At 37.3% G+C, this 72089-nt stretch overlaps 1 non-coding gene and 1 pseudogene across 1 annotated transcript; one reads left to right on the top strand and one right to left on the bottom strand.

The window, feature by feature from the left end:
• Positions 1-25262: 25262 nt before the first annotated feature.
• LOC149238925 (3-ketoacyl-CoA synthase 4 pseudogene) lies at positions 25263-34899 on the bottom strand (annotated as a pseudogene).
• Positions 34658-34760, top strand: LOC149238926 (U6 spliceosomal RNA). Its single transcript, XR_016246781.1, has one exon. It is a non-coding gene; the product is annotated as a U6 spliceosomal RNA (small nuclear RNA).
• Positions 34900-72089: the final 37190 nt, after the last annotated feature.

The following is a 72089-nucleotide window of genomic DNA, read 5'->3' on the forward strand; positions in this document are numbered from 1 at the left end:
AGATATTTATGATGATTTGGATGTTAGTTCAAATTTTTTGCATTGTTTTCTTTCCAACCTTCTTTGTTTGAAGAAGCAATCAAATATGAAAATTGGGTGCAAGCCATGGATGAAGAAATTGAAGCTTTTGAAAGAATGATACATGGGATTTGATTGATTTACCAAAGGAAAAAAATCTCATTGGTGTGAAGTGGGTGTACAAGACAAATTTGAATGAGGAAGGTGAAATTGACATATTTAAAGCACAACTTGTAGCAAAAGGATTCTCTCAGCAACCAGAAATATATTTTGGAGAAATGTTTGCTCCGATAGCGAGATTGGATACTGTAAGAGAAGTTCTAGCCACAATAGCTAAGAAAAAGTGGAAAGTATATCAGATGGATGTGAAATCAACCTTCTTGAATGGAATTATAGAAGAATAAATTTATGTGTAGCAGCCTCCAGCTTATGAAGTTGAAGGTAACAAAGATACAATTTATAGGTTGAAGAAAACACTCTATGGACTCAAGCAAGTGCCTAGAGATTGGTATAGCAAATTGACAGTTACATGATCAAGAATGGATTTTGTAGAAGCAACATTGAGCCTACATTGTACACAAAGGTAAATGAGCATGGACATATTTTGATTGTTTGCTTATATGTTGATGACATGGTTTTCACAAGTGATTTTGAGTTAAATGAATTTAAAGCAGCCATTATGAAATAAATTGAGATGATATATCTTGGTATCAGGAAATATTTTCTTGGCATAGAAGTTGAGCAATCTGCAAAAATGAATTTTTATTTGCCAAAATAAACATGCTAGAGATTTGCTTAAAAGATTTAGGATGGAGAATTGCAAACTTGTCCCTACACCAGTTGCAACAGGTACGAAGTTGAACAAGGATGATGAAGGATCATTTGTCAATCCAACTCTATTCAAAAGATTGGTTGGCATCCTCATGTATCTCACAGCTACAAGAATGAATATTATGCAAGGAGTGATTTTGATTTCTAGATTATGGAGACTCCAAAAGACATACATTCGAGTGCAGGTAAAAGAATTTTGAGATACATAGCAGGAACTAGAGATTGTGGCATAATGTATGCAAGCACAGAAAATAAGGATTTGATTAGGTACACAGACAATGATTTTGCAGGTAGTTTTGATGATAAGAAGAGCACTTCTGGTTATGTGTTCCATCTTGGTTCAGGTGTGATTTCATGGGTGTTTAAGAAGCAACCCATTGTGGCACTTTTGTCAACGGAAGCAAAATATGTAGCAACAACATCAACAACATGTCAAGCAGTCTGGTTAAGAAGAGTATTTGATGGACTCAAGCAGAAACAACAAGGATCAACAAAAATATATTGTGAACACCTCAACGATTGCACTATCAAATAATAGTGTGTTGCATCAAAAGAGCAAGCATATTGATACTAGATATAACTTTATTATAGAACTTGTGAGCAATGGAGAAGTTCACTTGAAGCCTTGTAAATATAGTGATCAACTGGTTGATATATTTACTAATTCATTAGAAAAATATGTGTTTGAGTTTCATAAAAGAAACTTGGGTGTTGTAAGCCTAGTTGAGATATAGACCAGTAGGCATGTTTGAGTTGTTATGAGTAAGTTTTAGTTTAGTGGTCATGATTAAGGGAGGGTGTTAAAATAAGCTAATTACTCCTGCATGAGGAGTTGGATAAAGTTAGAGAGTCAGTTAAATGAGTGTTGAGTCAAGTCAAGTTAATTAGTAGTCTAACATAAAGTGTGTGGTTGCATGTCAAGTCATTTTAGGCAAGTCGCTAGTTGGAAAAGGTTAAATACCCTTCACTGGGTTCATTGTAAGAATCAAGTTTTGTGTGATCAATAGAAGAGATGCAGCTCGTGTGTTTTGTGTGTTAATTTGTGTTTAAACTCCTCTACCTTTCCAACAAAGGTAACTACCAGGAGAGCTAGTATTGGAATGGGAATCACAATGCTCTTTGAACAAAAAGCTATGAAATTGATGGGGTTTCTGAAGGAGGCTACTTCCTCTTTTACTCGATGAATCAATAGTGTTATAAAGAATTGGATTATGTTTAAACAAGTTGTATAAGCTATTCACCATCATAGATCCATCTTAAATATGGATCTAACATGAGCCAAGAGGAATCCAATTTTTTCACATGCAAATTTTTTTATGAGCTAAAATTATTTAAATGTGTTGTATAGTTTTTTTTTATTTTCTATTTGGTACGACATGAGAAAAAATTCAACTTTGATGACGGACAGACACCGTTACACATCATACTGGGCTATAGAATGAGCCTCTCAGCTCAACAATACTGCAGGCCTTGTGCTTAGCACATCTTCCACATCTAAGAGTTGCAAAAGATGTTTTGGCACATCTCCATTCCATTTTCAAGAAATGAAGTAACATGATTATGTTTTTCCCACATCTTTCTCTGCAATATTGCCCGAGCTTCTCTTTTGATGGGAAAAGTTATGAACAACCATTGTAGAATAATTGTTGTGTTCCTCTAAGTGTTTTTCTAGTTCCGTTTTGCTTGATTTGCTAAAGTCGTTATGTTTCATCGTGTTGGTCTCGAGAGTTCGTTAAACAAGAAAGAAATATAGAGAAATTGAATAGGAAACTGAAAATAAACATGCACAAGTAAACACAATGTATTTGCGTGGCAAAACCTTGACAATGTGTCAAGGAAACCTCTACGGGGCAAGGGATTGGAAATCTATTAATCAAAGATGATTCTCCATGATACAAGCCTCTTGGGCCATCCCAATTAATATGGGAAATTCATTACATAACTCCTTCTCGTTATGAATCTCGTTACAAAACTAGCTGATAGTAATTTACAAATTTTACCCATAATTACCTTTTGTTGTCATATTTCGACAAACTCCACCTTGACAACAATTTTCCTAATCCCTTGCCCATGCCAAGAGAAGCCAAACACCATCGAAGCTTCTCTACTATAACTGGCTTCATGAATATGTCTGCACAATTCTCCCATGTATGGACCTTCATGAGAGCTACTTTTCTGCCATTGATCACATGTCTCAAAAAATGATACCTTACATCAATGTGTTTGGTCTTGTTGTGATAGGATAGATTTGTAGCCAAATGAATAGCACTATGACTGTCACAGAATACATTCAATTTCTCCCGCGTCCTTCCAATCTCATCAAGAAGACCTTTCAACTATATTGCTTCTTTACTGGCATTTGAAGCAGCTATATACTCTTCTTCGGTGGTGGAAAAAGCAATTGTTTCTTGAAGCTTTGACATCTAACTAATTGCTCCACCTGCAAGAGTAAAGACATAACCTGTAGTAGATCTCCTTTTTTCCAAATCACCTGCTTAATAAACATCCACACATCCGCAAATTGGTCCTTCACTACCATTAAAGATGATGCAATGGTCACTTGTGCCTCTTAAATATCGAAGCACTCATTTCACTTCTCGCCAATGTTCTTCATCGGGATTTTCCATGAACCTGCTAACAACTCCAACTACATGTGAAAGTCAGGTCTTGTAGATACCATCACATACATTAAGTTGCCTACAACATTTGCATTGGTACAAGAGACATATATTGCTTTTCTTCATCAATTCTAGGACTCAAAACCGAAGAAAACTTAAAATGGGAAGCTAATGGAACCTTAACAGGTTTCACACTATTCATACCGAACTTTTCAAGTACTCTTTCCACATACTTCTGTTGTGATAACCAAATCTTTCAATTTTTTTTTATCTCTGTGTATCTCCATGCCCAATATATGTTTTTCTGCTCCAAGATCCTTCATATCAAACATCCTAGAGAGTTGAGCCTTTAACCTGTTGATCTCTTCCATTCTTTTGCTTGCAATAAGCATATTGTCAACATACAAAACTAAGATAATGAATATGCCACTAAAACTCTTAAAGTATACACAATAATCATACTCACTTCTAATAAAGTTTTGGCTCACCATGAAGGAGTCAAACTTCTTGTACCTTTGCCTGGGAGACTACCTTGGGCCATAAAATGATTTCATGAGCTTGCAAACTAATCTTCTACTACGACCTTGTACAAAACCTTCGAGTTGTTCCATATATAACTCTTCATCCAAATCACCATGTAGAAAAATTGTTTTAACATCTAACTGTTCAAACTCAAGGTTAAGTAATGCAATTAGTGCCAACACAGTACGAATAGAAACAAGTTTTATGACTAGTGAAAAAATCTCATGAAAGTCAATACCTTCAACCTGAGAATACCCTTTTGATACCAACCTCGCCTTATACCTTTCGATACTTCCATCAACTTTTCGTTTCAATTTGAAGATTCATTTGCATCCAACAACACTTCTCCCTTTAGGAAGTTCTACAAGATCCTAGGTATTTTTCTTGGCTAAGGAATCCATAACCTTTTTCCATTTTCTGCTATCTATATCATCCACTACTTCCTGATAACAAGAAGGTTCCCCATCTTCAGTAATCAATGCAAAAGATGAAGCAAAATCTTCATACCTTTTGGGTGTTTTTCTTTCCCTTGTAGACCTTCTTAGAGTGACTGGTTGCTAAACTGGTTCTGAAACTTTAACAGTCTCCTTTGCATCTTCTTCACCTTTTCCTCCAGAAGTCTCTCCTTCCTTTTGACTTTCTGAAAAAGGTCTAGTCTCCAACTGAATTTTTTGATTTGGCGATACCTATTCCTGTTCAATTTTTTCAACATATGATTTTAAAAGAGAAGATTCATCAAATGTTACATCTCTACTAATGACTATCTTTCGTGAAGTAGGATCCCACAACCTGTATCCTTTCACCACATAGTCATACCCAAAAAAGACATAACATTTCGATTTTGGATCTAATTTTGAACATTGATTTTTAGGAATAAGAGCATACTAGGCATCACAACCAAAAATCCTTAAATGTGAATAATCACAAGACTGACCCAACCAAACTTCTTCGGGAATTTTACAATTAATTGCAATTGAAGGTTATCTACTAACTAAATAACAAGCAGTGGATACTGCTTCTTCCCACAACTCCTTTTGTAGGTTAGCATTTCTGATCATGCTTCTCACTCTTTCCATAAGAGTTTGATTCATACATTCAACAACGCCATTTTGCTGAGGGGTATAAACTGCATTTTTATGTCTAACAATTCCTTCATCCTTACAATATTGTTCAAATTCTAGAGAAGTAAATTCACCATCATTGCCAATTCTCAAACATTTAATTGATTTGTCTGTTTCTTTTCCACCATTGCTTTAAATTGTTTAAAAACATTAAATACAATAGCTTTCTTTTTCAACATAAAGACCCAAACTTTCCAGGATAAATCATCAATAAATGTTAAGAAATATAAAGACCTCCATACGATACAATAGGAGATGGTCCCCACAGATCATAATGAATATAGTCCAAAATTTCTTTACGATTATGACTTCCAGGTTTAAACATCTATTTCCATTGTTTTCCCTACACACAATGTTTACCAAAATCCATGTTCAAGGATTTCAAATCAGGAAGCAATTTGCGGTTCGTCAGTACCTGAAGACCTTTCTCGCTCATGTGACCCAATCGCTGATGCCATAGGCAAGTACCTTCTTCTTCTTTCTCTGATGCAGTCGCTGCCTCATTGACTTGAGTACTTCCTTTGAGTCTATAAATATTTCCGACCTTTTCTGCGTTCATAACAACTAGGGTGCCTTTTGGGACTTTCAACACTCCATTATGACCTGTAAACTTATAACCATTTGAGTCCAACACTCCAAAAGAAATAAAAATTTTCCTTAATTCAAGTACATGTTTAACATTAGTTAATGTTCTAATTGTATTATCATACATTTTAATTTTGATATTTCCCATCCCAACAGTCTGACAGGATACATTATTACCCATAAACACAAAACTACCATTTACAACTTCATATGAAGTAAACCAATTTCTGTGCAGACTCATGTGATGAGAAGCACTAGAGTCTAACAGCCAATTTTCAACATTCTAAGAGACATTACATACAAGTAAAGTTTCATCTACCACACATGATCCTTTAGCAGATAAAACTTCATCAATCATACCTGAATCAACTTGATTTGCTTCCTTCTTTGGGTTTTCAGACTCTTTTCATTTCCAACAATCTTTCTTGAGGTGTCCAATTTTATTGCAATACCAGTATTTGTCTTTACACTTCTTGAACTTTGATTTTGATATGAAATAACCCTTTTCTTTATCCCCTTTTTTCTTTGACCATCCTATGGCTATCATGGCAATTGGTGCAAATGTTTCAATACTAGATTTCCTTCATACTTCTTCAAATAATAGAGCTCCCACAATTGATTCAAATTCCAAAGAATCAGCAGTGCTCAAACTGATTGAAGTTACGAAGTGGTTCCATGACTCAGGCAGGGAACACAACAAGATTATAGCTTTTTCTTCTTCCTGTATTTTAACTTCCATATCTAATAATTAGCAAATAAGTGTATTAAAAACATTTAAATGTTCTGCAACTTTTCTACCCTCTTCATCCGAAGACTGTACAATTGTCTTTTCAAATAAATTATGTTGGTTAACGGTTTTTTCATATACAATTTTTCCAGTTTTTCCCACAAACCTCCAGTTGTATTCTCTTTAACGATGTTAAAGAGAACTTCATCTTCCAGGCTTAACCTGATGGTACTAAGAGCTCGGGCTCCAAGTCCTCCTAGTCTGAATTTGTCACGCTAGCAGGTTTCTTCTTCACCCCGTGTAATGCTTTGTGCAACCCTTGTTGTGCAAGCAAATCCCTAACTTTCAATTTCCATAATGCAAAGTTGTTCTTGCCGGTTAATTTCTCCACCTCAAACTTTGCATTCGCCATTTTTTCCATTTCTTCCCTACAAATACTTCCTCCTAGGGTTTCCTTTTTTCAATTAGGTTTCCTTTTTCTAGCTAGGGTTTATTTTTGGTTTCCTTTTCTTTAGAAATATGAGCCCCTTTTTAAATAAACAAATTCCTTTCTCCAATTCTGAGCCTTTTTTTTTTAATTTGACCCTGTTTATTTAAAAAACAAATTTCTAAATCTCCCCTTTAAAAAAAGGATCCTTATTTCGAGTTTCTAGATTCTGTTAATTTTCTCAGAGGAAAAAAAATGAGTTGCCCTCCTTTTTTTTTTAAACAAAGAAACTCTTCAACAAATTTTACTGAAAAGAAAGCTTTTTTTCTTTTCCTTAATGAAAACCTACTCTTCTCTCATCAATTTTAACAATTTTAGGGAAAAAATTCCACTAGTTTTTGAGCCCAAAAATTTATGGAAAAAAAAATAATTTTGCTGTGAAAAACACAAAAAATTACCCAAATATTTTCTCTTTAATAGTATCTCTCCTCCTGACTTTCTGAACTCATAGGATCAGTTGAATTGCAACTGGCTTCAGAAGTGATTCTCACAGTCGAGTGGCTCTCCTCCTAACTTCAATCGAAAAATGATGGTTCTGCTTCAGATAAAAAAAACCGACAATAGGTATTTGGTCAGGCACGACAGTCCCTTGCTCCTATGTGGCACTCTTGTCATTTACAAAACAAGCGACAGTCCCCTCGTTCCTCTACGGCACTCTACCGTTTTCCAAACAAGCGACAGTCCCCTTGCTCCTCTATAGCTACCATTTTCCAGACAGACTCAAAAACAAATTTATATTTTTTGTGGTGGTTGCTCCTCGACGTCAACAACATTTCTCTCCAGAAGGTCTGATGTGAGGCTTTTTACTTGAAAGAAAAGGGGATTTTTACTTGACAGTGGCATCTCTTCAACAATCAACATATGGGTTTAACTGGACTCAAACTCCAGAGTGCGGTTTTGGAAAGAAAAAAAAAATTACTTTGCTACCCTCATGGCTCCGATGGAAGATTTATCTCATGGCTCTGATGACAGGTTTCTCTCACAAATTTTCTTTGATACCAGTTGTTGGTCTCGAGATTTCGTTAAACAAGAAATAAATATAGAGAAACTGAAAATAAGCACAAGTAAACACAATGCATTTACATGGTAAAACCTTGACAATGTGTCAAAGAAACCTCCACAGGGCAAGGGATTGGACAACACCTAAAGCATGAGGTAGAATAGCACTGTCATCTTGTAGGGATGCAAGGAATGAGCTACAAGTTGAATTATAACACATTAGTACCACCAATGCTTGAAATTTTTCTGGCAAGCCTATCAGTTCCATCATAGCACTTGAATGATAAATGTCATACACCAATGGTGAATGCTTAGTAGCCTTCCGAAAGGTGTTTTCTTAATAGGGAACAAGAACATGCACGATGATATAAGCATACTCTTAATACAATTCTTTCGTTCATTTTAAATTTGGTTGGGGTGCACAACATCATAGAAAACTATTGAAAGCTTAACTCATGTATTAAGTTGCACTCCCCACGAGCATCTAATCTGGCCCACAATACGCTCGGAATATGAAAGAGTCTTATCCGAATTATATCAATTTAGGTATTGTGGACGAGTGATGTATGCAGGAGAAACATGAAATGAGAATAACACCAAGAAACTGCAGTGTAAATGACATTGAAACGCCTAATGGTCAGAATACATAACTTTAGTGGGGAAAATACTAGGAGAAAAATGGGAATCACTGCACCCAGGAATAATATGAATGAATGCATAAATTGAAAAATCTAGTGATCACCATTGAATCCTGCACTGAAATAAAAATGTAAGGATTAGGGAAGGAAGTGTATATATTCATGTATACCTTTTAGTTGTGTTCAAGGTGGTTCACTAGTAGTGGGGAGGTGTAGAAATGGGATATGTGTGGAAAGAGGAACATGTAAAGAAACATCCCACCTCCCACAAATCACAAACATCCCACTTTCCACCCATCAATTCTTCTGCACTATTGTACTTATTCCATTAATAAAATTTCTAAATAGTTAAATTATTCATCAAACTTCTCACGATACAAAATAAAGCTAGACAATTAGATAAAATAATGTGTGTCCTTTAGGAAGACTATCCCATTATATATCATGCAGAAGTTACGTTTCTTTGGAAAAATTTCTTTAGGAGCAGTACAAAACCTAAATAATCTATGTCAAAGAAAATTGACATGTCCTAAGATGAGACACCTGAATCAATTGGAGAAAATTATGCATGCTCCATCAGAAGAGTATTCCATATTGTATCTCATAGAGGTTACATTACTTCAAATAATTTTCTCTAGTAGTAGGACAAAACCTAAATAATCCTTGTCATCACGAATTGAGATGTGATATCATGAGAAATTTCCTGAATCAAATATTGAGGATGAGATTCCTGAATCAAATATTCCCTCAAATGGCAATGTAATTTTGCCTCCGAAAAATTCAACCTGACTTATAATGGCCACTATACACTAAACAACCTAAAATCTAAGAAAATGGAGAACAAAGTGTTGCATCCCTGAAACTAAACAATTAAATAATTCACTGAAGCTTATGAGTACACAAGATGAAGCTAATACCTAAGAAACTGGAGAGAATTGTGCATGATCTTTAATAAAATTATTCCCTATTATATCTCACAGAAGTTACCTGACTTGAAATAATTTCCTCTAGCAAAAGTAAAAAACCTAAATAATATCTATCAAAATGAATTCAGACCTATTGTGGTGAGACTCCTAAAGTACTTGAAGAATGCCCATTGGAACTTAGCCAGACTTGTTTATGCTTCTGCTTAATAAAATGCAATCTGAAACAAAATCAAATAAATAGTATTAATTTTATTTTCAATCTATAGACAATAATGTGATGCGAACCTAATGTCACCAGGATCTCAAAAGATTAAAAAATTTCACCAGGATCGCAAAAGATTCAAAGGCTTCACATTCTCTTTCACTATTAGAAAAATGATATAGATATATTTCAATTGAAAAAATCGTGTGAGCTCCATAGTCATATATAGTCTTATTCAAAATTAAACTACAAGACCATTGGGATCAAACCTCCCTACTTAACCATTGGATCACATCCTTGAGACTCAAATCTACTTCCCTTTCACAAGTGAAAACTAGACAGAATGGCAAGACATGAGTGTATCATTTCCACCTCAATTTATATAATCCACATAATGACAAAGATGTGAGTGTCTCATTTCCACTTCAATTTATACAATCCGCAATAATACTTCAATTTTTTTCAGTTGTAAGAAAACAAATACCTTAAAGAACTACTAGTTTCCACTATAAAGAATGAAATTCCTCTATTACAGAGCTCGTAACTGGAGAAGCATGTTTCAAATTCTACAAATCTTAATGTGAAATTTGCATTGGTTGGTGGTTGATAGAGTTAGGATCAAATTGGGTTTAGACGCTCTTATGGGCATGGTTATGAATCACACGTTACAAGTTAGTATTCTCAATCACATCCAAAACAAAGAGATTTATCATTTTAATTAGATTATTCATTATAGGTCTAGTCATTTGGATCTTCAAGAGTGGTATAAGGCAAAGGAGTTGGAGTTGCCTTTAGAATGCTATAGTCAATGTGAGGACTATATTTATACTCTTAGAAATGTTGGGACCACACTAAACAATAATGAAGATCGGATGGGCTGGGTAGGAACACTTAAGAAAGGAATTCCGATGGTAAAAGACATATATATGAATGTGCCAAGTGAGAAGAAGGGACATAAGATTCCACTATTTTTACAGATCATATGGAAATGAAACATCCCGATTAAAATAAAATGTTTTAGCTAGTTAGCCATTCATAACCATATATTGACATGGAAAAATCTTCTAAGGAGAGGTGCTCAGGGACCGAGAATCTGCATTATGTGTAGGGAGGGTGAGGAGGACAATAATCACCTCTTCATTCAGTGTTCGTACGCAAAGGAAATTTGGAATGGGGTGTTGGGATATTTTCAAAGTGCATCAAAGGGAGTTGTACAAAAGTTGTCATCATGTATCAGAATTTCGATCAAAGACCGACAATTCAAGATGTTACCTTTATATATCATATGGACTATATGGAGAAGACGTAACGCCATCATCTTTGATAAAAAGGATTGGATGTGCATGAGGACATTAATAAGACAGTAGCCTATTTCAACGAAATTGGGCTGATATAGGGAAGCGAAGGTGGTAGGAACTTCAAGTTTAGAGAAATATGGCAATCATATCTAGTGGGGTTCTTTGATGGTGCATGTGGTAGCAGAGCATGTGGATGTGGAGCAATTATATACATCAATGCTGATACATTCTATCACTTCTAGTGGGAGGGAGGAAAAGGAACCAATAGTAGGGCAGAAATCATTGCATTATGGGGTGTATTGATTGCGGCCAAATGGTTAGGGATTAACCAGATACAAATCTATGGAGATGCCAAGGGCATAATAGAATGGGTCAAGAGACAAAACGATTTCAATCCACCAATTTTAATCAATTGGATGAATTGTATCAAAATTCTAGAAATGACCTTTCAATAACTAAAATTTGACCATATCTATAGAAAACAAAACTGGATTGCTGATTTGTTTTCAAAGAGAGGTATACCAAGGGAAACAAGTAAATTTTATTTTGCCTCCTTTATTCAGGGATTCATAGATAATGTAGGTATTATTAACTACTTATAAAGGCAGACAATAACTTTGTCTTTTTGTTTGTTTTGTTGTGAGTAGGAAAGGGATAAGAATTGAAATGGTTTACGGGCAATAGAAGTAAGATATCAAAATTGTTTGTGGAATTAGCACATTTTGAACATTCTAGCAAAAGATGTATGCTGATATTAAAACATATTTAAAAGCAATGCTATAAGAAAGTGAAAACCGACTCGACCTATGTTATGTTAATCGAGAACAAACAAAAACCTAAAGAGACCGCAGCATAGAAACTTTGGAAATAAACAATGATCTGCGAAACATTTACAAAATATGCTTAAAAAAAATAAAAAATAATTAAATGCTCGAAGACCGGAGAAAACAACGCAGCTAATGCGAAAGCTCTACCCGTTTCCGTAGCTTTTGCGCTCCTTTAAATTACCGTTTAGTTGATGGATGGAGCAATTCATTTTTTTATCTCCATGGATGCATGTCCGGTTATGTCATGAACATGTGCCTCGTTTGCTCTAAAATTAAGAAATCTTCCGCTAAATTAAGGGGGGTGTTATAATTTTCTTGTAGTCCACAAACGCAAACGCCAACAAGGGATGACTCTTTTCGAAATTGGCCAAATCTTAAATATGCATAACAACGCCCATTATTGCGGGCCACATATAAACCTAAGCCTCCTCATATAGAGTGCAGTCGTATGATCTCGGTTGTTAAGTGGTAGTTTTCTAATTGCTGCAGGTCAAAACTTTGTGGCGTCTAACTAAACGCATCTTTACTCCTAAGTTGATGCGTCGGAGATGGGCCATGTTATGCAGGGTAAGGGAGGTGCGAATGTCTCTTTTGAATGTTTTTCTTTCCGCGCACATCTCTACTTCGACACCTCTATACACATTCCCCCTACACAAATTGATATGTTACAAATCGATACAACCTTAAAACCTGCGTAGAAATCGACTAAACAAATCCAACGAGGAAACTCTTCGCAATTCAATGGTCTCAGTGGTGTTTTGTTACTCTTTGAGTGTTTTTGTTTCGACAAAAGGCAAAGTAAATGTTTTGATAGAGTTGGAGTTGATGTTTCCTTTCCTTTCCATTCCCTGACGCTTGAGTGTTTTTGTTTTGACAAAATCCAAGGCAAAGTAAATGTTTTGACATGGTTGGAGTTGATGTTTCCTTCTAATAAATGTCTTTTTTTTTTTTTCTAATATTTTAGATTGCATATAAAAAAAAAAAAGAGTATTACATGTTGTCTTTTTACCATATTGCTTTTCTTAACAAGCAGAAAGGCAAACTACATTAAGCACTTGACTAAAATAAACAAACTTCCAAGCACACTAACTATCTAACACAACTAAAACCATAAACATCAAACATTGCCCCAAGACACCGTACGTTTAGGCACCTGAAACCATTTTGGAGTTACACAACAGAAAATAAGTCGCTAGACATGATTCAGACAGAAAACATATGAGAAATCAAAATTTTCTCTATTTGATACTCCCAATAGCGAAGTGGACCAACAACAATCCACAATTATACCAACAACCGGCAAATTGAAGCGTAATATTGTTTAACAGTGTACCAAAAACTTCATCCATACCAATGGTTGACACTTCAAACATATAGCAAACACATTGCATCTAACATTAAACCAAAACAAGTCAATGTGTCGAAAACCACAACAACCCCATGACCCATAGAACCTCAAAAAACCATTGCATCTCCACAACAAATAGAGCCTGTCAAAGAAAAGTGCGACCATATATTCCCAGAAGAACCACTGAACTTGCAAAAGAAGAGAGCAACCACATATCCCTAGAAGGACGACCCGAGTGAACATCTGCAAAAATGGAAGGCAAAAATACCTCAATGTATGAAACTAGTCATTATCTAAAGAAATCAGAGCAGGGGTCTGAACACTATGAGCTAGAGGGTCAGTAAGACCCCTAGAGATTGAATTGCTCACTAAGAAAATTTTCACTCTCGCCAAACGAGAGTTGTCATTGTCTAGATAGAACCTCTAGTTGCACAAAATATATTTGATGTCTTCTAACAAGGAGAAAATATTGTAGTTTTCCACTTGTTTATCGTTGAAGATGAGACACAACATAATTGGTATTTGCTGATTCAAATCCAAAGAACTAATAAAATGAAATCTCCTCTTCCTGAATCTACTAGGAGCAAAAAGCCATTTTGCATCATCCCCCACCAATTCTGAGTCAAAGTAGTAAGGATGATCCTCGACCTCCTTATTTTCCACCGCCATAATCTCCTTCCATACCTCCAGGGGAACTGCATCAAACGCAGTGGCAACAATATCATAGGAAAAAGGGCAGACCCTTTTAAACCCAACATTATTGCCACCACCTCTCTGATTATTCATTCTTTGTCTTGGAGGCCTGATAATTGTTGCAAATAAACACTGAATACGATGACTAATGAGACCTGTACCTACAAATTAAGATGAAGAGAGATATCGAAGACCTTGAAAGCCGTACCATAAAAAATATCAAATCATCACTGAAATACCACTCGAATGAACCATTACTCATAAGATTATCAAGTTTGACAAAATTCAGGTTCATTACCCAACAAAGAGAGAGAATTGAGAACTTAATGTAACTTCGACTAGACAGTAAGGAATTATATTAATAATCAAGCCACAAATCAAAATTCAAGGGGTTCTATACATACCGAACCAACTCTAATTGGACGAGAGAAGTAAACTTACAAAATTGAGACACAAATGCTACAAATTTCAGAGGCCAATAACGCTTAACCTAAGTCACTCCAATAACCCCCAATAACTGAGAATTTATCCCCAATGGCACTCTAAAATAAATAAACTAATTTTTCCCCAAAGGCCTTGACACAAAGATACACTGAGATGAAGAACCTAATTTATTCCCTAAATACAACTAATTAAGGTGTAAATCAAAGTCAAGGTAAGTGAAACTTGCCAACACTAAGTGCAACTTAATACATAACAGAAAAGGAAAGAACTACTAAAGATCCTATGTGTTAGTATGCTATAGTCATAGTAGTAAAAAAAAAAGCTTTGTCTTTAAATTATTTGACAAATGTATAAAGGTTTAGCTATGATCTTGTAGAAAATCAAGCTATGAGTCTCAATTTAGAATAAAATTTTCATTATTCAATGTAATCACTGCAAAGTGTGTGAAGAGTCACACAAATGGTCTTTTATATCCCGAGGGGTCAAGTTAAGTAGGTCTAAGGTCAAGTTACATCAAGAGATCATGAGCAAGGTCATGTTGTCATGCCTTGTCATCATGGGCACATATTTGTAGGGTATCTTGAGTTAGTTAGAATGTCGAATCATGACTAGTCATGACATCATCAGTACAATGATCAACAGGACAGTGTTGTGCTTTCATTTTTCAAGTTCAAATCGCAATCATCACCCATCAAATCTATGCTCAGCCACCTTAGGAGTTTGAATGCATGGTTTATCTTCAGAAAAATCGCATAGCTCTTCATTTGTTTATCAGAAACAAGCTAAATGGTGTTTGGAGGTCGTTGCGCAAAGGAGACATGGGACTTTTTTGCGGTCGCAAACAGTCACTACGCTCACCCAAAGGCACTGCATTTCTTTCAAAACGAGGATCAAATAGTCAATCCAAGTGCAAATTCTAGTCTTGTTTGAAACCTTGGTTTTTTATTATTTGCAAATTTCATGCATATGCTCAGAAGAATACCTAGGAACCCTACAGATTCCTAAATTTTATGCTTTTTGCGCTTTTTGCACTTTCGCTATGTTTTACCTATCCATTGTTTTTTTATGTTTTTTCCTTGCCAAACAACCAAGTTCTTGTCTACAACCTTCATATGGAAAAATTTCCATGTCATGCAAGTAAAAAGAAGCGTCTTACCTGATCTTTGCATTCCTCAAAATTGATTGAGCTTGTTTTTTCCATGTGTTGCACTTCTCATGTTGTACCTGAGTTTTTTTTTTTTAATTTTTCCATTGGGACCAAGTAGACAATAGTTGTTTTGGGGGTTTTTGAGAGGTAATTTGTGTTGATTGAATTGTTTCATAGGGTTTCCCATTCTCAATTATTACACAACCCTATTTTGCAGCTCCTTATCACCATTACCATCCTACTTGTTGCATAAAATAAACCTTCTTTGAGATTGCATTTTAGAAACTTTATAGTATCCCTCTGTTGCAAAAAACCATGTCAACTCTAGAGGGAAGGATACAATGTATGGGAGCTGTCATTTTCATGTTTGAACCCTAAGACCTCACATTCATCAATGTAGACCCAACTATCAAAGTTGCCTTTGAGCAAGTTGGATGTATCAGATTCTATGAAAAAATTCAAGGGTATAATGTACAACTCACTAAGGAGTTTGCTATGAATTTTAATGGGTTGGAGGTTAAGATTGGAGAGATCACCTTTCTAGTTTTAGATGTCATAATACTAGTTGCAAAAGATATTCCCCTTTAGGGAGAGCAATGGTTCAATGGCATGCCTCTTGATATTTCCAATTATAAATATTTTTTGAAGCCTGGGTATAGAGATAAAGGGTATGGATCCATTGTTCCTAAGGAGTATTTACTTGAACATCACAACAAGCTTTTGCAAGAAATTCAGAGGTATTTTACCTAAGAGGGTAGGTTTGGGAGAATATATCAATACCATTTTACACTTCTTATGCATTTTACAGGGAAGAGCGCCTTGAATCCTCCCTTCTATCTATTAAGGAGTCTCAATAATATGGTAGACAAATGATCTAAAATTGGATTAGTTGATTTCTTCCTCTTTTTCCAAAAAAAAAAAAAAAAAAAAAAAATTAGCACCGTGTTGACACTTTGCAAGGAAAAAATGGGTCTTGTAACAACAAGTTTTTCCAATGTCTCTTCAAGTCATGAATTAGTATTCATATGTAACTTAACATAATGAACATAACAACAGATAATCCATGCAGGCATAATGAAGAGCATATCAAGAAGTTTGTTGACGGAGTTCGCCCCAACTAGGCTACATCTCTAGGCCTATCAACATGACTAGACCACTCATATATTCGGTATCAAATGAAGTACATAAATGTTTGTTGTAGGTAAACATGTAGCTATTACCCCTACAAGGTAATGTTCTCCTACAAACATCTCTCACAAACAACAACAACATAAAGCATCTCCTACAAAGATGAAATACTCTAACTGAAATGAGTTAAAAATAATATGTGAACACTTCAATTCCACATTGAAGCACATAAACAAAACTTCATGTTGAGAAAAGTTAAACCTGAGCTGAACCCTGCAAGTTACAGTTGTTGTAGTAGACTTATGAAGATGAGAATACCCCTATAAGATCTTCTCCATGCCTAGATACCTTCCAGAACTGCTTCCAAGTCCTAACTGGTCCATACACCTTTAGTCTCAAACCTACAAAAAGAATATGTAAATGTGTTCAAATCAGAAATTACAGGTCATCAATGGATTTAGAACATCCAAAAGCCCCTAAGTGCACTCCTTCTTAGCTCAATTTGGTCAAAAAATCCAAAAGCTATGCGCCCACAAGTTCTCTCATGAACTTGATTGTTAATCATCCTACAAATTTGACCTTTTGTCTAACGGTCCTACAAATCTGCCTTAAAATTTTCTAATTGAGCAATAAATTAGCCCTTTGCTGGTGCATTCTGTTGGATGATTAAATTCACCAATGACCCCATATGTCCAAAAATTGTGGTCATATGGGCCACATAGGACTGAGTGTTGGGACTGAACACCCGCCCCTACCGGTTAAGCCATTAAATATCGGCCATGTGGTCATGTGGTACCCCACGGGGCCAAGGTCCGAGCCAACAACCTGCCCTAATCATCAGATCCCCCGTTCTGCTTGGTGCGTGGTCTTATGGGCAGCATATGACCCCAGGGCTAGCCCCCACTTCGTAGCACCTACGCCTAGCCTCTGTTGTTGTGGGCACATGGTGGTTCACAGAATCTTGGGATATGACTATGCCTTAGCCCTTGAATCCTCTTCGTCTGTGGTTCTGTGGGTGGTAAGGTGACCGGGGGCCAGGGCTTACCCCCGGCCCCACCCCCCAACATCAAACTTCATAAATTTTATATATAGTTTTTCGACTATAACTATTAAGAAACACTTTTGGCACTGTGATAGGGCATTGTGCTGCTAGTTTGGAGGTCTTGTGTTCGACTCTCTTGGAGGACCGTTTGACCATAACAAATTTTTTACCTCTAATCGGGTGCCACGTGGTAGCCCATGACTGGGCCACGTGGCACCACTTCATTGGTCCACATAAACCACAGTATGAACCAATCAAATTCGACCATCAACCAATGAACCAAAACCTGCCAAGTTTCAACCTATCATTGGGTCGTACCCTGCATAGTCACTCTGCTAACTCAGCAGTACAGAATCTGAGTCAGCCGCCTAGCTCAAATTTTAGTTGTTTCGCCAAACAGTGAACACGCAATAACTTGAGCATATTGTGTCAAATTGAGGTGAAACAAACATTGTTGGATTCAGAACGATGAGCAGTTCGATTTGGCATTAGTTTCAAGAATTTATGGGCACTTTCATTTTTGAGCTTAAAATTGATCACCTAATCACGCCTTCCCACTAGGAAATTTTTGACTCCAGATATTTACTTCCTTAGTCAATATAAAGAGGTTGGAACTCAAAAACATCGAAAAAATAAATCCAAAATGTAAAATGAAAAATTGGTCCCCTTCAAGCCCCAATCAAGGCACTTCACCTTTCTTCTTTGCAAAGATCTATTTTCCTGGAAAGAATTGAGCCAACATTCTTATCATTGTTGTAGGAACAAAATACAAATGAGTGGAATTTGAACATTCTCTTTAATCTCATCTTTACAAAACTCAAAGAAACACTTCATCTTGAAGTTAAAATGTTGAATACAAACTTGACTCCATCTTAGAATTCAGAAGAAAAATACACGTGCTTTAACGTCTTCAAGCTAAGCTTGTACAAAAGAAGTACACTACTGCAAAATTTTCCATGATATGATTGACCTTGCCTACAATACATAGTCATCTTATACAATCTTGAAAACAAAGACTCTATTCACACAAGTTTCAAATCGAATGCTTGTATCAGTGAACATATGACAAACTTGTAGACAACTTTGAACAGCAATCTTGTACATTCACAAAAGTCCTTAAATATGTGGACTATAACGAGCTAATACACACATCATGAAAAACGTCTACTTTTTGAACAAAATGGCAATGATTGTTCACTTTACAAAAGTACCTAAACAGGTAATGAAAACAAGTAATTACAAGTTTTACAAAACAACTTTACAATAAGTCTACCGAAACTTTGCCTCCCCTAGGTTTATGGGTTCTCTACTTACATCTCTTGAAGCTCGCTTAGGATTGCTACGAGTCCTCTTTGCCACCTCTTGTTTCCCTTGCATTATGTAGCATAATCTCTTTACCTTTCTTTGAATGAAGCTCTGGATGTAACTTCCAACACTGTTTAGTGTCATGTCCCTACACCTTGCAATGAGCACATAAGAACTTCCTCTTGTTTGCTGACATAGAAGTTCTCTCGTGCGAAGGAGAGTCATTATGTTTGATGCCTAAAAGTTTGTTCATTATTTTAACCATTAACATACATTTCTCACATACAACCACGCAATGGTCAAATGCATCACAAAATGTACAAGGGTACTTATTCCACAAGTATTCAAAATTTCCATGCATTGGAAAACACCAATGAGAGTTATACAGGTCTCTAGGGATGTAGATTCGTCGGTTGTCGCAAGGTGGTGACATCTCATCCTCATATGGTTAATGTGCCTCAATCCTTTTGGATCATTCTCCAAACTCCCTTCGACCATATCTCAATCCTATATACTTCTGTTTCTCCTCAACCATAATTGGATTGGTAATACCTGGGATCAACCACTTGATTACCCAATGGAGAAAATGAAAAGGGTAGTTGGCCATCTAACATGGAGAGCTTAACTGTAACCAATTTGACCCAACCTTCTTTCTTGTTGCAGTGGTTGAGTGAATCAACAGATGCCCAAGTTTTCCATATTTTGACTATGTTGTTGTAATGAAGGGAGAACACCTTGAAAATCATATATTCTCGTGTTTTTCCCTTGATGTCATGATCAAATTGAGAGATTAAAGCATTGTATAATACCTTTCTTTACTCAAGCCATTGGAATGCATAAGTAAATGAAGAGAGTACTTTAGAAATTTCACTGTAGATCTCCTGATATATGCAAGTCCTAAAGAATAATACTAGATCTACTTCTACCATAAACTTTGCGGAAGCTTAAACATATATGAGCAACATCAATAAGAACACATATAACTGATAAGAAGGAATCAATCACACATAACAGAGAATAATTTACCCAGGGAAAGCCTCAGCCTAAAACCCCAACTCTGTATTATCATACAAGTGGAAATATAGCCAGTATTACAAAAAGAATCAGCTCAAAATCTATCCTTCTCTCTCTGCAATACCTCTGCTGCTCATAAATAGTCAAAGGCCTCTATCCAACCTCTGGTCTGCCCTCCAAGCCTCCTATTTCTTTGCGCAATTTTGATTGGGGTCTAGTGCAGCCACTTGTGTGAATTGGTCTCTTCACACACTCACTAACCTCTGATCCAACTACGCAATCCTGAAGGAGATAAATCCTCATCATGGATGAGCTTCCTTTATAGGAAAAATATTCATCCAACTGATACTACATTGTCCCTTCTTTGATCTCAACTGGGTCTTTGTCTGAACTGACATGCATGAGTTATCCATGAGTGAATACTCAGTTAGCTGAAATACAGTAGTTACATTAATGCAAGCATTAACTAACTGAACTCTCATTAATTTAACAACTTGTTAAATTAATCTAATTGGACTTAACTCAGTTAACTGAGCCAATTAATTACTACTCAAATTAGAACTCATCCTTATCTCTTTAACTGATGGATAAATTCCTCAATTAATAGATAAATTGTTGCATGTCCTCGCATGGACTTCAAGTTTGATTTTCCTTAACTAATTAACTCAAGATGAATCAATTAATTAATTTACAAATTGCTATTAATATCAAATTCGAATTTTACTTCCCATTTTTAGTCCAGGGATCGACTAAAATAGGAATCCTTCCTAAACTGCTAAAAATAGAATGTTATTTTTAGCACTTCCATTTTTCATTCCCTGTTGCCCAATCCAGCACTGGTGCCCAAACTGTTATTTATAGCAATGCTATTTTTAGCATTTCTTGTTGCTATTTTCAATAAGTACTGATGTAATTCTAGTTGTTATTAATTAAGGAAGGGGTCCCCCTTAGACCAATTGTTAACAACATTGGTTCCCCTACCTATGAATTAGCCAAGTATGTAGCTAAGATCCTAAAACCTTTGGTTGGTAACACTGACTCTTTTATAAAAGACTCAAGTGATTTTGTAAAGATTATTAAGAATAAAAGGGTGCATAAAGATGATATTCTTGTAAGCTTCGATGTCGTATCTTTGTTTACAAAGATTCCTCTTGATGAAGCTGTTCATGTTATAAAGATGGCCACCAATCCTGAAACAGCGAAGATTGCAGAAATCTGTTTGCGGTCCACTTTTTTCAGTTTCCAAGATCACTATTATGAACAAATTTTTGGAGTCGCCATGGGTTCCCCGCTCTCACCTATTGTCGCCAACCTATACATGGAGTACTTTGAAAGAAAAGCCCTTGGCTCATTCCACTTGAAGCTAGCATGGTGGAAAAGATTTGTCGATGACACCAACCTGAATTGGACTCATGGTAAGGCAGAGCTTGAGAAGTTCTTCAATCACCTTAACTCTATATCTTCCGAAATCAAATTTACGATGGAGCTTGAGGAGAATGGTAAGATCCCCTTTCTAGATGTTCTGATCAGTAGAAAAGAGGATGATACTTTGGGACACCAGGTCTACAGGAAGAAAACTCATACTGATAGCTATCTTCATGCTGACTCTTACCATCATCCCTCCCATATATCCGACGCCTTAAACACCCTAGTTGTGAGGGCTTTTAGGATTTCTGACCCTGATCACATAAAGGATGAGATTGAACACTTAACCTCTATCTTCAAAAACATTGGATACAAGGAGTGGAGTATCAAGAAAGCTATAAGAAGGGCTCAGGATAGGGCCTTCTCTGAGCATCCCCCTGGAGACAAGAAAGAATATCAAGGGAAAGTTTACCTTCCATTCATCCAAGGGATTACAGATAAGATTGCAAAATTTTTAAGGAAGAATAACATAGACACTCAATTTACAACATGTGGAACGATAAGGCAAATGATGAGGTCGGTTAAGGATAACATTGATCGACAACAACTCAAGGGAGTGTACAAGATCGATTGCTCATGTGGCAAGAATTATATTGGGGAAACAGGTCGGCCTCTGAAAATAAGACTTAAAGAGCATGCCGCTGACATAAAGAATGAAAGATCCCGCACATCGGCCCTTGCAGAGCACTCGTCCAAGACCAAACATCATGTGTGTTTGGAAGACGCCAAGGTAATTGCAAGAGAGGACAACTATCATAAAAGAAAAATCAGAGAGGCCATTGAAATTATGAAATTTCCTCAGAACCTCAACAGGGACAATGGGAGTGAAATCAGTGGAAATTGGCTTCCTCTGATCAAACAAATAAAGCCCCCCCCCGGACCCTTGGAAGCATAAGATCGGAAATAAGGGGTCTTTCATTCCAGAAGTTTAATTTAAAACAATTAAAACAAATTAATCTAATTAATTTAATTCTTAAATAAAATAAAATTTGAAATTAATCATACCCTTTCAAAAAAAAAAAATCTTTGATTATAAAAATTTAATTAACAAGGATAAGATGTAATTAAGATTTTAATCGAATAAATATTAATGAAATAGAAAATTTAGAATTATATTAAATTAAAACATTAGGATGTAGCATGAATTTATTGATTTTAATTAAATTCAAAAATCAAAATCAATTAAACAATATAAATTAATAAATTAATTTGATTTAATCTATTAATTATAGAGAGAAATTAAAATAAAAAAATTTTAATCAAAAAAAATAAATGAAATAATAATTCTAATCAAATAAAAACTCAATTGGAATAAAAATTTTAAATAAAATATTTTTTTTAAAAGAAATAAGAATTAGAGCTTTAGTATTACTAATTAATTTTAATTGGATTTTAATTAAATTTAATGGGGACTTATTAATTGATTAAAAACAAATTTATTTTATTAATTGAAAACAAATTTATTAATTAATCAATTTATTAATCGAATAAAAATAAAAGATTAAAAATTAATAAATTAATTAATTTGATGAGTTAATTAATTAGTTAATTAATTAATTAATTAATCAATTAATTAATTGATTAATCAACAATTAATTAATTAAAGGAAGGTTAAAATAATTTAATGTAAATTAATTAATTAAAGAAAAAAGAATTAATCAATTAAGACTAATAAGGAATAATTAAATAATTAATTAAAATTTTTATAAAACCTTTATAGATAGAATTAAAAAAAAAAATTATGTAATTATTATAAAGGAAAATAATAAATAATAAATAAAATAATAATTAATAAAAATCAGGAATCATGTGTCGGCCTTTATAAAATTAGGGTTCTTGGTTTATTTATATCCAGGTCGCAAGGCTCTCTTCTCTCAATAATTTTTCATTCATATTCTTTCTGATTTGTCCTGATGATGGACCCCCTTTGGGGTTTGAAACGTTGGCAGAATGAACTAGAAACTGTGGATAATCCGGATCATGAAACTACAGAGTATTTATTTTAAAACCATCAAATAGCTCAATTGGGGACTAAAATATTGATCAAATGAGCTGATTTTCCCCCCTCCCAACCCGTGTGCTTGCAAAAAGTGTAAATAAGCTTCATGCATTCACCTTGATTTACTATGATTTCTAATGCTATGTGTTGATTGAATCAAACAATGATTCATTCTCTTTCCAATTTTATGGTATTACTCTTAATTTAGCTTGTGAGTTAGGATTTCTTTATCACAATTTGCTACTATCTCATCAATTTATGAGCATTTCTATTGCATAGTTTAGGAATGAGTAGTTAACTTGGTCCAGACACCCATTTAATTTATTGTTTGTGTGTTCACTTTCCAACAAGAGTGATTTACTTTCCTTCCTGTGTGTTTTCTTTTCGGCATAGTGATTTACTTTCTTGTCTATGTGATTACCTATCTAACAAAAAGTGATATACATTTTTGTAGGAGTGTTGTAGTAGTCTTTCAATTCCTGCTAGTGTGAAGTGTGACATTTCAATTCCTACAAGAGTGGAGTGTGATATTTAAATTCCTACAAGTGTGAGCCTTTCATTTCTTGCAAGTGTGGTTTGGTGAAATGAGAAAGAGCATTAACATCCAACTCTATCATACTTAATTAGTATTACAACCTAATCAATGCTTAACAATTTGTGTTTGGATATACAATGCATGACAATTCACAAGTTCCATATGAATATCATATTGACAATTAAATGTACAACTTCTCAACTATCCACTAAGTAATTAAGAAGCAATTGAAAGACCCATCAAACATATTTCTTAATTTAGAATGGAGCTAATCAAAGAATCCAACAAAACATTTTTTTGTCTAATTGATGCCTCTCTTAGGACTACCATATTTACATTCAAGTCTCTTTCCTAATTCTTTAAAGGGTGGTAGTTCATTGAAAAAGCTCCAACCTTACAAGAAAGAGATCAATGGTTCTATACAATTATACCTAGATATTGTAGTTTGAAATAATGTTAATTTTGATTTAAGCTTGTGGTAAGTATAAATTAAGATGAATGGTAACTTTAATTTGTACAATAACTTTAACACTATACTATTCATCTTCATTTTCATATTTTTTTAAGTGATCTTCTTAATAGTACTTTCTAATTTAAAATATCAAATTCATTTAAAGTATCAAATCCATTTAAAATTGTCAGCAAATCAACCTAAATCTATTTTAACTCAAAATTTATCAACACAATTAAATCTCGACCAAACCCTTGTGTAAATCTTTATTTAAAGGATAAATTTAAATTTAAAATAAATCTAAATTCAAAATTTAATATATAAAAACTTCACACTTAATAAATCTAACTAATTTATTATAAAGAAATAACAAACCAACCTAACAGAATTATCCAAAACCAATCAAACTTAAAATTTAATAAATATAAACTTCAATCCATCTAAATAATTAATTATAAAGAAATAACAAACCAACCTAGCAAAATTATCCAAAACCAATCAAACTTAAAATTTAATAAATATAAACTTCAATAAATCTAACTAATATATTATAAAGAAATAACAAACCAAGCTCACAAAATTATCCAAAACTAATCAAAATTTGGAAATAAATCATAACTTCTCGTAATTTGATATTGGATTACTTCACAATGAAGTTGTATAACTTATACGTTACTCATTTAAATATTAAGAAATAAAAATATACCTTGAGCAGTGTATTACGAATTACGAATAAGCAAATTACAAATATTGCCCAATTGTTTAGGGTTCTTTACAAGTCAACAAAGTGTCTTTCTATAACTTGGTTGGAACAAATTTGCTCATCAAGCTTTATTATTGGAAATACACAACCAAAGATCGATGGGAAAATTACAAAAATGTTAAATCAATTTTCAATAAGATTTATTGTCTTACTTTCAATTTCTGATCTTCTAGAAATATGGGATTGCTATTAGATAGCGATCAAAAGAGTCTAAACACAGACTTTTCCAGGGAATTTTGACAGTCCTCATAGCTTTCCAAATCGAACTATTGCACTTTAATCCTGAGCCAAAAGCTACCTACCATTTTATGTCGCCTTTCTTGATTCTCTCCTTAGCTTCAAGGCATGCAAGTTCATACCAAAGCGTACTGCTGGATGTATTTCCAAACCTGTGAAGAGTCATCTGAGAAGGCTCCATGTTGATGTCGCTAAAAGATAAATTCTTCTACAGTGCATCAAGCACAACTCGGCCTCCAACGTGCATACAGAGATGCTGAGTTGCCAATTTGAAGTCAAGGATGTAGGGTTTCATGTTATTCTCATCGCTTTGAGTGCATGGTCCGCAACTTCCATGAGTTCTTTGGATAGGGTGAGGCCCTTTTTGTTGTCACCATCCTCCTCTTGAAAAACACACTTGTAACTTTTGTCATCTGATCCTGTATGAGTTCTAACCATGTGGAACAACTCGTATTTTGCTCTTCTTCTATCTTTCCTCTTGTTGGATAGAAGAATAGTTGCACCCCAACGAAACAAGCAATTGGGTAGGAGCATTGATCTGTTGGTGCCATGGTACCAATTTAATGTAATTTTTTCAGTGCTCACAACTAGTGCATATGAACTCCCATGCAATTTCAACATGTCTTTGGCCACATCTACTGCTATGATCCCTGCACTGCACCCCATTCCTCCCACGTTGAAGCTCATAATGTTTTCTCTCATCTTGTAATGGTTGACAATCATGGCAGAAAGAGATGGAGTTGAATTAAACAAGCTGCAGTTCACAACTAGGATACTAATATCCTTTGGCCTGATTTTACATTTCTCAAAGACCTCATCCAGGGCTCCAAACATCACCATCTCTGCTTCTGCACGAGCTTCCTTCATTGTGAGCCGAGGTGGGGAAGCCAAAATAGCTTCCAGAAAGTACGTGCATTCTCCAAGCCCAGATTTCTCTAATATTTTCTTCTGAAACCTCAAGCTTCCATCATCAAATAGGCCAAATTTGTTAGAGTGTTCCATGAAATACTCTTTGGTTACCCCAAATTCCTCAGAGGGCTTATAACAGGGAAAATCTACCAATTTCTGAAATGCTTATGTCACAACTCACATGTGTAAGATTGGACGGTACACTGAAATGTACGTTGAAGTACAATACATGGTCCACCGTTCTCAGATCTAAGCTCACCGTTTCAATATCGGCTGAAATTTTCACGAATTCTTTGATTTCTTCAACTGAACCTGGATCCATGAAATGCATCGAAACATAGTCAGTATCGCAGACGTCTTGTTGGAATAATCACCGCACCTCTATAGAATTCGTAATTTCCACCCTGGGGATCCTAGTTACTGGCTTGTAATGTTTACCAACACCTGCGGGTTTTGGTGTAACGACAAACCTCCACATGGTATCAGAGCACAGGGATTTGTAATCAGTGCACAAGCAATTTTATTTGCAGGTTCAGAAGATTGAAGCAACAACAAAGAATGGAATCTAAATTGGAGTTTCCACAATCGGCAATTCTCACTCCATATAATTATTTCGAATGGAAGCCAAAGATTCAACTTCATCTCAGAAGTAGAGGCTTATTTCGAATAACCATGGAAACGAAAGTTGAACCAACATCGGCAATGGAGAAAACAAGATATTTCAATCGCATGGACGAGGCCTTCGGCATCCTATGTTTATCTATTTCTCTAGAACTGCTATTTCATGTTGAATCATGTTCAACTCCAAATGAAGTATGGAAAAAATTGGAAGGATTGTTTGGAAAACAGGATGAAATGCAAGGTCACATTCTCGAAAATGAGTTAAACTCATTAGATCCGAGAAACTTTGAGAACATTCAAGATTTTTTCACAAGGTATAAAGCCTTGTTGCTTCAGCTGAAAGGATGCGGGATCGACAAATCCAAGCAAGAAAATCAGTTGATTCTTTCCATTTTATCAAAACTTGGTCCAGTGTATGCAGTATTCATCTCTACATTCCACACAGTCAGATCTGCAACTGGTGCAACTTGGAAGATGCCCTCACTGGATTCTTTTATTCAGTCTTTGATGCATGAGCAAGATAAGCTCATCAAAATGGGCACACTTAAAAATTCCAAAGCGCATGCACTTACTGTGCATGCAAAAGGAAAGGCAAATCCCAAACCCCCTGATGGATCATCTGGCTCAAAGGAAAGGAAAGGAACGAAAGGGCAATCAATGTGAAATTATTGCCACCGTGGTTTTCATCCTGAATCTGCATGCATGAAGAAGACTATAGATCTTATGGCGTAGACACTCCAGCAACACAATCTTGGAGACCACATTCCTGAGAATGCTAAGAAGAAGTCTGGAGAAAAAGCACCAGATCCAAGAGGTAATGGGCATGCCTTGATTGCTCTTCATTCTGCACCACAAGAATGGATCATCGATTCAGGAGCTTCACATCATATGGCTTCTTCAAAGGAATCCTTTTCTTCACTACATGCATACTCAGGTCCTCCCATTCTCATGGGGGATAATTCTGCAGTTGCAACAACTGGACAAGGAAGAGTGCAATTCGAAGATGGAAGTTTTGAAAATGTCTTGCATATTCCAAGGCTTTCTGTGAATCTTCTCTCAGTGTATCGGATGACACACACAAGCAGCGGAAGGAAAGTGGAATTTACCCCAGATTCCGTGAGCATTTATGACATGCAAACCAATTTGAAGATTGCATCTGACAAGGTAAATGATCAATCTCGTCTATATACATTTTCTGATTTTGTTCCTCAATCAGATTCTATTTTTCTACTTACGCATGCAAATGAAGAAAGTAGGATTTTGCACGAGAGATTTGGGCACTTGAATTTCAGATATATGCAACAGCTTAGTAAGCAAGGGATGGTCAAAGGATTGCCAACCATTGAATTTTCATATGGTGTTTGTAATGGATGTGCTCTTGGAAAGCATCCACAAGAAAAATTCGAGAAGGGGCATGCATGGAGAGCCTCTTCACCTTTGGAACTTCTACACAATGATCTCATGGGTCCATTTCCGGTGCTTTCAATGAGCAAAGAAAGATATGTGTTGTCATTTATAGATGATTACACGAGATTCACTTGGGTTTACTTCTTGAAACTCAAGTCTGAAGTTTTTCAACATCTAAAGATTTTCAAAGCGCATGCAGAAAATCAGTCTGGAAAACGCATCAAAATACTCCGCACAGATAATGGGACGGAATATGTCAACAAAGATATCAAGAATCTTTGTGATGAAGTAGGCATACAGTTGCAGCATACAGTTCCTTACACTCCACAGCAAAATGGCGTGGCTGAAAGGAAAAATCGATCTTTGAAAGAGATGGCTAATTTCATGTTGCATGCAAGATCTCTTCCATCGAAATTGTGGGCCGAAGCTATTAATTGTGCCTCATACATCTAGAACAGATCTCCTCATAAATATGTTACTGGAAAAACACCTTTTGAGGCTTGGACTGGCATGCAACCTGAAGTTAGTCATTTCCACATTTTTGGATCTCGAGCATGGGCCCGCATTCCTCCAGAGAAGAGAAAGGCTTTGGAGCCTCAAAGCAAAGCGTGCATGTTTGTTGGATATTCTGATGAAGTCAAAGGGTATAGATTGCTTGATATCCACACTGAAGAGCTCTTTATTGAAAGGAGTGTAAAGTTTGACGAAGATATTTCGCATGCACCAGTAGATGAACTTGTTACCAAATTTTCATCACCACTCATTGATGAGTATGCAGATGAAACTTCAGACCAGCATTCTGATGAAGATGAGTCTTTTCTTGTGACCCATGTTAGACCACTAGTTGTTGAACATCGAGATCATACTTCTGCATGTAGTTCGGAAGATTCTCGACTACCTTCAACACAAAAATGGTGCAGCATGAGTGATATCCTTGATGATCCTGCCTCTATCCCTCTGTTTGAGGAAGATCCTCAAGCACTCTTAGCTATGGAGCCATCCATGCCCATGCATGCTTATATGATGCATGGATCTGATCCACAAACTTATGCAGAAGCAAATGGGCATCCTGAATGGGAAGCCGCCATGGATGAGGAATATAACTCTCTCATTGAGAACCAGACTTGGGATTTGGTTCCGCTACCTTCAATCGCAAACTTGTGAGATGCAAGTGGGTTTACTGGACCAAGAAAGCATCAAATGGCCAAGTTAGTCGATATAAGGCACGATTGGTAGCAAAAGGTTTTCAGCAAGTACATGGTGTTGACTATGATGAGAGTTTTGCTCCAGTGGAAAAAATGGATTCCATTCGGCTAGCTCTCTCCATTGCAGCAACAAGAGGATGGGAGGTGCATCATATGGATGTGAAGAATTCCTTCCTTCATGGTGATCTCGAGGAGGAAATCTACATGGAGCAGCCACCGGGATACATGCAGAATTCATCTCTGGTATGCAAACTAAAGAAGTCTCTCTATAGCCTCAAGCAGGCACCTAGAGCATGGTATGCAAAGATGGATTCTTATTTGTTATCTCAAAATTTTGTACGCTGCAAATTTGATTCCAATGTTTATTTTCTGAAGAAAATTGACTCCTTTTTGATCATAGTACTCTACGTAGATGATCTTTTGATAACAGGTAGTTCAATTTCTATCATTACTAACATCAAAACTGCATTGCATAAGCGGTTTTCTATGACAGACATGGGCTTGCTAAATTTCTTCCTTGGACTAGAGATCCATCAGCATGATTCTGGCATTACCATTTCTCAACCAAAATATGCCAGAGATCTTTTGGCACGATTTCACATGAGTGACTGCAAGCCGGCAGCCACACCTTTCTTATCAGGGATAAAGCTTGAGAATGGCAAAGACACACCATTGGTTGATTGCACATTGTATCACCAGCTTGTAGGAAGTCTTCTTTATCTCACTCACTCCCGTCCTGATCTCTCCTATGCTGTCGGAGCAGTTTCCAGATACATGCAGGAGCCACATGAGTTACACTGGAATGCTGCAAAGCGCATCCTTCGATATGTCCAGGGGACAATCACCTATGGGATTCATTATGCAGCCAATTATTCTTTGAATCTCATCGGGTTCACAAATTCAGACTGGGCTGGCAACACCAATGATCGCAAGTCTACTTCCGGTTATGTAGTTAGTTTGGGATCCGGCCCAATTTGTTGGTCAAGTAAGAAGCAGGCTGCCATTGTTTTATCATCAGCAGAGGCCGAGTATAGAGGAGCAGTCAATGCCACTATTCAGGCAATTTGGCTACAACATTTCCTATCTGAGCTTGGGATTAGTGTCCATCATCCAACTGTCATCTGGTGCGATAACCAAAGTACGCTAAAGTTTTGCAGAGATCCAGTGCAGCGGCAGTGTACCAAACACATCGAGATCCACATGCACTTCATTAGAGAACTCATTCATGATGGGATCATCGATCTTCAGTACTGTCCTAGTTCCGAGAAGATTGCTGACATCTTCACTAAGACTTTCACTGAGCAGAAGTTTCGATTCCTGCGAGATCGTCTCGGGGTGAAGGACACGACTGCCTAGCAGTTGTCTTTTCTCTACTTTTGCATTATATTTTGAGGGGGGGTTTTCTTCCCACTGGGTTTTCCCTCTTTCCTCCTTTTTATGCATTGTATATGGGTACCTAAAATGGCCGTGTTGTCGGGACTCATTCATTTTGCATCACACTCACCTAAGTTATGCTTAAGGGGGGATGTTGGTGTACATGCACTTAGACTAGATGTGTTGATGTACATGCACCTAGATTAGCTCCAGTTAACTTATTGCTTGCATGTGGCACATGTACACATTAACATAAGATAAAGCACACTTAGCTTTAGTTAGATTTAGTTATTGCATGTACAACTAAGCTTAACTTAGTTTCTTTTATGTATTTATTCTAAAACTAATATTGTAGAATCAATTTTTTCTTTTCTTAATTCTTGCTCGCTTCCTTCCTTCTCTTGCAAGCTTGTTTATTGTTTTGCAGATCTAGATCTGTGTATCTAAAAAATCTCACATGGTATCAGAGCTTGGACCCAGGTTCGGTTCCCCCAAGTTGCGTTTGAGGGGGGGTGTTGGAAGAATCACCGCACCTCTATAGAATCCGTAATTTCCACCCTGGGGATCCTAGTTACTGGCTTGTAATGTTTACCAACACCTGCAGGTTTTGGTGTAACGGCAAACCTCCACACGTCTGTAACAAACAAAATGGACCTCCCAACACAACGTTGAAATTCGCTTCTGAGAGAAACTTCGTCCGCATACGACAACGTCGACGCCATGATTTAAAAATACGGATTCCTAGGGAGAATCTTACACACCACATTCCAGAGATCCTTCAGCTGAGTGGACTGGAAAACGACCTCGATGACATAAATTTCACGATAGCCAACACTACCAGACTTGAATATACACGGCCAAATTCAAAATAGAGTGGATGGAAAATTGAAAATATTAAAATTTGGTGGGAAAATTCAAATCTTGGATCCATTATGCGCATGGTGGATCACCTGTCATTGACATAAGCCACGGATGATGATTGTGAAAATGTACAAACACATCAACCCATTTCCTATTAATCGAAAATTGTTCACTTGAAAAATTAAGTACACGGGTTGAACATGTGAGCCCTTCTCCGAAGACTGTCCTTAGGGTGTATTAATGGCTCTATATTGTTGGAAATATTGGTGGCTTGTTATGCGTAAGTTAAGCATGTGGCCATGAATTGATTGTGATTACAGTGAATGTTAAGGTCGTTTAGGTTAAATTCTTGTTTTATTGTGTTGAGAGGCTCTCTACAACCTAGTATGGGGTAGATCTCAAGTAAAAACATAAACATGTAAACATATATGTAAATGTAAATGTAAACTTAAACGTATTGTTTAACATTTAACATTTAAAATTTTTAATCTAATGTCCCTATTTAAAAATCAATCTAATTGTTATTATGTATAAATACAATATAAATTTAAAATATAAAGAGGTTTAGGAACACTCAAAAGAGAGGTATGGTAAATAAATAAAAATATATCAAATAGGATTAGAAATCAACATCTAATTATATACCAAGCATATGGGCCAAATGCCATGCTAAATAAAAAAGATATGATAAATAAATAAAAATAGAAATAAACCAAAAGTATGGTAAATAAAAAAAACCTCTTTTTATATTTACTCCATAGACCTCTTTGTACTTACTAACACTAAAAAAATGTTTTATTTAGGTTAAGCCCATGGACCAAATACCATGGGCCAAATTATTATTAATACCATAAAAAAAAATATTATTAACTCTAATATTAATATTAAAAGATTAATATTATTAATATTATTATGATTAAATCTAATATTTGTATTAATATATTATAATATTAATATTATTAAATTTAATAATTTTGGATTAATACAATATTGAATTTATTATATTTTAATATACATTAAATATCATGATATATATTATCTCTAGATATATATGGGAGGGAAGAACAAAGAGATAGAGTGATAGAGGTGGAGAGATGGAGATAAATTGAAGGAGGGGGAAAGGAGGAATGAAGGGAGAGAGAGGGAGAGTGAGAGAGGTAGAGAAGGGTAAGAGAGGGACAGGGAGACACAAAGATGAAGGGTGGAGAGAGAGAAGGGAGATAGTAAGATGATTGGAGGGTAGAGAGAAAGAGAGAGAGCTGAGGGAAGAAAGAGGAAGGTAGGAGAGAAAGGGAGAGAGAGGAAGGATGAGAGAGAGGACTTGTGAGAGAGGAGGAGAGAGGGAGGGATAGAGAGATGGAGTTGGAGGGGGAGAAAGGGAGGGAAGAAGAAAGACATAGAGAGTGAGAAGTGGAGAGAGAGAGGGAGTGACAAGGGAGAGATGGAAAGAAAGAGTGTATGTTTAGGGGTGAGATAAAGAGACAAAGAAGGAGAAATAGAGAGAAGGGGGAGAGAAGGGGAGAGAAGGAGGGAGGAAGGGATATAGTAACATAGTTGGAGAGAGAGAGAGAGGGAGAGAGGATTGGAGAGAGGGAGAGAGAGAGAGAGAGAGAGAGAGAGAGTGATGGGGGAAGAGAGAGGGAGGTAGGAGAGAAGGGGAGAGAGAGGAAGAACGAGAAACAAGACTTGAGAGAGAGGAGGAGAGTGATGGGGGAAGAGGAGGATTGGAGGGCAAAGAGAGAGAGAGAGGAGAAGAGAAGGAGGGATAGGAAGATGGATTTGGAGGGGAAGAGAGGGAGGAGAGAAGAAATACATAGAGAGTGAGAAGTGGAGAGAGATAGGGAGTGACAAGGGAGAGATCGAGAGTGTGTGTGTATGTTTGGGGGTGAGATAAAGAGACAAAGAAGGAGAGATGGAAACAATGGGGGAGAAGGAGAAAGGAGAGAGGGAGGGATATAGTAACATAGTTGGAGAGAGAGAGAGAGAGAGGGAGGTGGGAGAGAAAGGAAGAGATAGAGGATGTGACAGAGTGGATAGAGGGAGGGAAAGAGAGATGGAGTTGGAGGGGGTGAGAGAGGGAGCTAAGAAAAAAGAAATAGAGAGAGAAAGGTGGAGAGAGAGAGGGAGTGATAAGGAAGATGGAGAGAGAGGGAGAGAGGACAACAGGAGGGAAGAGAGATAGAAGCGGGGAAGAGAGAGAGAGGGAGAGGAGGAGGGAGGGATAGATAGATAGATTGGAGAGAGATAATATATGTTTTTGAGGTGATATAGAGAGACAAAGGGAGATAGAGATATAGATGGAAAGTGAACAAAGGGAAGAAGAGAGGGAGGGAGGGATAGAGAAATTGATAGATATGGGGTTAGAGAGCATGTGTGTTTGGGGGGTTGAGATAAAAAGACAAAGAAGGAGATATAGATATAGATGGAGGGGGGATAGAGGGAAGAATATTTTTTTCACTAGATGCATTGATTTTAGTGTAGATGTTGATTTCTAATGATATTTGATTTCTTGCACTAGATGCATTGATTTCAATGTAGATGATTTCTAATCCTATTTGATTTCTTGCACTAAAATGCACTGATTTAAATGTATATGGTAATTTCTAATCCTATTTGATTGCTTTCACTAGATGCATTGATTTCAATGTAGATGATTTCTAATCCTATTTGATTTCTTGCACTAAATGCATTCATTTCAGTGTAGATGGCGATTTCTAATCCTATTTGATTGATTGCACTAAATGCATTGATGTTAGTTAGATTTTCTTTGGTCGCACACGGCTGAAACGAGCCTAGATCCATCTTAACTTTGGATCTATCAAGCGCTGATAGGGATAAAATATCTTGAGGTCCAAACCTTTCCTCAAGTTTTGCACTCAAAAAATAAGTTTGCACCTCGAAATATTTGATCCATATCAACGCTTGATAGATCCAGAGTTAACACATTAGAGTCTCTTCGGAGACATCTGATAAAATCGGAACGATACATAGAAGATTAACATGGCCCCTGCGCAAGGATGACACGCACAAATCAAGATTTTTCCAACAATAATGTTGCAATGTGGAAATGAGAAGGTCTGATGGTCGCTTCCCTGGCGTGACCGCATCTTGACACGGGGTAGGGCCTCCGAGGTACAACTAGTACACACCTCCATAGACTAGGTCCGTTTCCCTGCAAGCCCTCAACTCCATGCCGTTACGCTCCCTCTTTTTCGACGCGCGCTTGCCTTACCCCCCGCGACGATGACTGAAACCCTACCATCCATAGGTTTTGCGCAACTGTTTTGGTCCCCTCCTATGACAGTTACTCTAGAAAATGGTGGCAGTTGGCGTAACCCTCGGGGAATCAATGGAGACCTACTTAATAGACTACTCTGACGACCCCCTCGAGGGCATATCCATTTTCGTCAGGCCATCCAGCTCCAAAGTTTACTTCCCGTTTAGCAGAGAACTAACTGAGGTAATCGCTCCGCTTCTGTCGCTCACGGGTCCGACCAACGCAGTCAGTGAACTCCTGAAAGTGCCATCCTCTTGCCCACCCTCAGCTATCCCTCCCTTGGCGCCGATCCCCCATCAATTTGCATCCAGGATCTCTGGCCCTGACTCGACAGTTGGTTCTTTCGGCCTCTCTTCACTCCAACCCTCTGCCGCTTTGCATTATCCCTCACAGTCTCTGCAGGGAGAGGCTCCGCCAATTCTTGCTCCTTCTATCCCGTACTCGGCTCCTGCTCCCCCCTCCAGCTGTTACTTGAACGTCCCCCCCTCTCGGATGCCTTCCCTACTGCCCGAGACCTGTCGCCACCAAACACACAAATTGGGTATTGTCCTCCTTATGGCACACAAATTGGGTATTGTCCTCCTTCTGGCACATTGAATAGGCCAAGATAATGCTAAGGAGGTGGAGTCCTTTATTTGACCCAGACAAAGAGTAGCTTGGGGCTGGGCCAATTTGGGTTCGTCTCCCTAGTTTGCCACTCACTTCTGGATTGAAGACATCTTTAGGAGAATTGGGAACTCTCTTGGTAACTGTTTAGACTATGATAAATCTTACCTCTCCATTGGGGTCATGGCCTATGCACGGATACTGGTTCACTTGGACATTAGAGGAGGGCTACAGGAGCAAGTTACCCTGCGTTGGAGGAATTACAATCGCACCCCGATACTTGACTACGAGGGGGTCCTCTTCCGATGCAGACGATGCCACAGGGTGGGGAAACCTCTACAAATATTTCCCTCTTCTTGCAAAATCAAAGGCTAGGAACAAGGGAATTCATCTCCCTCCTTGAAAGCTCAGACATAGGCGGATCACTCGGATGAGGTAGAGAAAATTGACGTTGATGCAGCTGGGTCTAGGCCAGTCTCGAAAACTTCGAAGAAGCACGGGAAAACACCTCTTCAGCCTCCTTCACCTCCACTGACCAGGTCTAAGGCGGCCGCTGGAGCCGCGCTATCTTCGGGTATGTCTATTCCTGTCCCTTGCTCTGCATCTATTACTAGTACTTCTTCACATAATGGTAATGCTATGGGACCTCGGCAAAGCCTGGTTATTTCGCAATACAGCCTAATCCACCTTGAATGTCCCCTCAATTCCCCTCTGCTTGTTATTTCTTGTACCCCCCCCTACCATCTCTGAGGAAGTGCCATCATAATTGAAACCTAGATCTGATCCCTTCCCCCATCGATACCACCTCCACTCACTTTCTCAGTTTCAGGCTCCAAATGAAATAGGCATTGGACTTGTCCCTCCCTCCACTACTCCGAAGCTCCCTCGAGGCAAACCTTCCTCCCTGTCAAAAGCTAAATAATAGGTAGGAATGGAGGTTTCCACAGGGAAAGAGCTTACTCTTGACAGGGTCCTTAGAGCGCAGAGCCCAATGGAGTCGTCTCTACCATGAAATTCCTCTCCTTCAATTGCAGAGGGATTGCTAGTCTCGAGAAAAACTAGCACTGCAGAGGCTTCTCCAGAAGGAGCTGATTGATATGGTCTTCCTACAAGAAACCCTGGGTGCCGCCGATGCCATCTCCCCTCTCCTGGAATCCGTGCTCCCAAGATGGCATTTCCAAGCCATTGATATAAATGGCTGCTCGGGTGGCATCGCCTTGGGGTACAATCCTCGCTCGATAAAACTGAATGGCACCTAGGGTGGCATCAGTTTCATTGGGGCGGATACCTTCTCTACCGATCTGGGAATCAAAATCAGACTGTTGAATTTCTAGGGGCCCTGCCACCACCGGGAGAACTTCTGGGAGCAACTTCTATCAGCCAATATCTTTCAATCAGACAATATCATTCTGGGTGGAGACCTAAACTTCTCTCTTGGCTTCTCAGAGTCATGGGGGCACCATGCCCAGGTAGATCCCTTATCGGTCTTCTTCGAGCATCTCCTAGATACACACAGTCTCATTGATATCCCATCTGCAAAGATTATCCCGACCCCGAGGAATAGAAGAAGCGGGGAGGATAGTCTTGCCAAGAGACTCGACCGTTTCCTCATCAAGGAACGATTTCTGGAGCAAGGGTTCACTTACCGCCATTGGGTGGGATCAGGTGGTCTATTAGACCACTTATCGATATACCTTGATATCCGAGGCGATATTAGCAAGCCACGAGCCCCTTTCAAATTCAACTCCTCCTGGTTGAAGAATAATTCCTATACCCACCTCGACTCAGAATTTTGGAAGGCCCACCCACCTGCTGCCAGAAGGAACATCACGGATGGGTTTGTCGTTAGCCTAAAGGAACTAAAGAAGCTATCAAAGATTTAGGAACATAACAAGAGGATACAAGATGAGAAAATATTAAGAGAAATTGAATTAGAAATTGCTGATATGGAGGAAGAAAGCGGGGGTCTCTTCCCATCAAATGAACACAGGGATAAGCTCACAAACTTAACAACCAAGCCGAGAAACATACTTAAGGAAAGGGAGGAAACTTTGGAGATTGAGAAGCAGAGCAATATGGTTGAAGGAAGGAGATGATAACTCTAAATTCTTCGATAAATTGCAATTGGAAGAAAGGCAATCAACACAATCTAGAAAGTGAAAAATGAGCAAGGAATTGAGGTGGACACCTTCCCTCACTTGGCCACCCTAGCCACCTCACATTTCAAACAGGTCTATCAAGCTCCTCCCAATGCCACCCGAGCAGAGGTCATAAGGGTAGCACAACTATTCCCTTGGTTTATTGAGCAAGAGGATGCTAGGGAACTAAATAGAGAAGTCACTCTTGGGGAACTGGAAGCCACCCTGAAATGGTTTAAGAGAGACAAGAGCCCCGGTCCAGATGGCTGGTCACTGGAGTTCTATCTAGCCTTTTCGATATACTAGGACAATATTTACTCAAGGTCATCGAGGAATGAAGGATATCTGGCCGAATGCATGGGGCCATCAATTCCACTTTCATCGTTCTCATCCTTAAATTAGACAATCCGTTAACTTTCAATGATTTCCGGCCCATCTCCCTGTGCAATTGCATATACAAAATCATCTCCAAAATCATTGCTAACTGCCTCCCCCTATACTATCCACCCAAATCTCCTCAGAACAATTTTCCTTCCTACAAGATCATCAAATACATGAAGCTATAGGAACATCCCAGGAGGTATTGCACTCCATACAGACTAAGAAGATCAAAGGTATGATTCTTAAAGCTGATCTATCAAAGGCATTCGCCCAGGTAAGCTGGTTATATATTAGAATGCTCCTAACTCATTTAGGATTTCCTATGGGAGTTATAAAATGGATTATGTTCTGCATTACTAATATATCCTTTAGTGTCCTAATAAATGGAGTCGTTTCTCCTTTCTTCCACTCTGAAAGCGGACTCAGACAAGGATGCCCATTATCCCCCCTACTCTTCGTCCTGGTTATGGAAAGGCTCAACAAATTACTTAAGGATATGCACCTTATAGGTAGGCTCTCGGGCATCAGGATCACGAACATATGCACAATAACACACCTTCTCTTTGTGGATGATGTGTTAATTTTCCTTAATGGGGGTCTTGGAGATCTGACTACTATACAAAATACTATCAACCTATTCAAAACTGCAACTGGCATGATCATTAAGAACTCAAAATCCACCATTACCGTATCTGACTGCTCCCCTCATGAGATTCAGTTTGCACTACAAAGGTTTCCATTCACCCTGTTGCAGCTAGATGAAGGCCTCCGGTATCTGGGATACAGGTTGAAGCTGTTGGGTTACAAAATAGCTAACTTGATATGGTTAATCTCTAAGTTAGAAAGGAAACTTAATATATGGTATCACAAGTATCTCTCCAGAGCCAGAAGACTAGTGCTTATCAAAGCTGTTCTCGAGGCCACCCTAGTTTACTGGATGTCACTTGCATGGATTCTAAGGAAAATCCTTTCAAAAATACAAAACCTCTTTTGCAGATTCTTGTGGAAAGGCAAACAAATAGGGAGGATTTTTGCATGGGAAAATGGGATCTGCTCTCCATTCCTAAGAAATGGGGAGGCCGGGGCATTAAGAAATTGGAAGGTTTCTCCTCTACACTAGCGGCCAAGCTAGGGTGGCAATTAATAACCTCTAGCAGCCTCTGGACCACAGTAGCATCCTCAAAATATATCGATCCATTAAGGCCGATGGATTGGCTGAGACAGACAAGCTGGAACAAATTTGGGATTTCAAACATATGGAAAGCGGTTTTGAATTCATTGTCACTTATTCATGATGGCCTTACGTGGAGAATTTCTGATGGGACATTTGTTCGCATCGGTCTCGACCCTTGGATAAGGTGTGGGAGTGCACACTTACTACCTGAAGGACTAATCCAACAACTAACAGAGATTGGAATCACACACATCTGTCACATTGTCGACCAGGAGAGATCTACCATCCTGCACCAAGCTTGGAAGTCCACTTAAATCCTGCTCTTACCCCTTCATTGGCACCAGTCCTGGAGGACATACTCATCAACCCTCATTGAGTCTCACATCCATATATTGGAAGGGGAGGATGAGATTACATTGGCAATAGCAAAAAATGGTTGGTACTCTCCAAAGGAGGGATATCTACACCTTGCCAGTAGACATAGACTACAACATATTGATATATGGTGGAAAGGAATGTGGAAGCTCAAAGACCCCCTAGAAAAAGATTACTTATGTGGTCCATCCTGAAAAACAAAGCCTCGACCGGAGATAACCTGATCAAAAGGGGGCAATATGGGCCCTATTGTTGCTGCCTATGTAAAGATAGCTTAGAAAATGTGGATCACCTATTTTTCTCTTGCCCCATCACCACCCACTCTCATACATCCCTTCAGCCATCTTATGGAGGGGTCAAACCATCAAGGATGTTTGGGCCAATTGGTGGACATCAACATCCCCGCAGAAAGCAAGGAACCTTCCCCTCCTCATTAGCTGGGAAATTTGGATAGCCAGGAACCGTATCATCTTTTTGGATTCTGCCCCCATTGGCCCTCCATCATCGCCCGAATCCTTGTTGACTACAGAAATATACCTGATGAAGATGATAACACTCCTCCCCGAAATATTATCCCTGAGACCATTGATCACTCCCAACCTTGGACTTATTTTGACGAATCAGCACAACAGGCAGGATGTGTGGGGAGCGGGGGGGGTGGAGTTCTATATCTAACTAATTCCCATTACTATCAAATACAAATGGGACGTGGTACAAAAAACTATGGAGAACTCACACGACATCTGGATGATCCAGGAACAAAGAGAATGGGAGCACTACCAATATTTCCACTGCCTCTACATGCACCATGCAGCACAGGCTCAATAGGAGCCTGATATTTATTTTGCTTATACTTAAACAATACATGATATAGGAAATACTCTATGCATAGAGTAATTAAAATTTTGAGTTTTAAACAACACATGTCTAAGGAACTTTCTCCCTATGTGGAGAACATATCTGCTTTTATTTTTTGGATAGGCATACAACCTATAAAATCATGCATATGCACATAGCATCTGCAACATGTAATTTTCCTTAATATTAATGAAAATTACGATTTTTCCAAGGGAAAAAAAGAGATAAATCCAGAGTTAAGATAGATCTAACTAGTGTTATGGACCAGTGAATTGTTAATTGATGACGTGGTTTAAGTTAAACCTTGTTTTATGTTATGTACCAGATTGATTGAGTTAAAAGTCTCAATGAAACAATGGAAATGAAAATTACAGAAGCAAGCACATTGATGGAGATTCGAACGCGTCTTTGCTCGATGGACGACCGTGCTTTGCTCGGGGCATAAACGTTATGTTAGTGTTTTTCGAAAGGAAGGTTCCAAATCGTCTTTTTTGTCGCCATTTCTCACAAAAGAGTAAATTACAAAAAGATAAGATCATAGTCTCCTACACTGATTAGGCAGGCGTAGCTTTAAATTTAAAAACAGAAACACGCCAGTAGTGTATTTTGCATTATCTTTGACTCGCAACCCTTTGAAAGTAGGCTTCCGATTCTCCGTATTGTGAGTCTGTTAATGAAATAAGATAAAAAGAAACAAGAGGAGTTTCATTATTTGATAATATCTTCTGTAGAGCACAGGCATAACTTATGTGAAAAAACTTATTTACCTTTTCTCTGAGATTCAACGATGATAAAATATTCACACTGTCATATAATTGCCTGAGTTTGGCTACGGAAATGAGAAAGAAAATGTGGAGTAAAACTTCAAAGCAATAAGCCAAGAGAAAAAATGCTGTACTTTTTAGTTTTGCTGATTCTTTGCATTCACCTAACAGCAGCCTGGCAACATCTTCCAGTGATACTACCTGTGCCTGAGCAAACGAAAAAGCTTAGACCTCAAATTAACAGCGGCAGAAGAAATAAAATAGACCAGAGTGCGGAGGAGCCCCGCACAATGGACTTTCGCGCACCACTAATTTAAAATTAAATTATCAGTGTCTAAAATTATTATTATTTACTAAAAAGCTTAGAAGTTTAGTCCGTTAATATTTGAGCCTATGTGTCAGCTCGGCATTTGCTATGCTTGGAGTGCTCACTTGGAATTTGCTCTTCCCATTTGACTGACGGACGAAGACATTAGATTTTTGACCAAATATATATCTTTATAACCTAAGAGGATTGAAATTGTAAAATGCTTATTCCGATATAAAAACAACTCTAAACTAATTATTAATTCGTTAAAATCGTATAAGACCGTCTAGACGACTGAGAATAACACTTATTCTATTGTTCGTATTGTCTTTTATATAAATGTCAATGTAGTAATTAGTTAAACGGATAGGCTTTTTTTTGGAATCAGTCAAACCTCTGGTTTTCGTCTACCTTTCTCGTGTCTGTTACGTTGCCTTTCTGCTCCCACTTGACATCTGTGCACACCAGTTTTACGCCGGAGATCCAGGAGACTCCATTTGAATGCTTCGTGGAGTTTATGACACTGAATGGTGCACGACGAAGACTCCGCTGATGGTTTCTTCTAGCATGTTGTGTTGTATTAAAACTTTATTTAAGAAAAAACTTTCTGGAAAACCTAGCCTTTGATTGCAAGATTTCTGCTGGTCTTTTCCTCGAAGTATGCGCAAGTCTTTCAATGATATGCATAATCGCCGAGATTTATGATAGTTTCCTTAACTGCACCAGAGGTTTTTATGTTCGTGCGTAGCTTGAATATTTCGACAAGTATTTGCATGAGAAGGAAGGCAAAATAAGAACATTGCTTTAAAAAATCTTAGCCAAATGAAAGATCTAGCCATTCAGCGCTGCAAAATTTGACGAATGCAACCAGTTTAATTTATTATCTTGAAGAAATCCTCTAATCAAAAAATCAGCTCGATTCATCACAGCTAACAGTTTAATCTGATCATTTACTCAACTCTCTCACTCATTCTTGTCAGTCTACGAAAAGGAATGCCGGATTCCTCTAAGCCTCCTCCCAAAACGCCAAACAAACCAGCTTTCAACGGATTACTATAGGATTCTATTCTGCTAAATTACATGAAAAAGATACGAATAAACCAGCTTTCAACGGATTACTATAGGATTCTATTCTGCTAAATTACATGAAAAAGATACGAATAGGTTGATTTAGTTCGTTTTCTCGAAATACTCTGAGGAACGCAAAGATTGGCAAAGCTTACTCAACCAACTTTTGCCCCAAAAATTCGCGCTCTTTGCCTGCCACTGTCCACTCGTGGACGATTTTATTCCTTTTTTTTAGGATTAAGAAGCCAGTATTTTCCATAAACAAGCCAGCAATTTTGGCTCCATTTTATAGCCAAGGACCATCATTTTGCTTCCGAAGAGTAATAGTTTGACCATTTGGGGACCCGTTCTTCTGCAAATCCCTCCGAAATAAGCTCGCTTGGGATTTGAACTGTTCTATCTACTGTTCCGTTTAAATACATCATTCACTTCACCGTGGTTAAAGAGCGATGCCGGATCTACAAACTTCGGTTAGAGTGACTTGAGTTAATGAAATTTGTGGTCTTGTAATCACTCACGAAAGTGTGAACTTTAGTCCCACGTGAACTTCAAAGACACTGTGCCAGCCCGGATTGGACTGTGGATTTGGTTTATTTTTTGGTTGTGTAAAACTCATATTGATATAAATTAGGCTGTATAGGTAGTGTTTTTTTTGTCACTCAGTTCAATTATTAAATTCTGAAACATATGAACAAAGTATTATTTCATGTTTTTTATCATTAATATAAATTTATATATGTTTAGCATGTTCTCCCATGTGCAATTTTATTATTTATTTGCAAATATAATTGAAAATTTGTATTTGATAATTTTTTTGCTAAAAAGAAGTACATCAATGTATTTTTATAATACTATACTCATAATTGTTTTATAATTTAATGCTTAATGAAAAGTTACAAGCTAAAATTTACTTGAAATTTAATTAAAACAAATGTTATATAGTAGTGAGTAGTCATCCCTTAGTTTAAATATAGCTACATTAAAGTAAAAAAACTGAATTCATGTTAGTGTTAAAATTTAGAATTTAGTGTTTAAAGGTCTGAACCATTTTACTTGACAACAAAAAATTTCCAAGGAAGATGGTAATGCCTTTCCACCCTTGTTTAACATATATATTTGAGTTTTGCAAGCCATTGGTTTAAATATGGTAGACGTCATTTAACAACTCACAAGTTATTGACCATTTGCACTACCACTGGGTCATTTCATCCAAGGTACAATATAACAAACCACATTTGACAAAATTCTATACCATGCTTCAACTATGAAAGTAGCATATTTTCAATTCAAAATCTATTATCTACTTTTGTGTAGGTAAATTCAAGTAACAATGTTGTAGTTGATTGTGCAAGCAACATCCATCTTTGTTCTAAAGTTGCAATTACCTTAATAAATTTTTTTTTAGCTTTATCTCAACCCAAAATTATTACTATATTTTCACTTCAAAATCTATTATCTAATTTTGTGTAGGTAAATTCAAGTAACAATGTTGTAGTTGGTAGTTATGATTGTGCAAGCAACATCCATCTTTGTTCTAAAGTTGCAATTATCTTAATAAAATAATTATTTTTTTAGCTTGATCTCAACCCAAAATTATTAAGAAATGTTCGAGAATACTAAGAACTAATTAGAGAAACTCTTGACAATATGGAACTAATGTCCCATCTCATACCTATAACTTTCAATTGTTGACATGGCTCAAGAATTATCTTGTAATTAGTATTTCTTCTTTAAAAACAATATCATTTTTGGAATAAATATATAACATGCATCATTGATTTATACTAATACAAATTCAAAGCTAAAGTTGATACTAGCAATGCTAACAAAATAAAAGTAAAACTAGGTTTAATGGCCTTAGCAAAGAGAAAGTTTTGCAAAAAGTTCTATAACAAATGCATTTCACATTATCTACCTATTTTCATTTATAGATAAAATAGCATAATAGACAATTTGCAAAATATAAAAAACTTCAATTTTAGATTAACAAAAAATTGCAAGACAATATATCATTATAATCAAATATGTCTTTAAAGTAAAGTTACTTAATTGCTACTTAGTTTAAAAATAGCTAAATTCAAGTGAAATTATTGCATTCAAGTTAGCCTTAATGTTTACAATAGATTTTACTGATTGGTAAATTGAGGTATTTTGTTAATTGTAATTATGCATTGTTTAATGTTTACAATAATTGGTAAATTGAGATATTTTGTTAATTGTAATTGTGCATTATTGTCCGGTATGAACAAGTTTCCTAATTTTATTTCTTGAAATATAAATTGATTCACAATCACTTACTAAATTATGACTTATTAAAACTATTTTTAATTTCATAAAAATAACGAGATTAATATGTTAAAAATTGTAAAGAATTATATTGTATAATCCAAAATAAAATGCAAATAAGAATAAGAAAAAGTAATATTTAAAAATCCAAAATAATAGAAAACAAATAAAACTAATTAAATTTTAATGCATTAAGTAAAACGCCCCATAAATATTAAAAATTAAATGTAATGAATCACGATATATATACCCTTACTCTAATTTTTGAAATATATTTCAGGCTACTCTGATTTTAAGGCATGTTTGTTTCGATAAAACAATGCATTGAACGGAATTTAAGTTCCATGTCTTTCGTTTTAAAGTGAATAACGGTGGACAAATCAATAATTATGTGTGAGTGAATTTGTCTAAATGATCCGTTCCTTGTGATTTGAGAAATAATTTATTAATTTGTCACATTCTCAAGCAACATGTTTCACAAAATAAAACAATGTATTTATTGAACTACGGGAGTTGGGACACAAAACCCTGTCTTTAATGTCAATGTACAACTTCCCAATTTCCACCTATTACAAATATCAGATTACCTACGATAATTAGGCATTACATAAGATAGGAATAACGCATGGTAGGTTACCGCGCACGGTTTGATAGGCACTCTAAATGGGAAAGCCCTAATTCCAACTTTATTGCATAGTAAATGCGGTTTGACATGGGGTCGATATAACACGATATAACACGCCCCTATTTTTTTTCTCTCTCATCACCGTGCGGCGTGTTATATCGTGTTATATTGGCCCCAATATAACACGATATAATACGCCGTTATTTTTTTTTCTCTCTCATCACCGTGCGGCGTGTTATATCGTGTTATATCGGCCCCATGTCAGGCCACATTTACTATGCAATAGCGTTGGAAATAGGGCTTTCCCTGCAAAGGTACGATCGCTGCAAAAAACCATCATTGCAAAATAAGAGGCAAGCTCACTTAACCAATGGAAAGCGAAAAAAATATTGAATTAAAATAATAATAAAATAAATTAATTTCTTTTATAATGTTTAGCTTACATATTTTGTGTTCAATTTTTAGTTGCTTGAAATTTAATGTCATAATCAAACGTTACCTTGTTGCGTCAGGGAATAATAATAAAGTAATATTAATGTCTCAAATAAAGAGAGGAAATTCAAAAATATAATTCATATAAAAGATAGAAAATAATTATATTATAATATTAATGGGTAAGAGAAAGAGAATATAAGTAATTGTACATATTGAATTTTTATTTTTATTTTATTTTTTAAGAAGTTGATGATTTTAATATAATAAAAGTTATTTTTATGTTATTAAGCGTTTTTTTTTAAATGGTCAGGTCAAGCTTTCATCTACCTTTTTGCATGTGGACTAACCTTTGTCCCATGGTGTGAGAATGACATTTAAGAAAAAAGTTTGTAACAAACAAAAACTTAGATTAAAGAACTCAAGTGATTCTAAAATAATGCAAAGTATGAGAAAAATAAGCTAGGGTTGGGTGAATTCAAATACTCTTACAAGAGAAGCTTGGACTAATAGTCCCAAAATATTATGTATGACATATTTTCTCCTTTCATCTTTCTACTTAAAAGAAGAACTTTTAAGTCTTTCTATCGTCAATGATATTGTATAGACCCTAATATTTGCCATAGTCATAAGTAGAACCCCCAAGATAATGCATATCTACATAAAAATTAAATATATTAGAGTTATGTATATGCTTCATATGGTATTTTCTGATTTTGTGCATCTTTGGAAAAGACAATAACGTTTTCATTGTAACTAGAAAACATCTTTCACAAGTTTTTATTCCCCTATTTTATATTTAATTTTTATTTTACTGACAGTGGTTGTATATCTTCTACATTGTTTCCATTCTCTATTTGCTATTTAATGCTTCTTTTACTGAGTGTGGTTGTATATCTTTTACATTGTTTCCTTTTTTTGTTTTCACCATTGGAAAGCTTATTCTAACACATTCCAGAGTGATATCTTAAAAGCAAGTTTCAAAAACTAAGGGACTAAGCCAATTGGTCATCCATGACAAGCTGAATATTTTTGGTTTGTGTATTGCGAGCCGTGTGATGCAATGAAGCAGCAATAGTGAAATGCATGAAGTGTTATGTGAAAATAATATACTAGCAGCGATGGACTCCGTTGTTAGACCAGCAAGGGGAATCACTCAATACATTGTTTGATAATTAGTCTTATCCTATCTCTAGGGACACCCTTCGATAAAATCAAATATTTATAGGATGCATGGCACATGCACAATGTAGATGATCTCTGGTTCACCCAAACATAATTAGTCGAAGGAGTCCCATGAAGAGTATATGAACCTAATGTCATGGAAGAACTTCCTAGTCACTAAAAAGTAAAGTAACTATAAATTACTACATAGTATGAATTTTTAAAACTTTAGATTGACATGTAAATTGTAATTGACTAGTTTCGTTGGATGACGGTAAATACAAATGATTGATACTATAAATATTAACACCACACTTCCTTCCATGAAGATGCATGAGCTCATAAACTATATTCAAGACAAGTTTGTTGCCTCGGGAAATAATTTATTTTATGACCGGTTTCACCGATTTAATTTAATATAACTGCTTGGGAAAAATATTCAACTCAAATCGAATTATTTTCACTTCCCAAGGATGGAGAAATTTCAAGCTAGAAAGATCAAATTGTAGTGTTTATTTATGAAAATCAGAGAAATTTTTAAGCTGAGGTGAGCATATGGTAACTTATATTTATTAATAATGAAGTAATTTTAGGCTTGGAGGTGCACACAGTAACCTTTATTTCATAATGATAGATAAAACTTTAAAGGTGTAACTTTTATTTCCAAAAAAAGAAGAAATTTTAACTTCAGATACAATTGTAACTTTTATATCTAAATAATGGAGAAATTTCAAGCCAGGATGAGCGAATTGTAGCTTTAATTTCAGGATAAATTTTATTTCTGAAAAGGGACAATTTTTAAGCTAGGACGAGAAGATTATAACTTTAATTGCTGAAGATTGTAGTTTTTGTTCCAAAATAATGGAGAAATTTGAATTTAGCATGACGTTCTATATAGATTACCTACTAAGTGTGTATTCAAATCATGCATAAAGGATTATAGATTCAAGGGATATCCACTTCTATCTTGTCATTAGAAATTTATTCCAAATCAATCTGAGGTATCATGTAATCCCATGGAGATGTCCGAGCACCAAGCATTGGATTTACCTTCTTTGTTTTGCAATGGCAGAGAAGCCAAATGTTTGGATATATCAACTTTGCTTTAGAAGTTATCAATCTTAATTTGTAGGATAAATGAGCATCGACGTGCTCACTTCATCTGGGTGCAGGCAAAAGTTTGAATTGTCAATGAAAACACGTTGCTATTTGGTTGTAAGGCAACCTTGAAATCTTCTGTCAATTCTCAAGACGTGGCTTGTATAATTAAGAATATAATTTGGACTAATCATGCAAACCTTATCAGCCCATCCTGGGTTGAACTAATGTTTATTGGTCGACCAATCTGAATATGGGCACTGAGCATTTCTTGGAAGACAACTCTTTCAGTGAATTAGCTAATTGGTTTATATGCATGTTTAGGGTGGTGCCTTCATCAAGTATTGAAATTCAAGATACAAGAACTTATGACATCAACATCTATAATTATCAGTGATGGTGAAGTTGCGAGCAGTATCTGGGGCACAATAGTTATTTATTTCATATAGAATAATGCCTACATATTAGTTTAGCTCCTTTCAGTTTCTTCATTTTCCTAAACATTGATATGCTTGTTTCTTTGTAATGGTTTCTGAAACAATAGATATATTAAAGCTGCTAATAAATAATATTTTTTAGTTAAATATAGATTAACTCTACAATAAATTCTTTTGGTAGCAGTAGCTATCTATAGATCCTTCGATGTAGTATTGATTTATTAGTTAAATATAAAAGAGCTTAATGGCTTACATAAATACTTAGAAGTTAGTTAAGAAATAGTGCCAAAATGTTTGGATTTCATAAACTATTCTCAATTTCTCACATTTTGTTCTGTTGTAATTTCGTTGTAGGCTTTGCATACTTGGAAACACCAACTTGAATGTGGAATTCTTTGCTCCAATCTAGAAAGACTAGAATTGGGCACAAATTAATTGGCTCTTCTCATCATCATCAAAGCGTTGCTTTTAATCTTTATCCCAATGAAATGAAACATCTTCGACGCCACAAATATGTACAACTTATTATATATAATAAAGATCCATAAAACAAAATATCATTTTTTTTACAATATCTATAATAAATTTAAATTTTCCAATACATATGGCATATGGGATATGGCATACATATCTACAAATGCGTTCCTCATACCATTTTTCCAATTTAAAAACCTATTGGCCTCTCTTTGCACCTTCTGGGGCAATTGCTAGTTATTTACCCGTGTTAGCTATATATGTGGAGTTTGTTCGTCTGGAATGCCAAACCCATGAAATGCAAATGAATAAATATAAATGATTCGTTGTGTGTATGGTTTTGGTTAAAAAATTTGTCCCTAGGAATAAATACAGTGTTGGAGATACAAGATAACGCAATGTCGTTTGACTTAACGACGAGTTCGATACGACATTGGTTACCTGAACGAACTTTTAATAGTACATTGACAAACCTTGTCATCCACCATCTTTTATCACATCTATTTCTTGAAACTGACGACGTCAAATACTAACACAACATCCACCAGGTGAAACCTAATTTCTGTCATGTTAAGGTGAAATTTTACTATCTAGTTCCAGTCCCATGCAGCTAACAAGATATCTCTCACTCTCTTCTCTCTCTCTCTCTTTTTTTTTTTTTTTTTTTTTTTTTTTTAAGACGAAAAAAAAAATAAAGAATTTTCATTTATATAGAGAAGTTTTACAATATCTAATGTTTGATATCCTATGTGTGATAAAAAAAGTTTTGATTACAAATGAGCTCTAAAACCAAAGACCAATCCATTGCAGAGATAAAATAAAATAAGATAAGATAATTTTATTTATGTCCAACTATTGACCACAAAGTAGGTCAAAGGGAGTATTGAGTATAATGATGTCCATACAATGCGGGAGAACCAAACAGTCTCTTATAAAAGATACAATGCATGAAGTATAAAAGACACAATGCATGAATATAAAAGATACAATGCATGAAATGCATTGGTAGAGAAGATTCAAGATAAAATGGGTCTGAGGATTAGACCCATATCTCCTAACATCTGAGGCTAATTGGGGAACACTGAAGGAAACTCAACAAAGTCTGTTGGCCCTATGAAGAACCGATGGAAAGTGCAGACTGTCCACTAAATTGTTGTTTGGGAAAGTTCACACGCTGTTGAGGTCTAGAGGACCTAATCTGTCTCCTATGAATGGATCTGAGACATATCTACTGGTGAGATCTCATGTGGTAGGGTGAGGTACCATGGATCCTAGAGTCTGGATATGTATTGGTATCAATTAGTCTCTTGGTGCCCCTGTCTGAAGGTAGTACCTTGAAAAATGTCGTGATCCTTTGTGTGGGGTCTGGTCTAATGGGAGGCTAAAGAATATGCACTCGGAATCTGAGAGCCTCCTGCATATATAGGGCCAAACATCTCTGATTGGGATACCTGAAAACATCGGTGAGGGTCTAAGAATGTTTGAACAAGCAATGGAACCTTCATCTGATCTCGTAGTAGACAAGGCATCCAAAAATGAAGTGCACCTCGATCTCCACTTCCTGTAAATGACATATTTGGCAGCTTTTGTCAAGTTCATCAATCTAGTGGATCGTCTCTACCCGAAGTCTATGATAACCTACTTGGAACTAGACTAAAGGAATTCAAAGAGCATGCATCTAGTGGTGAAATGTATATTGGGGTTGAACAATCATCCCATCTCTCAAGTCCAAGAAGTGCTCAATGTAGAAGGTCATATTTGGGCACAACTCGCCCAGAAGATCGACCCAGGTGGCCTGGATGAATTGTCTATAGATGTCCTCGCTAATGATCTTGTTCAACTCTTGTCTAGTAGGTAAAAGGTGAATAGGAGCATCTAATGAGTATTGAAAGGGTGGGGGGGCACACGATCCAAATGAATTCCCACTTACTTTAAGTGATCTGAAACTCTTGTAAACCAACATCTAGCCTGACCTAAGGGAGTAGAATGGGAATTATTATCAGAAGAGAAATATGCCAAGTAAGGATATCAATCCCTACTCTTTATCGAGTCTGCAAAGCCCCATACAAGATGGAAGAATGAAACCAACCTGAAGATTGTCTCAAGCTGAAAGGGTTGAGCTCCAAACTTTGCAAGCATGATGCGTTAAGGCATCGTTTGTTTGCATCTAATGATGTGACGGAGAAGAAGAATATGGAATCTCTCAACTAAAGCCCACTCTGACTCAAGTAAAGATGGTCCCAAAATCTCTGAGCCATATAGAACAATGGAACAGATGAAGTTGTCCATGAGGCTCATTTTAGATGAGATTTCTTGGAAGTGATGTTGAAAGTACTATCTCTCGAGAAGGGCTAAGGATCCATATCCTTTGTTGATCTGAGGCGGAAGTGTAGGTTGCAAACTAAAGCGGGGACCTAAGAATTGCACCCCCGAGTAATTATATGTGTTTGCGATCTCAACCTCCTCTCCTCTGAATAGGAAGTGAAGGTATGAATTTTTCTTCACCCCATTGAAGATCATAACCTTGGTTTTACCCAGGTTGACTGTCAATTATTGAAGATCACAAAATAGAGCTAAGGCATCTAATTTCCTCTATAATCCTTCTGGGGATGAGGAGAGGAGAACCATGTCATCAACAAAGAGTAGAATATATATTAGAACCTAGTGAAGAAGGAAACCATTGGTGTCCTAGATATGCTTGTGTAGAAATGCCACCAAATCATCAATATAGGTCCCAAACAGGGTGGGGGATAGTGGATAACCCTGTTTAACCCCAATAGTGCTTCGGATGAAATCATACATCCCATTAGCCATGTGAAGACAACTAAGGACAAACTCATATAGGCTTAATGAAGAGCTAGTGGAAAGTGCAGATTGTCTGCTAAATTGTTGTTTGGGAAAGTTCGCATGCTGCTGAGGTCTAGAGGACCTAATCCATCTCCCATGTAGGCTGAGGTACCATGGATCCTAGAGTTTGGATATGTACTGGTATCAATTAGTCTCTTGGTGCCCCTATCTGAAGGTAGTACCTTGAAAAATGCCATGATCCTTTGTGTGGGGTTTGGTCTAATGGGAGGCTGAAGAATATGTACTCGGAATCTGAGAGCCTCCTGCATATATAGGGCCAAACATCTCTGATCGGGATACCTGAAAAAATTGATCGAGATACCTAAAAAAATCGATGAGGGTCTAATAATGTTTGAACAAGCAATGGAACCTTCCTCTGATCTCGTAATAGATAAGGCATCCAAAAATGAAGTGCACCTCGGTCTCCACTTCCTGCAAATGACATACTTGGAAGATTTTGTTGGGTCTATCAATCTAGTGGATTGTCTCTACCCGAAGTCTATGAGAACCTACTTGGAACTGGCCCAAAGGAATTTTAAGAGCATGCATCTAGTGGCGAAATGTATATTGGGGTCGAACAATCATCTCGTCCCTCAACTCCAAGAGTGCTCAGTGTAGAAGGTCATATTTGGGCACCACCACCCCGGAAGATCAACCCAGGTGACCTAGACACATTTTCTATAGATATCCTCCCTGATGATCTTGTTCAACTCTTGTCTAGTAGGTAAAAGGTGACTAGGAGCATCTAAGGAGTATCAAAACGGGGGGGCACACGATCCAACTGAATGCCCACTTACTCTAAGTGATATGAAACTCTTGTAAACCAACATCTAGCTTGACCCAAGGGAGTAGAATGGGAAATAGTATCAGAAGCGAAATATGCCAAGTAAGGATATCAATCCCTACTCTTTATCGAGTCTGAAAAACCCCATACAAGAAGCAAGAATGAAACCAATCTGAAGATCGTCTCAAGCTAAAAGGGCTTAGCTCCAAACTCTGCAAGGATGATGCATTAAGGCACCATATGTTTGCATCTAATGATGCGACGAAGAAGAAGAATATGGACTCTCTCAACTAAAGCCCACTCTGACTCAAGTAAAGATGGTACCCAAAATTTTTATCCATATAGAACAATGGAACAAATCAATGTGTCCATGAGGCTCATTTTAGATGAGATGTCTTGGAAGTGATGTTGAAAGCACTATCTCTCGAGAAGGGCTAAGGATCCATATCCTTTGTTGATCTAAGGCGGAAATGTTGGTCGCAAACTGAAGCGGGGACCTAAGAATTGCACCCCCAAGTAAGTATATGTGTTGGCGATCTCAACCTCCTCTCCTCTGAATAGGAAGTGAAGGTATGAATTTTTGTTCACCGCATTGAAGATCATAACCTTGTTTTTACCCAGGTTGATTATCAATTAATGAAAATCACAAAACAGAGCTAAGGCATCCAACTGCCTCTTTAATCCTTCTGGGGATGAGGAGAGGAGGACCATGTCATCAACAAAGAGTAGAATAGATATTATAACATGGTGAAGAAGGAAACCATTGGTGTCCTAGATATTCTTGTGTAGAAATGCCTCCAAATCATCAATATAGGTCCCAAACAGGTTGGGGACAATGGACAACCCTGTTTAAACCCAATAGTGCTTTAGATGAAATCATACATCCTATTAGACATGCAAAGACAACTAAGGACAGATTCATATAGGCACATTATAATTGTCAATAGGTTCGCAAAGATGCCAATATATTTGAGTCTTTGGAGTAAGGCTTCCCCCGGAACAAAGTCAAAATCTTTTCGAAAATCTACGCAACAACAATAGAATTTCGAAGAGCGGTGTCATGCCTCCTCAATCATGGCGCGGAGGGTGAAGATGTGGTCAATGGTATGATGAGACGGTAGAAAACCTACCTATCCCCTAGCTTTGAGTTGTATTTGCTCAAGGTCACTCGAGAGTTTCCTATGTAGAATAGTGGCATACAACTTCGAGAATGTGTTGCCCACCATGATTGTTCTATAGTTATTGGGATTTGAGTTAGAACCTGATTTGAGGATCGAATGGATGATGTGGTGTGACCATGCTAATGGAAAACCTTCATGAATTACATGGTTAAAGAGATCAGCCAAGTAGCTACCCAATGCACGAGAACCATGCTTAAAGCACTCTGCTTGGTAGCCTACCTAGAGAAAAAGGATTGAAAAAAGGACAGAGAATACTTAGAGATAACAAAATCCACCAAAAATAAGCTAACAAAGAGGCCAAAAACCAACAACATAATAGAGCGATTAAAGCTAAAAAAAACCCACACCATTACTCTATCGATTTAAGAACTTTTCAAAGAATAGAAAGCTCGGATAGAGGGGGAGGCCAAGTTTAGAGATAGCATCAACCTCCAAATTTTTCTCCTGGAAAACATGTTTGAAAGAAACCTCTGCGATAGAGGGGATGATGTTCTTGATCAGTAGAATCTAATTACAAAGGGAAGGAACATCAAGGGAGCGTTTACTCTAGACCCCTTTAATCATGGTAAGGGTGTCACCAATGATCAAAATATTATCTAACCCAAGCCAAGAAGAGAATTGGAGAGTGTCTCACATTGCTATCAATTCAACCTTGCAATGTTCACCCTTGCCACCATACCCGAAAAAAAGATAGTGAATTTCAGGATCAATGTGAAGGGATACTCCACAACCACAATCTTTATCTGTGGAATCCCCATCGAAGGAGAAAATGGGGATTATCCCATCCAAATCCATAAAAGAGATGGATCGGGAGAGGATTTTGGCACCTAGGGGCCAATTTCCTAGAAGAATTCCACAATGCATAGGGAAACAACCTTAATATCAGGGGGCTTATCCTTGAAAATTAGAGTGTTTTTGAACCTCGAAATCCCCCATAGAACATAGATAGGGATCGATCTATGAGATTTCACTCTGTAGTTCCAAATATTAATGCATTCATGAATAGAGTCAACATCTATGATATAAGGAACACCTAAAAGTGAGGTCACCTCCTCCCAAATATAAACAACGATGAGGAAACATGGGAAAAGGTGAATGTTGTTCTCTGAATTCCGCTTATACAAAGATCATCGACCATGACCCATAAATCCTCTCCTAGTCATGTTGTCCCATGTCAATATGCAGTTATGGATGGCCAGCCAAAAGAAGCACTTGATCTTCAAGAGCACGTTCCACTGCCAAAACAGGGAGGTACAGTGAGAGTCTGTCAACGATTGAGAGGTTGACGTAATATGAGAATATACTTCCTTGAATAAAATCCTATCATTTCCAATCGTCCGCCCCAAACTAGCCTGTCCTCCCCCTGTAAAATATTAATTCTAGCCATGCATAGGAGGTTGTGGTAGCATTCCCAATCCGTTGACATCTCTTCGGGTAGTCGAATCTGCCACACATGAGGCCATGCAACAATAGTGCCAATGTTCTGAGACCGTTCCCACAAGCTGGCAAGGTAGACCAACCCCTGAGAGTTAAGAGAGGATATGATCGAAATAGAAAGGAGGTGATAGCCATTCAGTCCTCTCACTCTCTTCTTCGTCAGGTCTTATCCATTTGTGTGCATACATGGCGATTGCAATCCTTCTTTCATTCAATCATCGTGGAAATTTCCATTACAATACAATGCATTTACTGCTACTGCTACTGAGTATACTCAGAAATGGCTCCTTATGAGTTACAAAATTTGGTTAATTATGGAAAAAAGTCATCCAACATGGTAAAATCATGTCCAATTTTACTACAAACTTTGGTTAATTATGGAAAAAATTCATCCAACATGGTAAAATCATGTCCAATTTTACTATCTTTCCTCCTTAGTTAACGTGGCATATACAATCAATTAGTTCCCATTAATTAGCTTTGCTTGTAGACAAGCAATGTGGGTAGGTTTGCTTGTGCTGAGCTTTCCGCATAGCGAAAGTTGTGCACAAGCAAACCTCTTATACTCAACAACGCCTCCTAATTCGTTACAAGCTTTGGTTAATTTGGGGAAAAAGTTATCTGACGTGGAAAAATCATGTCCAAGTTTATTATCTTTCCTCCTTTTTTAACTTGGACTAATCATGTCAATTTGACATATATACAGACAAGAAAAGTGCAGAGGTTTTCTTGTGCTGAGCTTTCCGCACAGTGAAATATCCTCACAAGGAAACCTCTTATACTCAACAATGCCTCCTTATGTGTTATAAGATTTGGGAATTTTTTTTATTTCTAATGTCTTATGAAGTAGCATTTTCCTAAGAAATCGTTATTAAGAAAGTTGCCTCTCTATTAGAGGTTGGTACTTATATCTTATAAGCACATATAGCTTCTAAGATTATTGATCTTAATCAGGTTATCCACCGTAGGCCTCTCCATATGAACCTTCAGGCATGTAAGGCAGAGGATTTGGAGCTTCCCGTCGAACTTTCTGAAGAATGGAAGGATTATATCACAATTCTTTGGAATGCAGGAATCTCATTAAGTGATAAAGAGGACCACATGTCCTGGTAGAGACCATCAAAAAAGAAAATCTGATGGTTAAAGATATTTATATGAGTAAGCTTACGAAGGAGGGGAGGATTTACTTTCCACTACATGTTCAGGTCATCTGGAAATGGCACCTTCCAAATAAAATCAATTTTTTTAGCTGGTTGTCCATTCATGATCGTATAATGACATGGAATAACCTCCAAATACATGGTTTTCATGGATCGGGAATTTGTGTTTTGTGTATGAAGGGGAAGGAAGACACACAACATATCTTTCTACATTGTCCTTATGCGTTGTCACTATGGGAGGGGGCATTGAACCACTACAATCTAGCTCCCATGGTCCATTTCAAGACTATGTATAGATGCATTAGATCTTGGAGTAAATACCATTATTATAGAGCATTTCCATTATATATCTTATGGACTATTTGGCAGAGGCGAAATGCTATCATTTTTTACCAGAAAGGTTTGGAGATCCATGAGGATATTATTAAGACGGTGGCCTATTTCAACAAAATAGGGTCAATGCTAGGAAGTAAAGGCTACAAGATATCTAAATCGAGAGATATATGGCAAACATTTCCTATTGGTTTTTTTGATGGTGCATATGCCAAGAGAAAATGTGGATGTGGAGAAGCTATCTATATAGCGTCTGATAACTTCTACCATTTCTGGTGGGAAGGTGGGGAGGGTACAAATAGGAGAGCAAAATTTATTGCATTTTGGGGAGTATTGATTGCAGCCAAATGATTCAGAATATAACAAATAAAAATTTATGGCGATGCCAAGGGAATTATAAAATGGGTTAAGGGTCACAATGACTTCAACCCTCCTATCTTAATCAACTAGATGAAACACATTAAAATTTTGGTAAGGACTTTCCAGCCTGTAGAATTTGATCATATTTACAGAGAGAAAAACAGGATAGTTGATGATCTTCTATCAAAAAGAGGCATAGTAAGGAAAACAGGGAAGTTATACTTCTCAGTCTTCGAACAAGGCGTTATGACCAGCGCATGCAGCATAAATTATTCATAAAGACAAACATGTAAGGGATATTATTTTTTTGTTTTCAAAATTTCGATATATCATATGCTACTTTGTGGTAGATTATATTTTTATAGTAAATAAGCAACAAATATAACATAGGAAATACTATGGAACAAAGGAAAGTATTTACAAAGGTTTATGTTTTGATATAAAGAACATTGAATAGTTTGATCAGAGAATTCAGAAATATGTACCAAAGAAGGAAAGAAAGAAAAATGATCCAAGACTTTTGTACTACCTTTATATAATATAAAAGTAGCATTTTTTTTCGTTTGAGAAAAAAAAAACTTCTAAGCACGTAGCATTTCTAAAACATTGGCAATTCCAAATGGCCATATGCTGAAGTCAGTTTTCAGTATGATAAAATGGCTGGCATTTGCCATGATTATCGAGGAAATTTATTTATTGAAAACACATTGAACATAAATGTGTAACATGACAAATTATTTTTCATATGATGCTTTGTTTTGACAGAACATGTTTTAAGTTTTTTCAAATAGATAATATAATATTTTGATGATGTAATTAAATTCTAAAAGCAAAATTTTAAAATTGAATTCTTGGAGCTAGAGTCCTAGTTTCAGCGAGATGAATTACACGAATCACAAAATAAGAATTCTGAACTTTTTCTTGTTTAGAACAACAGCTTGTTTGAGCCCAATCATCAATCAGAAAATGACTAGAGTAATCAAGTGATTTCAAGAGCAAATTTGGGTGCAGTGGAAAGTCATGTTCAGGAAAATGTATGAAACAGTGATTTGCATACATATGTGAAGCCTTTCGTCACCAAAACTTTTATAAGACCATGGGAAGAGATTACACACAATAAACACAAAATTGGTTTAGGTTACAACATGGATATTCTGGTTGTGTCTTTTTCCATTCCAGATTTTGCTAAACCTATACAATTCTGAAGCACTGGATTTCTAGGTGATGTTGTTCTAGAACAAGTTGATAGATGCCAACAATGTAACAGAGTTGGACATGTGAAAGATTGGTGTTTTGATCTTCACTCGTGTGACCATTGTGGAAAGAAAAATCATTATACAAATAGATGTTAGAGAAAGAAGACTACTGCAAGAGAGCGACTAAATTTCAGATGGATTGCTTCTTGGGATTGGATGAAAATAGCCAAAAGTATTTACAGGTCATACCGAAGAATGTGCTCGAGAGTGATGACCAACCTTTCGGTGATGAATATTAATTCTCACCTTGTGTTCGACAAGGGTGGAATAATTGATGATCTACTACAAGTTCGAGTTCGATATGTTAAGTGAGCCCAAGTAAGAGTTGACTTGATCGAGTTGATAGAGCACTTCCATGTTTGGAATTGTTTGAGGAACTATTGTCATAGTTCCAGAGTTTGGGGTCACCTTAAAACCATATTTTTGATTGATCTGAGAACTGCTATGAAGGTTCTAGAGTTGGTGTTGGTTGAGACTTTGAGTTCTCCCATATTGGTTTGTGGTCATCCTTAAAAACCATTTCTTGAGAGACATTCAGCTCTTGGATGAGATGCAATTTTGCAATTTGAGCTCTCATTCTTGGACTTTGGTACATCCCTTCAGATTAAGGGGGAATGTTAGATAGCTAATCCTTGAGATTAACCTTAGGTCAATTTGGGTAGTTATTGGAGTCCAAGAACTCCCGAAAACTAATTCAACTATTTCCTATATGTATTAATATGTACACATTGTATATTGTTGATTGAGAATTATTAATATACATTTGATTTGGTTTCCAGTCTCGTGTGTCTTACACGCTCCATTCATACAATTCTCCAAATGTGCATTGATAAAATTTGAAGAGAAGGGCTTCTCCAAATACAACCCGTCTTTGTAAAATATGGCCTTTCTTTAAGTATAGCAGTACAACCAATCAAGGTCTAGTTGTTAGGTCTTAACATTTTAGTTTTGTTGAAGCATAGTAATCAGAAACAAAATTCTCAATGCTATAAATTTATTTGTCTAACCTTAATTAAATGTGATTGCTTATTTTCAACGTTGAAATGTAATTTCTGACTAAAATAATTGCATTTGGTAAAAGAGAAATTTGTAATATGTGGGACACTAGTAAACATGGCATATATAATTCCCATTCATTAGCTTTTCTTGTGCAAATAAGCAATGTGTGTGTTATGTTCCTATACTAATAGGTGTCATAATATATGAATGGATGAGATTAAATCTGTAATATGTACATACCTTTGCTTTCTGCAAATGTTTTCCATATTTGTAAAAAATAAAAAAAAATTAAAAAATGTAAAGAGGGTATGTCCTAAAAGAAAATCAAAGGACAAAAAGAATGAAAAAGGTCAAAAAAGATGAAAATGAACCCCAAAGAAAAAGAAAAAGAAAAACACCAGGAAAGTGTGCAAGTCCAAATGCCACTGCTATTTTACTTTTTTGTACAATAATGATTGTGTGCAAAGTGTTGTTATGCCGCAATCCATGGTAACCCAAAAGTTTAATCTTGGTTACTCCATGTTTTCAATTTCATGCTTAGAGATAGCGAATAAAATCTTACCAAACTATTTAATCTTGGCAGATAAGTAGATAGGTAGAGTAAATAAAAAAGGAGCTCAACAGTTTAATCTGAGCCCTTGGATTCAATAAGGATAGACTTAGATAGGTTTCTATTATAAAAAGAAAAAGAAAAATTTGATAAGGGTTTGCTAGTTTAAGTGCACCCTAATAAAGAGTAGAAAAAATGGTAGGATGAGTAGATGGGTAAGTAGTTGGATGGTTGTAGAATTATGGTGATTTATCTTGTTAATTACTTTCATCATCAAATTGCTTAAAGTGTGGATGACAATGGAACATTTACAAAGTCAAATGATTAATTTCCCCATTCATTTCACTTTTAATTTACTAATTTCCCATGAGAAAAATCAAAAGTACCAAGAACCTTAAGTTAAAAGGGATCAAAGCATTTCTCTGACTTATGGAGGGACCGGACCCTCGGCCCAATAACTTACAAGGTCTAAGTATTAAAACCCCATTACCAACATTCACCCCTCCATAATTCATCCATTTCATCTAAAAATCCCTTTTCCTAATGTGAAATCATTATTTGCCTAGGGAAAGTAATTAACCCTACATGAAACCCCATTTTCCCACAAAAAAACCCACAAAAATCATTTAGCCTAAGTTATAATGTGTAAATATGGATATAAAAATAAATGTTAAATACATTACACTTAGCACATTCTCTTTCCCCCTTTCATTTCATATTGACTTTAATATTCATTATATTTATTTAACTCCCAAAAATAAACCCCTTTCCCGTATATTTATTAAAACCTGTGTGATAATATCCCGCCCTCGAGGTTTGAAATATAAACCTTATTGGTAAATTAATTAAAGTGGATTAATTAGCCGATCAACAGCTAATTAATAACCAAAACCCTTCGTTTAAATAAAAGAGATTAATTAATCAACTTGTGGTTAATTAATTATCTATCCCTGCCAAACAAATCACCACCGACGTCATTAAGCCTCCCTAATCCACATTTAATTAACCCCTATGCTCATTAATATCCCGTCGGGTCCCTCCATTAACTCCCTGATCAAATCACTTCCCGACCACCGTGCGATCTGACCCCTTCAGATCCAACGGCTGACACTCATATTGAGCGGCCTTCGATGCCGACCTTTACCCACCCGATGTGAGTGGTTTTACTATTCACCCTGTTGCTACGTGTCACTAGATGAATGGCATCGGGCCGACCTCTCCCAATATTGCCAAGTCTCCAAAATTGGTGTGATAGATTTCGCTTACCGCCTCTGCTTACCACCTCCACTATACGACAGAATGTCACCTACGTCAGTTGGCGCTAGCTGTTGTTTTCCATTATACCCCCCAAAATCATTGACTTTGCATATAAACCAAAAATACTCATGTTTTCGTCTTTTACCAAGAAAAGAACCTTCTGTTCTCCATGCAAGCACAGAGTACGTTCGAGTCGTCAACCTGCTACCAACCGTCAACCTTCCACAGCTGATGTACTCCAGACCACTATGCAGACCTGTGCGCTTCCTGCAAACAGCGCACAGCCACCATTTTATCGTTTAAACAACCGAAACTAGGTATTTATCCTATTTCCGATTGAGAAACCCTGTTTTCGTGCCTAACCAGAGCTAAATGTCTTTAAAATTTAAGTAATTTAGTAAGCTAAGCTGTCTGATAGTCCTAAAACACTCTGAAATCGACCAATTGCGTCCAATTTCCATGAAATCCTTTGCCCTCATCTTTGAATCCACAAGAACCAAAGATGGAAGCCCCAATTGCTTTGAATGTCATGCCAATTACTACTCCCCACAGAGATTTAGACCATCTTCCCCTGGCTGACAAAGATTTTCAGATTAAAGACCTCACCTTTGAAGAATCCCCTCTGAAATTTTATTACAGACACCGAGATAACTGTTTGAACCATGCAGATAAGATAGGCCTTTGGGAATCAAACCTGCCCAAATATCAATTCCCCAGTGTTCATGTCTTCTTGAAAATTGTTCACTACTATCATGCAAACTATGACCCTACCATGAGAGTTGTAGTGTCCCCAGATCAGAAAATCCTATTTACTATCACTACAGAATCCATAAATGAGATGTTACAGTTACAACTTGGTGAAAATATTACCCCCCTTACTATTGTTGACTTGCTTGACATATTTTCCCAGCTATCTAGTTCCAGAAGTACTCAAATCATCCAAACTTTCATTGTTGAAGAAAAATACATGCCAAAGGACCCCCCTCCTTACTTGTCATCCTACTTTTCTGATCTAGGCAAAGATATCACATCAATGATATCATGCATTTTAGGTTTTACCACTAGTGAATATGTAGATGATATCATTTTTGCCTACATGTCTATTTTTACCCCTGGCCAACCTCCTACAATCAAATTTGATTATGAAAGATTCATCTCAGATAAGATGCATAATCAATTTATGAGATTGGAAAATGAAAAGGTGTTCAAATATTCATTTGTCATGTACCATTTATTTCTTTACTATCAAACTGATAAGTTTCTCTTCTCTGTCCAAAAACTTGATACCAAAGGTAATCCTAGATCTGTCTTCTTCTGGACCCCTCTGTTCCACATGTCTAATTCTCCCTACTCATATATAGATTTCATTGATCTATTTGCACACCCAGTGGCTACCATGTTGCTAGGAAGCCCTCCTCCTAGAATCAGTGCAGACATCAGGAGGATCCTACAGTTGTCAAAGCAGTACAAAGTAGGGGATTGGTACTTGTACCAAAACCATACAGAGATCAGAATCTATGGATGTGAGTTGTCACCTTACAAAATTCCAAAGTACCTCCCCATGAGATTATTTTCTTTGGAGTACTACAGGCAAATGATAAATTCTGTGTAGAAACTTTGAATAATTTAACACATATTCAATGGAGATTATCCTGATCATGTACTATTGCGGAAAACATACACAATACATAATATCCTCTACGTTGATCATCAATATAGCAGCATCAATAACAATAAAACATCAAGAGCATTCACACATTAACGCAGTATGTATCCCGGGGAAAGCATCTCGCTAAAAACCCCAACTATCTGTATATTAATGATTGAGTCATGTAACATTACACAGCATAATACTTCTCACAAGTATCTCCACCTCTATTACACATAATACAACTCAGATCTGATCTCCAAATCTCTTCCACTACTTGCCTGCCTCCACTGCTCAATACCTGCTCAAGAACTGATGAGAATGGCTCACCAAACTCATTTTTCACCTGCAAAATAGTCACTCACTCTTCGTTGGACGTGAGCACAAGCTATAATGTGGGCAAATACGTGAGCAAACTCATAGGCATACTCAATCCCTTGATTGTGCAAGATCTGGTGCACAACTATAGTCACAACTGATAGCAATCTTATTCTCTACCACCTGTCCCTGTTGAACTGAACATGCAGTGACATGCAACTGAGTTAACTGATGTATTCATTAGTTGTATTATGAGTTAATAACTTGTGAATTAATTAATAACTAATTCACCCAACTCATCTCTAGTCTATTTGCCAGTTAGACTAAATACAACCAGTTTAACAAAGCTAAACTGAACACAACTCCATCAACTCCACAATCAACTCCACCAAACTCAACTGATTGAGTTATAACTGAAGTCATGCATGCAACAACTCAACTGACTCATAAGAAAAGCGTATTTCCTTCTGATAGCTGCATGTGCCACCTCTGTAGCTCAAACTGAAGTGCTCCAAGAGAATAAGATTAAGTTTATAGTCCAAATATTATTGTGAGATAATAATATTTGACTTTTCTATTTTTGACAGCCAGTCTAAAAATAGACTTTGATCACTCACACTGTGATCACTCACACTTTCATCAAAAATAGAAGTCCATCTATTTTTTCCCAACTTGATCAATCATCCATAAACAGCAACATGCAATCCATAGACATGATCCATATGTCTAAAAATAGACATAGTCTAAAAATAGACTTGCGCCAAAAATAACCTGCGGGCCCACTTAGTGAAGGCGACTCTTTTCACTAAGCTCCATCATTTTGTTGCAATCTCAACACTCCCTCTCTACAAGATATGGATTATCAACAACCCCTATCCTGCCTCGGTGGTACTCGAATTTGCTCCTGGTGAGAGCCTTCGTCAGAATATCAGCATCCTGATCCTCCGTTGGAATGTACGAAAGTAACATGATCCTCCGCTGCACACAATCTCTGATACGATGGTACCTGATGTGCTTGGACCCGAACAACCCGACCAGGATCATCCTCATCCACACAGATCTCTGCTTCTTGCTGTACCAAGAAACTATTGTCGGTCCGATACTGAAGACCCCTCCTGATGTGCTCTTTCTGTCCGTTGGGCTCCCTGCCCAATCTGCATCCGTGAAGCCACATAGCTTCACCTCATTCTCCTGTCTGTACCACAAACCATATCCCGATGTGCCTCTCAAGTAGCGCAATACATGCTTGCCCGCCTTCCAAAAGAGCTTGGTAGGCTTAACCATAGATTGTGAAAGCTGGTTAACTGCATAGCATATATCAGGTCGTGTATTGACCAAATACATCAGCGACCCCACCAACTGTCGATAAACAGTGGCATCCACTTCTTCTCCCGAAGTGGCATCCTCCTTCCTCCAATCTCCAGGAAGAGGAGTATCAACAGGCTTGCAACCATGCATGTTGAACTTCTCCAGTATCTCCCGAGCATACTTGCCCTGAGAAACAAACAGCCCACCACTGCGCTGCCATATTTCCAATCCCAGGAAATAGTGAAGGAGGCCCAAATCCTTCATCTCAAACTCTGTAGCAAGATCCTTCTTGCATGACAGTATCAACAGCTCATCACCAGTTAGAATCAAATCATCAACATACAGTACAATGATAAGCAACTTACCCTCCACCACAATCTGGTATAGGTTCGGATCCGCCTCGCTCTTGGAGAATCCAAGTCCTGTGAAATAGCTGTCTATCCGTGTGTACCAAGCACGTGGTGCTTGATTCAACCCATACAACGCTCTCTTGAGCCTGCACACATGCGACTTGCTGCTGAAGACTTCAAAGCCTTCGGGTTGCTCAATGTACACCTCCTCCTCAATAACTCCGATGAGGAACGCAGTCTTCACATCCATCTGATGAATGTGCCATCCCATCTGCGCTGAGAGAGCAAGAATCGTCCGTATGGAAGAATACCTTATGACAGGTGCAAAGGTCTCCTCATAATCGATCCCCTCAATCTGTGAAAAGCCTCGGGCAACAAATCTTGCCTTGTACTTCTCCACACTCCTGTCAGCTGCCTGCTTAACTTTGTAGATCCATCTCGAACCCACCACTGATTTCCCTTCTGGTCTAGGAACAATCTCCCATGCACTGTTTCTGACAATAGAATCATACTCTTCCACCATGGCGTCTACCCATGCGGGATCCTCCACAGCTTCCTCGAAAGAGGATGGCTCAGTCACAACACAGTTGCTCATAAGAGCCATGTATCCAGTGTACCGATCAGGTGACTGTCTCTGCCTGTGTTGGGCTGTAGGTGGTCCTACAACTTTCTCTGCATCTTGAGCCAGTCGCTCAGCTTCTTTCAAGCGCTTTCGCCCTCTGATGGTTGGCGCTGCATGAGTGGTCTCTTCCACTCCATGAACCTCGTCTTGTGGCTGATCCACGTCCTGAAGCTCATCCTTAGGAACTAATAGCTCCTCATCTGCATGCAAGTGTAGCTCCCTCTCAAGCGAACACTTCATGGCTTTCTCCTCCTAAAATTTTATATCCCGTCGCACAACAGTTTTACCACTGTCTGGCAAATACACACGATAGTTGTGGGGCGTATCAGTGTACCCCACAAATATCCCAACCTCTGCTGTTGGCTCCAACTTCTTCTTGGCATCCTTCATCACATGCATGTAAATGTTAGCACCAAAAATCCTCAAATGAGAAAGATCAGGCTTCTTACCAGAATAAGTCACCTTAGGTGTACTCATGCCAAGTGTTATCACTGAAAAGTCTGTTGCCAAAAAAATTTTTAGCCTAGCTTAAAGTCAGGGTGTTTTCGCAGCGCATGAATTCTTTTTAGCAGTTTCGCAGCGCTACCTGTTTAGCTGGTTTCGTAGCGTGCTACGAAATTGGGGATTTGTTCGAGTTTTCAGTGGAGGCCCAAATCCTAGCATGCCTATTGTACAGAGTTTTGCTTCCCTCCAGGAATGCAGATGAGAGCAGTGACAGAGTTCATGGCTTTGTGGGATGGCTTTTACAACAGATCAAATTGCTCAGGTTATCGTTCTTGCGGCAACTAACAGGCCTGAAGAGTTAGATGAAGCAATACTACGACATCTTCCTAAGGTATTTGAAGTTGGGATGCCTAGCTGTACAGAGAGGAGCTACATCGTGAAACATGTCAAAAGATAAAGTCTCTTCATCTATATGACTGCGTGAGAGCTAATAAGTCAACAGCAGCATGGGTGTTGAGGCTCGTGTGCCGTTTCTAGATAAGGAATTTATCAATATTTCCATGGGAATTGATCCAGAGTGGAAGATGGTGCGGCCTGATCTTGGGCGCATTGAGAAGTGGATCCTTCGCAAGGCATTTGACGACGTGGAGAATCCTTATCTATCAAAGCATATTTTGTACAGGCAAAAAGAGCAATTCAGTGATGGTGTTGGTTATAGTTGGATTGATGGTTTGAAAGAGCATGCTGCAAATCATGTTACCAATATGATGATGGCAAATGCAAAGTACATTACCCTGAGAACACACCCACGACAAAGGAGGCTCGACCGGGAGAATTTCAAATTGTAGATATTGATTTTCCTAATACAACTGCAATTTCCAGCATGAAAACATAAATACTATGTTATTTATGGGCGCAACATCATGTGTTATAAAATGTGAAATATTTCACGGTGAAATATTATGTTATAAAGGATATGCACAGATGTTTATTGTAATGATTTAAGGGAAGCTGTCTGCCATGTATCAGGCACAGTCTTTGATAAATCTTCTTATTCTAGATGGACAGGGCATTCACTTTGCGGGTTTCCCCAGATGGTTATCAAGAATATAAATAAATGGGACGTGGATATAAGCCGAGAATTGTTTAGCTTGCTAGTGACACGGCATCAATGCAAATTGCAGATGAAGAGAAGCGTGCAGCATTTGGAAATGTTACAGCGTTCAACCGGATTTTGTTCTATTCTTTGATTGTCCCGAGCAAGCGATGTGAGGTGGCTTCTGAATAGGAATCAAGGCCAAGCTGATGACAATTGGAAAGGGAGATCATAAAGTAAATTTCAACACCTGGTGGCGTGAAGAGAGACATTCAAGGGCTAATATTTATGTGTAACTCGAAAATAAAGGAGGATTGTTTCCATTATCGTGTTTCTGTTTCCGTTATCGTGTTTTTGGGTTGCCTAAGGCGCACAAAGAGCTTGTTGAGAAGGTAATAGCAGTCGAGTTGGATCCTCGTTTGGTGCTGGAATTGCAGCGCAGGGTACAAGGCACAAGTAGTGCCATTCGGCTGCAGTTAATTTCAGAAGATATGGAACAGTGATGTTTCACAGTGATGTCAAGAAGTCTACATCCTCGTATTCGCTGTTGCTGCACTCAAACATGGCGGCAATGCGCAGTATACTTACGCCTAATTCGCAGCCTAAGGAGCTCACTTTGTCTGCCGCCCTAGCAAAAAGAAAGGAAACCGTTGCAGAATCTTCAGGGGACATAAAAAACAAAGGTGAATGATATGGTTGCGCTATAAATTGATGGGTTCCGATTATCGTTATGGGATGCTTGGTAGTGTTCTCAGACAGCGTTTTAGCCATTGTGTGTGCTTCGGGATGCTGGTATCTAATTCCCATTTTGTTTTTAAAAAGAAAAAACAGAGCGTTAAACGCTAGAGATGGTGTTAAGCTAATTCGATTTGATCTGGCATTAGAGAGGGCTTTTCTGTATACAGTGAGCAATACATTAGTCTGTGATGGCCTTGAAGAGGATCAGGTTAATGTCAACAGAAACCTCCATGTATGCAGCCATAGCTAGCATTCGAATGGAATTGATGTAAAGATTGTAGCCAGATTAACTAAGGTTCCTGCCATGACAGCATCTCCCATCCGTGGATATCAGTATTGTTGAATTGTTGGGAATACTTCAGGAGAAGATCGTGATGCTTCCATATTGTTTTTCTTTTCAATTAAGAAAGGAGTGAAAAGTTTGTTTTCTTGCTTTCAACAAAGAGCTGGAGGTCTTTTGGTATTAACCTTGCTACAAATAACTCTTACTGACTGTCTTTTCCAGATACACAGTTTGAAGAGGAGTATGGCGTCGTCTTGCTATTGTGCACAGTAAGTCGAAGGCCTTAGCTGGGCTTAATTGTATGAGAATGGAAAACTCAACAAACTGGAAAGCTGGACTATTCACCCTCTCCGACAAGGAAACCATTGCAAGCTACAAATGGAACATCACTTTCATCTGTAGAAGACACAGATCTTCTTCGGTTTATGCCTCATGAGGATTGTGGTGGTGATAGTTTGGCTATCCTAGAATTATCTACATATATAAATGCTCAACGTATTGATAGTTCCAACAAGCTGGGCATCAGTAAGCTAGAGGGTAATAATGTTATTTGGGACTGTAAAGAATGGGAAATGATTTTGGCATCTCTTATAGAAATTGTCAAAATGAAACCAAACGCAGATAGACAAATATCAAATTCAAACAGAGAGTACGGAGAAACTTGATGCATCTGCTGTGTCTGTGAAATTGACACACTATTTGTTCCATGTAACCACAAGCCTGGTATTCGGTGTATTTTAAGGAAGTAACCAGCACTGTTTTTTCTATAACTCCATCGTTTCTGAGGTTTGTTCTATGTCAAATACCCTTTCAACAGATGATAATCAGTATAGAGGCTCAAGTGGAACAGATACTCAGCGCCAATATTGCAATTTGAAGACATTGTAGCATCTGTTTTGTTCTACAACCTTGTTTCAATGATTTCAAGTGGGAAAATGAAAGTTGTTCAGGGTGATACCACAAACATGGAAAGTATTGGAGACATGCGGTGATAGAGATGAAGGGTTACAAAACCTTAGGAAGAAGTTTTGCATAGGCAGGGATCTCAAAAGCTCAGAGGAAGTACAAGACTGTGTTTTTTTTTAAATCACACAGCAGTTTCGTAGCGCGCTACGAAACTGCTGTAGGTGATGTTTTCAATGCAAAATAAACAGTTTGACCGGGAATGTTAGAAGAGAGACACCTGTACATCAACGCAGACTACAACTCATCTGGAGACATGGTATGGTATTTGGTAGCAGCGTTCAATACTTTGAGTTATTAAAGATTTGGGAACATGCTGCTACACTTTCGGGGAATGTTGGGAGACAGAGACCGTTAAAATAGAGCACATCTTTTGGTCAATTAATGAGCCATCAACGCTTTCAAGCATCCAAAGTCAGCGTTCCTTGCATCTGTAGCTCAACATGTCTCAGCCACAACAGAAATTGTACAGCTGTCAAGGATCCAAGGAGAATCATGCATACGAGGAGATGGAGTTGGATTTGAAATATAATTGGGATTCTATGTATTTACAGCCCAACACTTCATGTATTTAATTAGTTGGTTTAGAAATAGATAAGGGTAATTAATGGTAGATCATCGAGTTCTCCCTTCATGCTTGTTGAGGAGACTCAAGATAGTGATAGTTTTGGGGTTTTCCTATATATGGTGAAAACTAGGATGTAATAGGGGTTGGAGATTTTATACAAAAACAGAGTTTTATTTGGGCCAATGTAAAAGACTTATTACAGTAATAGTAAAACAGCTGTTGTTTCTTCTCAAGATTCTCAATGGATTATATTGTTCAAATGTGATGGTGGTTTATTCTCTTAATGTTCTTTTACAGCCTTGTTACAGCATAATCACTCAGAATTCATTTTTAATGCTCTGACTTCCTGTATGCTTGGCAAGCTGTGGTTTATGTAAAGTATGTTTGAACATCTGATGCAAAGAGCCTTGACTTCCATGAAATGACTGTGCTTTTGTTTACTAAATGTGTGAGACTCCATAGCCCAATGAAGACCAATTTGATATGTGTCCAACCAGCTTTGTTTTCATAAATGTGTGAAGAGTTAGCCATCTGTTGTTGTGATTGATTTTTATCAAAAGTCTGTGAGAGAGCCCTCTCTGACTGAGGCTAATCCTTAGTCTAAAGTCTGGTTGAAAGAGTTACATGAAATCTTGCTTGGCTGCAGCCCTTAGTACTGATTTTCTGTGAAATTGACACACTATTTGTTCCATGTAACCACAAGCCTGGTATTCGGTGTATTTCAAGGAAGTAACCAACACTGTTTTTTCTATAACTCCATCGTTTCTGAGGTTTGTTCTATGTCAAATACCCTTCATCTCTATCACCGCATGTCTCCAATACTTTCCATGTTTGTGGTATCACCCTGAACAGCTTTCATTTTCCCACTTGAAATCATTGAAACAAAGTTGTAGAACAAAACAGATGCTACAATGTCTTCAAATTGCAATATTGGCGCTGAGTATCTGTTCCACTTGAGCCTCTATACTGATTATCATCTGTTGAAAGGGTATTTGACATAGAACAAACCTCAGAAACGATGGAGTTATAGAAAAAACAGTGCTGGTTACTTCCTTGAAATACACCGAATACCAGGCTTGTGGTTACATGGAACAAATAGTGTGTCAATTTCACAGACACAGCAGATGCATCAAGTTTCTCCGTACTCTCTGTTTGAATTTGATATTTGTCTATCTGTGTTTGGTTTCATTTTGACAATTTCTATAAGAGATGCCAAAATCATTTCCCATTCTTTACAGTCCCAAATAATATTATTACCCTCTAGCTTACTGATGCCCAGCTTGTTGGAACTATTAATACGTTGAGCATTTATATATGTAGATAATTCTAGGATAGCCAAACTATCACCACCACAAACCTCATGAGGCATAAACCGAAGAAGATCTGTGTCTTCTACAGATGAAAGTGATGTTCCATTTGTAGCTTGCAATGGTTTCCTTGTCGGAGAGGGTGAATAGTCCAGCTTTCCAGTTTGTTGAGTTTTCCATTCTCATACAATTAAGCCCAGCTAAGGCCTTCGACTTACTGTGCACAATAGCAAGACGACGCCATACTCCTTCTTCAAACTGTGTATCTGGAAAAGACAGTCAGTAAGAGTTATTTGTAGCAAGGTTAATACCAAAAGGCCTCCAGCTCTTTGTTGAAAGCAAGAAAACAAACTTTTCACTCCTTTCTTAATTGAAAAGAAAAACAATATGGAAGCATCACGATCTTCTTCTGAAGTATTCCCAACAATTCAACAATACTGATATCCACGGATGGGAGATGCTGTCATGGCAGGAACCTTAGTTAATCTGGCTACAATCTTTACATCAATTCCATTCGAATGCTAGCTATGGCTGCATACATGGAGGTTTCTGTTGACATTAACCTGATCCTCTTCAAGGCCATCACAGACTAATGTATTGCTCACTGTATACAGAAAAGCCCTCTCTAATGCCAGATCAAATCGAATTAGTTTAACACCATCTCTAGCGTTTAACAAGTTTATCCTCAGGACTTCTAGAAAACTCAGGAAATAATGACTTTGAAATACTTGAAGTACCTGGTATATCAGAGAATCTTTGTTTACTCCTTGAGATGATATTAGGATTCTCCACAGGACTAGGTGGGTTTGGGTCAGGATTGCTCCTTGTGTATCTTCCTCTCGAAGCCACCTTTAAACTTTAAAAAACAATGGAGTCACCAAGGTAGAATGCAGCCTCAAAAATCATTTTGAACTCCTGCTACCTCCAGAAATTCAATCTTCAAACTACGGGAATAAGTAATCATCAGGCTCCCGGCAGACGCACCAAAATGTTATCACAAAATCAGTACTAAGGGCTGCAACCAAGCAAGATTTTATGTAACTCTTTCAACCAGACTTTAGACTAAGGATTAGCCTCCTTAGTCAGAGAGGGCTCTCTCACAGACTTTT

The sequence above is a fragment of the Pinus tabuliformis genome, chromosome 8 (assembly GCF_031772625.1).
Source record: "Pinus tabuliformis cultivar Carrire ecotype Pingquan chromosome 8, CPIR1, whole genome shotgun sequence".
Taxonomy (NCBI): domain Eukaryota; kingdom Viridiplantae; phylum Streptophyta; class Pinopsida; order Pinales; family Pinaceae; genus Pinus; species Pinus tabuliformis.